Raw genomic sequence first — 68,934 nt, 5'->3', positions numbered from 1 at the left:
TTTAACTATTTTAGCTAAAAATAGAATCTAGGTCCTAGTTACTGTAAAAGTATATTCCAGGGACTTCCCTGGCTGTCCAGTGGTTAAGACTCCACGCTTCCACTCCAGGGGGCACAGGTTCAATCCCTGGTCAGGGAACTAAGATTCTGCATGCCACGCAGCAGGCCTAAATAAATAAAGTCAGTGCTGATGGATTCATTTTTTTTTAAAAGTGTATTCCATTGTCACCTTGCATGCAGTGTTGCTGTTGAAAACGCTGAAATCACTGATTCTTTTTTAGTTGAGATATAATTCACATATTATAAAATTTACTCTTTCAAATACAAATTCAATGGTTTTTAATTCAAGTACAATTCAGTCTTTTATAGTATACTCACCAAGTTGTTCAGCCATTATTACTGTCTTAATTTTCATTGTTGTACATTTTCATCACCCCAAAAAGCAACTCCATACCCATTAGCAATCACTCCCCATTGCCTTTTCTCTACAAGTACTGGCAATCACTAACCTTCTTTCCGTCTCCATGGATTTGCCTGTTCTTGACATTTCACATAAATGCAGTCACACAATATGTGACCTTTTGTGTCTGGCTTCTATCACGTAGCATAATGTTTTCAAGGTTCATCCATGTTATAGCATGAATCAGTCTTTCATTCCTTTTTATGAATGATTAATGTTCCATTGTATGAGTATACCGCGTTTCATTTATCCATTCTTCAGCTGATGTTTTGGTTGTTTCCCCTCCTTGGTTATTATGAATAATGCTGCAGTTGACCATTCAGTGTAGATGTTTTTGTATGGAATGTGTTTTCAGTTCTTTTGAGCGTATGCCTTACCTATGAGTGGAGTTGCTGGGTCATATGGCAACTCTTAAGTTTAACTTTTTGAGGAATGACAAAGTTTTTCCAAGCAGCTATACCACTTTACATGCAACGTATGAGGGTTCCAATTTCTCCATATCCTCTCCAGCATTTATTTTCTCTCTTTTATTATAGCCATCCTAGTGAGTGTGAAGTGGTTTCTCGTTATGATTTGCATTTGCCTGATGGCTAGAGGTGCTGAGAATCTTCTCATGTGCTTATTGACCATATATATATATATATATATATATATATATATATACACACATACACACACATATGTATGTATATATATATGTATCCCATTATATATGACATATATTCCAAAGAATATATCCTTTGCAAATTTTTTAATTGGGTTACCTGTCTGTTTTTGCTGCGTTGTAAGCATTCTTTTTTTTTTTTTTTTTTTTTTTGCGGTACGCGGGCCTCCCACTGCTGTGGCCTCTCCCGTTGCGGAGCACAGGCGCCGGAGGCGCAGGTCCAGCGGCCATGGCTCACGGGCCCAGCCACTCCGCGGCATGTGGGATCTTCCCAGACCGGGGCACGAACCCGTGTCTCCTGCATCGGCAGGCAGAACACTCAACCACTGCGCCACCAGGGAAGCCCTGTAAGCGTTCTTTATGTATCCTAAATACTAGATTCTTACCAAATACATAAAATTTGTAAGTATTTTCTCCCATTATTTGAGGTGTCTTTTCACTTTTTCGATAGTATCCTTTGAAGCACAGAAGTTTTTAATTTTGATGAAGTCCAGTTTATTTTTTCTTTGGTTGCTTGTACTTTGGAGTCATAGCTAACAAACCATTGCCTAATCAACGGTCATAAAGATTTACACCTCTGTTTTCTTCCTAGAATTTTATAGTTTTTATTGTTATATTTAGGTATTGGATCCATTTTGAGCTAGTTTTTAAATATGGTATGAGGTGGGGTTACTTAACTTTGCATATAGATATCCAGTTGTCCCAACACCTTTTGCTGAAAAGACTGTTCTTTATTATATCTTATCCCATTGAATGGTCTTGGCACCCTTGTCAAGAATCAATCAACCAGGGCTCCCCTGGTGGTGCAGTGGTTAAGAATCCACCTGCCAATGCAGGGGACATGGGTTCAAGCCCTGGTCCGGGAAGATCCCACATGCCGCAGAGCAACTAAGCCCATGCGCCACAACTACTGAGCCTGCACTCTAGAGTCCACGAGCCACAACTACTGAAGCCCGTGTGCCACAACTACTGAAGCCCGCGCACCTAGAGCCTGTACTCTGCAACAAGAGAAGCCACCGCAATGAGAAGCCCGCGCACCGCAACAAAGAGTAGCCCCCGCTCTCAGCAACTAGAGAAAATCCGTGTGCAGCAGCGAAGACCCAATGCAGCCAAAAATTAAATAACTGAATTTAAAAAAAAATCAATCAACCATAAATGCATGATTTTTTTTTTTTTTTTTTTTTGGCTGCATTGGGTCTTAGTTGCAGCACACGGGATCTTTGTTGTGGCATGCAGGATCTTTCGTTGCAGCACACAGTCTCAGTAGTTGCGGTGCGCAGGCTCTCTAGTTGTGGTGCGCATTTTCTAGATCTAGCACGTGGGCTTAGTTGCCCCATGGCATGTGGGATCTTAGTTCCAGTTCCCCAATCAGGGATTGAACCTGCATCCCCTGCATTGGAAGGTGGATTCTTTAACCACTGGACCACCAGAGAAGTCCCAAATGTATGGATTTAATGGTTTATTTGTAAACTTCCAGTTCTGTCCCACTGATCAAAAATCTGTCCTCCTGCCAGTTGCACACAGTCTAGACTACTATACTTTGTAGTATGTTTTGAAATCAGAAACTGTTAATCCCCCAGTCTTTGTTCTTCTTTTTGAAGATTGTTGTGGCTATTCTGGGTCCCTTGCATTTCACTATGAATTTTCATAATCAGCTTGTCAATTTCTACCAAAAAAGCAGCTTGGAGTTTGATAAGAGATTGCATTGAATCTGCAGATCAATTTGGAGAGTATTGCCATCTTAACAGTACTAAGTCTTCTAATCCATAAACATGAGATATCTGTCCATTTATGGAGGTCTTTGTTTTTCAATCATGTTCATAATTTTCATTGTAAAAGTCTTTTTCTTTTTTTTTTTTGGCCACACCACATGCGGGATCTTAGTTCCCTGATCAGGGATTGAACCCACACCCTCTGCAGTGGAAGCGCAGTCTTAACCACTGGACCTCCAGGGAAGTCTCTGTAAAAGTCTTGGAACTACTTTTGTTAAATTTACTCCTAAGTATTGTATTCTTTTTCATGCTTTTATAAATTGAATTGCTTTTTTCATTTCACTTTAAGATTCTTCATTGCTGGTGTACAGAAATACAGTTGATTTTTGGATATTGATCTTGTATCATGCAGCCTTACTGAATGCATTTATTAGCTCTAATAGTTTTTTATAGATTCTGTAGAATTTTCTGTGTACCAAATTATGTCATCTGTGAATAGAAATGGTTTTCTTGTTCCTTTCCATTCTGAATGCCTTTTATTTCTTTTTCTTGCCTAACTGCCCTAGAACCTCCAGTACAATATTGACTACAAATGGCAAGAGTAGACATCTTGTCTTCTTCCTAATCTTAGGGGAAAACATTCAGTCTTTCACCGTTAAGTATAGTATCAACTGTGAGTTTTTCATAGAAGCCTTTTATCAGGTTGAAGAAGTTCCCCTTTTTTCCTAATTTTTGAGAGCTTTTATAATGAAGGCTGTTGGGTTTTATCAAATGCTTTTTCTTCGTTTATTGTAATGATCATGTCATTTTTTTTTTGTCCTTAATCCTATTAATATGGTTTATTACATTATTTGATTTTCACATGTCAAACCAACTTTACATTGCTGAGATAAATCCCACGTGATCATGGTGTATAATCCTTTTTATATGTTGCTAGATTAAGTTTGCTATTGTGATTTTTGAGGATTTTTACATCTATGTTCTTAAGAGATATTGATCTGTAGTTTTCTTGGGATATCGTTGTCTGGTTTTGGTATCAGGGTAACACTGGCCTCAAAGAATGATCCAGGGACTTCCCTGGTGGCGCAGTGGTTGAGAGTCCGCCTGCCGATGCAGGGGACACGGGTTCGTGCCCCGGTCTGGGAAGATCCCACATGCCGCGGAGCAGCTAGGCCCGTGAGCCATGGCTGCTGGGCCTGCGTGTCCGGAGCCTGTGCTCTGCAATGGGAGAGGCCACAACAGTGAGAGGCCCGCGTACTGCAAAAAAAAATGATCCAGGAAGTGTTCATGCCTCTTCTATTTTCTGGAAGACTTTCTGAAAGATTGGTAATAATTCTTTCAACATTTTGGTAGAATTCACCAGTGAAGCCATCTGGTTCTAGGCTTTGCTTTGTGAGGATTTTTTTATTATTAATTCATTCTTTTTACTTGCCACAGGTCTATTCAGATTTTCTATTTCTTCTCGAATCAGTGTCAGTATTTTTTATCTTTCTAGGAATTTGTTCATTTCATCTAAGTTATCTAGCTTGTTGACAGACAGTTGTTCACATTATTCCCTTATACTTCTTTTTACTCGTATAAGATTGGCAGTGATATGTCCTCTTTCATTCCTGATCTTAGTAATTTGACTCTTCTTTTTATCTTGGTCAGTCTGGCTAACGTTTGTCAATTTTGTTGATTTTCTCAGACAATCAACTTTTGGTTTTGTTGATTTTTTTCTATTGTTTTTCTATATTTCTATTTATTTCCACTGTAGTCTTTATGATTTCCTTTATTTTTGCTTTAGATTTAGTTTGCTTTTCTTTTTTATACTTTTTAAGGTGGAAATATTCATTTGAGATTTTTTTTTTAACAGAAGTATTTACAGACATGAAGTTTTCTGTAAGCATTACTTTTACCACATCCCATGAGTTTAGGTATGTTGTGCTTTCTTTTTCATTTATCTCTAAATATTTTTTAATCTCCCTGTGACTTCTTTGACTGACCCATTGTTTGTTTAAGCATGTTATTTAATTTTCACATAGTTTTTTAGTTTTTCAGTGTTCTGTTATTTATTTCTAGCTTCGTTCCACTGTGGTGAGAAAGATACTTTCTATGATTTCAGACTTTTAAAATATATTAACACTTGTTTTATAGCCTAACATATTGATATATAGTCTATCCTGGAGAATGTTCCATGTGCACTTGAGAAGAGTATTTATACTGCTTTTTTGAAGTGGAGTGTTCTGTATATATCTATTAGATCTAGTTGCTTTATAGTGTTGCTCAAGCCTTCTACTTCCTGGTTGGCCTAGTTGTTTATTATTGAAAATGAGAGACTGAACTCTCCAACTATTCTTATTGAATTCTGTAGTTCTCCTTTCAGTTAATTTTTTGCTTTACTTATTTGGGGGCTCTGTTGTTAAGTACGTATGTATTTGTAGTGGTTATATCATTTTGATAGATTGACTCTTTTATCATTATGTTTTCCTGTGTTGCTAATAGCAGTTTTAATCTTGCAAGTCTTTTATGTCTGATATTACTACAGCCACACCAGCTCTCTTGGTTACTGTTTGCATGGCATACCTTCACTCTCTTGCTTTCAAACCTACTTGTGTCTTTACCAGTGCTCTTTATTTCTTCATGTGGATTTGATTTACATCTGATGTCCTTTCATTTCAGCCTGAAGAAATACTGTTAGTATTTCATGTAAAGTAGATCTGCTGCTGACAAATTTTTTTCAGTTTTTTCGTTATCTAGAACTACCTTAGTTTCTCCTCTTTTTCTTTTCTTTCTTTCTTTCCCCTCCTTTCTTTCTTTCTTTTCTTTCCTTTTTTATTCTGCACCATGCATCTTGTGGGATGTTGGATTTTAGTTCCCCAACTAGGGATTGAACCCGGGCCCTTGGCACAGAATCCTAACCACTGGACCACCAGGGAATTCCTGTCTCCTTTATCTTTGAAGGATACTTTTACTTTACAGAGAATTCTGGACTGACAGTATTTTTCTTTCATCACTTTGAATAGGTCATCCCACTGCCTTCTGGCCTTATAGGGTTTCTGATGAGGAATCAGCTATTAATCTTGTTGAGAATCTCTTGTACATGATGAGTTGCTTCTCTCTTGCTAATTTCAATATTCTCTCTTTGTCCTTTTTTTTTTTGAGTTATAATTGACAGACAACATCATATTAGTTGCAGGTGTACAATATAATGAGTCAATATTTGTATGTATTGCAAAATGATAACCACAATAAGTTTACTTGACATCCATCACCGTAAAGTTACAGTTTTTTTTCTTGTGATGAGAACTTTTAAGGTCTACTCTCTTAATAACTTTCAAATATACAATACAGTATTGCTTGTTTGTTCTGGCAGCGCTGTGCAGCACATGGGATCTTAGTTCCCCGACCAGGGATCAAACTCAAGCCCCCTGCAGTGGAAGCACAGAGTTTAACTATCGGACCACCAGGGAAGTCCCCAGTATTATTAACTATAGTCACCGTGCTGTACCTTACATCCCTGTGACTTATTTACAACTGGAATTTTTTTACCTTTGACGACCTTCACCCATTTACCCACCCTCTTGTTCTTGTCTTTCAGTACCTTGGTTATGTTTTGTCTAGGTATGAAACTTGTTTATTCTACTTGGAGTTCATTGAGCTCCTTGGATGTTTAGATTGTTGTTGGGGTGTTTTTTTAGTCAAATTTAGTAAGTTTTTGACCATTGTTGCTTCAGATATTCTTTCTGCCCCTTCCTCTCCTTCTGGAATTCTTATTTGCATATGTTGGTATGCTTGTGTCCCACAGGTCTCTGAGGCTCTGTTCATTTTTTTAATTCTTTTTTCTTTCCAATTTTCAGACTGGACAGTCTCAATCAACATATCTTCAAGTTTGCTGATTCTTTCATCTGCCTGATTAAATCTGCTGTTGAGCCTCTTAATTTTTCATTTCAGCTCCAGTGCTTTTCAACTCCAGACTTTCTATTTAGTTCTTTTTTATAATTTCTATTTCTTTATTGATCTTCCAAATTTGGCAAGACGCCATTTTCATGCTTAGCTTTTAATTCTTTAGATATGGTTTCCTTTAGTGTTTAAGCATATTTATAATATCTGATTTAAAGTCTTTGTCTAAAAAAAAAGAAAAAGTCTTTGTCTAATAAGGCCATCATCTGGGCTTCCTCCGTAACAGTTTCTGTTGATTGTATCCACACCCCCCACCACCACCACCCCATATATGGGCCATGCTTTCTTCTTTCTTTTCATGATTCATAATTTTCTGTTGAGAACTAGACATTTTTAAATAATATAATGTGGCAACATTGGAAATCATTTTCCCTCCTCATGGTTTGTTGTTGATGCTTTTTGTTGTTGTTTGTATATTGCCTTTTCTGAACTAGTTCAGAACAGACAACTAATGTTATCTATTATGCTAGTTCAGCATCTTGGCCAGGCCACAATTCTAAACCAAAGATGCTGTGGGTAGAACACACGACCTTTTAACAAGTTCACAGTTGATAATAATATGCAATAAATAGCCTCAATCCATCCCCTGTGTCCATGCCACACATAATTTGCTTTGGACATATCAGAAAGCTGCCTCACAGCAAATCACCTAGGAAGCTTTTTATGATCACAAGTATGAGGTTCTGCAAGCAAATTTTCAAGATGGTCTACAGGATACCACTGCATACCCATTAGAATGGCTGCAATTAAAAACTGCAACAGGGCTTCCCTGGTGGCGCAGTAGTTGAGAGTCCGCCCGCCGATGCAGGGGACACGGGTTTGTGCCCCGGTCCGGGAAGATTCCACATGCCGCAGAGCGGCTGGGCCCGTGAGCCATGGCCGCTGAGCCTGCGCTCCGCAACGGGAGAGGCCACAACAGTGAGAGGCCCACGTACCACAAAAAAAAAAAAAAAAATGCAACAATTCCAAATGTTTTTGAGGATGTGGAGCTACTGGGATTTCATAGACTAATGGTGGGAATGTAATATGGTACGACTTTGGAAAACAGTTTCACTTTTTTATATAGTTAAATATATATTTATCAAGCTGTCCAGCAGTTCCACTCCTAGGTATTTACCCAAGAGAAATGAGAACGTATGTTAACAAAAAGACTTGTTATAAATGTTTATAACAGTTTTATTCGTAAATAGCCCAAAACCAAAATAAGCCCCAAGGGTCTATCAACGGGAATTTGGATAAACAAATTGTAGTGTGTCCATATAATGGAATACTATGCAGCCATAAAATGAACAAACGACCAATACACACATTATAGATGAATTTTAAAAACATGTTGAGCAGAAGCCAGGCACAAAAGGTTACATATTTTGTGATTCCATTCACATGACATTCCAGAAAAGGCAAAACTATAGTGACAGAAAGAGTCAGTGGTTGCCTGGGCCAGTAGTGGGTGGAAGCACAAGGAACTTTGGGGAATGCTGGAAATGTTTTGTATTTTCATGGTAGTGGAGGTTCCACAGGTATATACATTTGTCAAGTCACACTGAACTACATACATTTTAAATATATGCAGTGTATTTTATGTAAACTATACCTCAATAAAGTTTTGTGGTTTTTTTAAGATCTAGTTTAAAAAAAAAAAAAAAAAAGATGGTCTGCAGGAGACCCCTTCCTTCTGACTTTCTGCAATGCAGGTCCTCAGACACCTGCAGGGCCAGGTGGAGGAAGTGAGTCAAAGCACTCAGGGTGCCTGAAGGGGACAGGTAGTGCCAATGTAGCCAGATAGGCTAGGTTTAAGTCAGACATATTTTTGTGTTAAGTCTCTTCTTAAGACATTAGCACCTAATTCAAAACTTTTAATTATGCCACACAAGCCAAACAAAATGAATCCTCAGGCTGCATTTGGCTCACAGGCAGCTTGTGGTCTGCGCCCTAAAATCTGCCTTGGGCTCAGCCAGCAGAGCTGTGAGCTGGAACCACAGAGTGACTTTTCCTGGGTGTGGCTCTGGCATGCTGCTCTTGACCCTCCTTGAAAGAGGTGATGGGCAGTGCAATGCAGTGGGTCTGGGTCCAGTCCATGAGATGGGGCCCTGAAGCCTTTTGACAAAATCAGCTGTGTGGGAATGCCCAGTACATCCTCTCCTCTGATTTTTGCTTGTTCTTGGGGATCCTATTGCACCCCTGGGGGTACTTGGCCTGGATTACAGTCACATTAGCACCTGGAAAGATGGGACAACCCATGGGGGACTCAGAAGAACCCCATTTACTGCCCAGCATGCTGAGCCCTGAGGGGTTCAGGCCTGTGTTCATCACTGCCTTTGCACTGTGTGTGGCAGTTCTGCTGCCCTTCACAGTCCCTGGGGCATGGCCCACTCTGCTGAGCACCTGACATGCTCTTTGTCCCCTGGCTCAGTTTGGGGGCAGCCCAGTGTCCTGCGCTGTGGGGCTGGCCGTCCTGGATGTCTTGGAAAAGGAGCAGCTGCAGGCTCATGCTGCCTCTGTGGGCAGCCTCCTGATGGAGCTCCTTGGACAGCAGAAAGCCAAACATCCCATCCTTGGGGACATCAGGTGAGGCTCAGGGTAGCAGTCACCACCTGCCAGGGGCCCGGTGTGGTTCCTTCATTCACTTCATCACCACCTGGGATGGTGGGAACTTTTATCTCCACTCCGCAGAGGAACTGAAGCACCTACAGGTGCTACTGCCCAAGATGGCACCTCTGGAGGGAGGAGGGGGGTGAAGCCAGGATCAAACTTTCCTCTATCCACATTGAGGGCCCCTCACCATCACAGTTACTTCCTGGAACTGTTTTAGCACCCTCCAAGGGTTCCTACAGCTCTCAGCCTCCCCAGGAGGCAGAGGTGCAAGCCCTGGTGGGCTTTCTGACAGGGGCTTGGCTGAGGCCCAGGCAGAGAGTGAGAGCAAGGACCATGGTCCCTCAGGCCTGGCCTCCTGAGATGTCACCTTCTGCTCCAGGGGCGTTGGGCTCTTCATTGGTGTGGATCTGATCAAAGATGAGGCCACAAGGATGCCAGCGACCGAAGAGGCTGACTATGTGGTATCCAGGTATTTTTTCTTGAAACAACTTGTTTCTACGGCCCTGACTGGGAAAGAGCTCCCCTCTTGCCTCTCCCAGGCACGCTGGGCCCACACAGGGTTGACTGAAGGAGGTGGCCTTTAGCCTCTGGGTTAGAGGGCTGCCAATCTGTGCACCCCTTTGACTGGGCTCTGCGGACAGAGAAAGCGGCCCCATCAGCTCTGTACCCAGTGCCTGGCAGCAAAGGCTTCAGATGGGTGCGGTCCGTTCCCAGCCTGAGCAGACACTTCTGCCAAAAATGCCAAAGCTGCAGAAGCTCTCAGACCCAGGCAGCCCCAATGCTGCATTTCACAGCCCCAGGCTGCCCGAGGGAAGCAGCTTCTCCAGAGCCACACCTGAGGCTGTGGCAGAACCAGACTCCCCATTCCCAGAGGGTTTTCAAATAGGACTCCTGTTCCTTGTCTGAGTGGGGAGTGTCTGGATGACTCAGCATCTCAGGACTCAGGAGCCCTCGCTCCCAGTTCTGGTTCCCATGTTCTTTCACTTGAACCCCAGGCAGGACCCAAGCCGCAGGACCCTTTCCCTTCTTGTTTCGTTACTTCCTTTTTATTTCCATTCCTCACTCCTACCTCCTTCCCCCACCTTGGAAAACCCATCTAGTGTTTGATGCGTGTCCTTATTCAAGTTGTGAAATGTGTGTCATTCTGTTTCGAATTCACGTAAACAGTATTGATGTAAAAATCGTTCTCCCCACACGTTTTCTGAAGCTGACCCCTCCTGCGTGGCTGCCCAGCCCCTGCCTTCTCTGTGCTGGTTGGGCACATCCACCAGCTCACCCACCCCTTCCCCCAGGGAGCCTCAAGACTCAGAAATTCAGGATGGTCTGTGGGAAGGAGGGAGTCAGATCCTCAGCCAAGCCTGACCTCCTCCACCTTATAACCACCCCTGTGGTTTCTCCAGTTCAGTGAAGAAACAGAAACCAGGCGGAACGGTGTTTCAGTGGCAGTCACCCTGCTAAAGGCAGAGCTGGATTTAAAGTCCAGAACCTGATCTTTCTAGCACAGATGCTGTCAGTGCCAGGAAGACTGGGATGCGAGAAAGGAGCCAAAGGCAGGCTGAGGACACCCTGCTCCTGACAAGACTTACATAAAAGGAATAAATAAAAAAGAATGAGAGTGGGGGGGGGGGGGTCAGAGAGAGTGTAAATACAGTCACATCAGACCCCTTCTCTCAGAGGCCAAGATACCTTCCTAGGTTGAAAGTGTAAATGTGGAATATTAAAAACATTTATTAGATACCAATGATGATGTTAAATAACTTCCAAAAAGAACTGGAAATTAAAACTGGATAGTCCTGTCTGGGGTTACAACATAACCTGGGGGCAGAGTAGAGAAAGGGTTGGCAGGGAAGTTAGAAGCTAGGTGAGGGCTCCATGGGTTCACTGTACTACTCTCTTTGTGAATGTTGGACACTTACCATATAAAAAGTAAACCATACAATGTCACATAAACCATGTTAAAATGAAAAATGCAAGGACTCTTGCTGTCCACATTGTAGCCCCGTGGCCAATCTCGGCTTCAACTGGGGCTCCAGGGATGGACGAAGCAAGACCCCTGCTTAGGGGTGGGGGGGTGCAGGCAGCAGGCTCAGGGCCAGATGTAGGGCACCCCAGACAGGGGCCTCTGATGCTGGGCCATAAAGTTGGGCAGGAGTTTGGCAGGGGGTGGCCAGTGCTGTATCCTGGTGGGAACTGGCCTATGGAAGGTTCTGAGGGCAGTGTGGCTGGAGTCGCGCCCACGAGGCCAAAGCCAGGCTGAGGAAGGTCTGAAAGGCCCATGTGAAGTGCCCTTGGCTGGTGGGCAGCAGGCCCTGCTGTGTCCTATCCTTGCAGGCTGAAAGAAAACTACATTTTGTTGAGCACCGACGGCCCCGGAAGGAATGTCCTGAAGTTCAAGCCCCCGATGTGTTTCAGCTTGGACAACGCACGACACGTGGTAGCAAAGCTGGATGCCATCCTGACAGGTGAGCCTGGACACCCAAGGGGCAGCTGATAACTGTGTCTCTACAACCCAGCCTGGAGCTAGGACCTCCCAGCATGCCCAGGGACAGGGGTGCAACAGCTGAGCCAGGTGTCCTCTGAACAGTGCAGGGAGTAGGGAGCTGAAGTGGAGGCCTCCCCTATTCCTGCCTGTGCCCCCAAAAAATCTGAGCCCTGGGTAGATGGGAAATGAGCCACCACCCATCCTGCCTGGGCAGGCACCAGTGTGGCATGCAGGACAAGGGAAGCAGGGCTGGGCTTTTAAGCCCAACTATCGGAACTAGTGGGAGGTTCCATTGTGTCCTTAAAGCCTCCCTGAGATGTAGGTGGCAGTAGCTTTGCTTTCTTCAGCTGCTAAGTGGCTGAAATGAGATTTGCACCCTGGACTGATTCAACACAAAATGAAATCCCTCTGCACATTCCTTATCATTTAGGAAAGTCAAACTCTCCTCTAAATCCACTTACAAGGAAATCTATAATTACCAAATTGGACACATCGATGCACTGAGGCGATGTTGCATGTACAGAGCTCAGTGGGGGACCCCAAAATAGGCAAAATGCTATCTTCCTGATAGAGATCAGAGCAGCCCAGCTACAACCACCCCCACCCCACCCCCAGGCTATTTCACTGTGGTCACCAGGTCTCTAGAGCTGAGGCCAGTCCCTACTAGACACAACTGGAGGTGGTACGGAACCTGCTGGGGGAAGGGAATGTATTTTCGGGAAGCCTGCGGAGGAAAAGCTGACTGGGCACAGAACTGGCTTGGAGTTACTGTATAGGAGGGACTTCAGTTGAGCCTGGAAGCCTCAGGAAATCTGAGGGCTGGTTTTGTCCTCTTGGGAAATTGTTGCTGACCCTGTGGTGGCCTGTACACAGGGGTAAAGGGTGGGACAATGGGCTTGGACAGGCCAGTGGGCCCAGTCTCCACAATGCCATCCAAGAAGCCTGGACACTGAAGGCAGAAGTCTTTAGCAGAGGAGAAAGGTTGACCATCTTTTTCAGACATGGAAGAGAAAGTGAGAAGTTGCAAGACACTGAGGCTCCAGCCCTGACGCAGCTCTGCTGAGGCGTGTCCTCTAGGTAAGTGGCCTTACTTCTTGTTCCTAGAGAACCAGAACTGGGTTCCTTACCACCCATTTAGTAGCTCCTTCAACATTCTTGTTCCAAGTGATGTCCCCTTCCCACAGGTTAGTTTTAATACTGGGAGGCTCTGGCTGCCTTGGGCTCTCCCCATCCCCCACCCCAGAAAAATCTCCAAAGTACTTAAGTTTGCATTTGATGGCTGAGCAAAGAATATAGCTATTTCCTCCCTTCTCCAGCGGGTTCCTCCACGGGAGAGCTTCTGGCAGGCTTTATCCACCTGCAGCCCCCAGCCAAGTGCTGTGTCTTACAACTAGCTATCTTAGGCCTCAGCCACTAGACTTGGGGTACTCCAATCAGGCCAACAGATAGGCCCTGCCATAGGGGGCCGTTACAACCAGGAGGGGCACCATCTCGCCCAGATCCAGCTGGCCCTTTGTGTGTCTGCTCTTATCTTTAGGTTCACACTGTCTTTGCTGGGAGAGAGAATCCCACTTCCAATGGCAAGTCAAGACAGGTGTTCCAAGGTGCTCCAGACTCGAACTGCCCTGGGGCAGTGTCCCCACTGAGGGTGGTAACCCTCACTGTACTGTTTTCACCCCCTTGAACAGCTGCCCCAAATATCTGAGCCACTCCACTTTCTTTAAAGGGGCACAAGTCCTAGGCCCTAGGCAGGGCCAAGTCATTAAAGGAAACTAACCAAAGATGTGGAGAGTGTGTGCTTATGCCTGACAGGATGCAGGTTAGGTGGTCTTGGAGGATACTGGAGCTCTGGAGCATCTGTCCCCCTTCACAGTATATCCCACACTCACCCAGGCTTGGGGGTTTTTAAATTTTTATTTCAAAAGCTTGGATAGCTTCAATATCCAGGTCGTGGCAAAATCAGGACACGTGTAAAATACCTTACAATACATTAGATTCCCGAAAGGTACCAAAAAGTACAGTAAAATTAACACTTCCATTATAGGAAATGTATGACACAAATAATATAAAATTAAAGGTGAAAAAAGGTGACACTGTTTTCCTAAGATACAATTTACTCTTTACAACCAGGGTCCACAGGTCCAGGCTGCAGAGCGGCCGCAGGAAGCAGACCCTCCAATCTGGCTCCGGGTAACCGGGTAATAAAAATGAGCCCATAATGCCGCTCTGGCCTCGAGACACCACACGCTGCCTAAAACAACTAGAGCTCTGGATATATTAAACAGGAGAGTGATTTCCAGGGGGGAAATTTTAAATAAGACGCACATGGGACAGCCCATAGAAAGTTTGCCAAGTTAAATTTGGTACATAATTGTGTTCACTCGATATCCCAACAAAGCGTGTGCGGTCAGTCGGACACTCCTGCCAAAGCCTCAGTATGGCTTGTAGTTATTCTGATGGCCACCGCGTCGCTGGCTCTTCCCGTAATTTGTACTACCCTGACCTAGGGACAAGAACAACAATGAGAGCAGCTACAACTTACTGAGCATTTACTCCTGTGCCAGGCGCTTGATATACATCCTCACCAGAGCCAACAACTCTGATAGGACATCTTCCCCACCTTCCTGAGCCCCAAAAGCTCAAAATCGGGTAGCTCCAGTGAGCAAGCCAGGCCACAAAGCCCAGCCTGTCCGACTCCAAAGCCCCTGCTGCCAGTGGCCCCTGCACTGTCTGTCCTGCCTCCCAGGGTGGGTGAGTGGATGGGGGCCTCCCTCTCTCCTACTTACTGTAGTCGTAGCCGGGGCCGTAGCCGTAATAACCATAAGGCGAGTAGTCGTAGCCGCCATAGCCGGGCCCGTAGCCCTGCTGGTAGCCGTAGCCCTGGTTCCAGTAGCTGCCGTAGCCCTGATTCCAACTCTGACTCTGACCTGTGGGGGGGAGCAGGGCACAGGGGCCCATGGACCATTTAGCACACGCAGGAGCTAGGATGGAGGAAATCCTGCCCTTTGGGTGGCGAGGTTACTATGGCAACTCAGAAAAGCCAAGGGGCTGCTGTCCTGGTGTAGAGGGAGGGCCCTGGGCCCAGCCCTGTACCTGAGACCCAAGCTGGGGGTAAGAAGGCCAGGCCAGGATGGAAAACTAACTTCACTGGGGCAACCGAGGCAGCTCACTCTCATTCAAATCACCCTCTGCTCACCCCCACCCCCCCCTGGCAGCTTGGCCTTAAAAAGGATGGAGTTCAGGCTTTGGAGTCAGAGGGGCCTGGGACGGAAGGAGGTTAAGCGCCTGGCACAGCCTTGCCCTACCCTTCAGCCCACCCACCCATGGGTGTACCAAGACTCAGGACAGCCACAGAGCCAAGTACACCCCGTCTTGATGCAGACGCCCCTCTGCCCTGGGGCCCCAGACCACATGAGAAAAATGGGCTCTTCTACTCCAAGCAGCAGCAGCAGCAGCAGCAGCATAGCCTCAACCCAGGAAAACCATTCCTGATTCTGCCCACCCTGCTGCACCAAGCACCAGAGGCCAAGAGAGCCCCCAAAACAGGCACAGAAGCTCCATGCAGGCAGGGAAACAGGACTCATCTTCATCTGGGTTCCACTCACCTCCTCCACTTCCGCCACCACCACCGCTGCCTCGGTTCCCTCGGTTGCGATTCCCACGGCCCCCAGAGCCATACTGCTGCTGTTGATAAACCTCTTTGGGCTGAGCCACCTTGATTTCACACTGAAAGCCAAGAGAACAGTGGGTCATGCCAGTGGGACAAGCCCTGGGCAGGAAGTGTGCACGAAGGCCTTCGCTGACAAACGTTCAGGAGGCAGATCTTCTCTATCTGCTCAAGAACACATGCTGGGGTGGGAAACCACATTTGGACTAGCTCTCAGAATCACAACTAAAATCTAGACAGACCGAAAAACTCACACAATGGGCTTTTTGGCTCAAGCCTTTCCCCAGAGTGCTTGAAACAATGGGATACACCCAATGGGATAGGTCTACTGATGGTCACCCTTGGGTGCTCTAACAAGTGGGAGAAGAGGGACAGCTGGACCAATGCCAGTCCAGTGTAGCAAGACACCACACCAGGTGTCAATCTGGTGCCACCTTGGGCAAGGGAGTCAGAGAAGGCTTCCCAGGTAAGGGATCTTAGAGAAAAAAGGTTCTTTTTCCCCCCAGAAGAAATAAAAGCATTCCACTCAAATACACTATTGAGGTGGCAAACCTGACCTCCATCTTATAAAGAAAGCCACTGAGGCTCAGGGCAGCCTTCCCTAAGGCCATACTGCTCCCCCTTTCTCCTCCAACCACTGGTGTGCTGTTGGGATGGGCCAGATATCTTTGTTTTCTTAGGGCCCAGAGAGTCAATTTCCTTTTTGCTCAAAACTCTGAGGGTCATGGACCTTCAAGTGCTCCTGCTTTAAGTATATTTTTAAAAGAAAGTCCACTGACACATAACCCTCTCCATTAAGACCAATTAAAAAAACATTTTAGGGGGCTTCCCTGGTGGCGCAGTGGTTGAGAGTCCGCCTGCCAATGCAGAGGACACGGGTTCGTGCCCCGGCCTGGGAAGATCCCACATGCTGCGGAGCGGATGGGCCCATGAGCCATGGCCACTGAGCCTGCGCGTCCAGAGCCTGTGCTCCGCAACGGGAGAGGCCACAACAGTGAGAGGCCCGCGTACCGCAAAAAAAACAAAAAAACAAAACCATTTTACGTAAGATGCCCCCATACAAGCATACTCAAAAAATCAGCAAATTACCAAGTGATGCAATCTCATGTTTTCTGTCCTACTAAGTTAAAAATACTGAATACAACCTGCTAAAATACACTTATTTCAAAATCAACCACTAGCAGTTTGACTAATGGTGCCCTAATAGGCTCTTCATGCCCATTTCACATCATGGCACAAAGACCTCTTTCCATGTCACTGTCCACTGGGGTAACCACTAATGGATGAGGTCTCACCCAACAGCCCCTATGATCCCATCTCATTTTACATAAAATTTAGGGGGACCCAATCCCAAATCCAATCTTTCCAAAAATTCCCAGCCAGGATTGAGGCTTCCAGGAGCCCCACCCTATGTGTCCCACCTTATCTGGCTGCCACTCCTGCTCAGGCAGAGCCTGCCACACCTTGCCAGTGGGCCACACCCTCAACTCCCAACTGCCTCGGCCACTGGAGAACACAGGGAGCATGAACTACCTACCCTCTCTCCCGTCCAGAGTTCAGAGGGAAGAATTGCCCCTCACTGAACAGGACTCTCGCTTATTTGAAGTCAAAACTGACTCTAGATTTAAGGTGGCCAGGACCCTGGGAGCTCTCTGGAAAGGATCTTTGGGGTGGGGCTTAATTTAACCAGTAACCAAAGGGGATGGAGATAAAACAGATTTGGTTGTGGCAGGATATAAAGATAAAAGCTCTACAACAACGTCCAAAGCAGGTAAGACTTCTCCACAGAAAACAGTAAATGGCAATTTTAGAATCTTCTGAGACCTTAACTGTAGGACTTACACACTTTGCACTCTACATCCCAAACACCATGACCTCTACCTTTAAGTCAGGAACTGAAGAGGCTACTCAGCACACTCTCTATCCCATATAAGCCTCCCGTCCTCCAGTATTCTGCTTCCCTCATATCCTGTCCTACCAGCCTAGGAGCTCCGTGAAAGACAGGACAACCTGCCCCTCCCCTATGAGGACAGCAAACAGTGCAGAAAACAGTAACATATACCCTGGAGAACTCTTGGAGGTAACCCAATGCCTAATCCACGCCTGCAAAGGCCAGCTCTCCAGCAGAATGCCAAGCACACACAGCTGGGGACACCTTACCTTACTTCCACTGATGGTGTGGAACTTTTTCTCCAGAACTTTCTTCACAGGTTCCTCTTCTTTAAAGGTGATGAAAACAAAGCCTCGTCTTTTGTTCGACTTTGGATCCATTGGAAGCTCAATGGCTTCAATCTGCAAACGTAAGCAAAGCTCAGGACCCTACCGCAGAGCCTATAAGGAACTCACAGGAGAAAACGTCCAAGAACACCAGAGTGAAAAAGAGCTCCAGCCAGCCAAGGTGCCAAGGACCAGGAAGAAGGCAACCTCGGTGCAGCTGGCAGACCACTCCGGGAGCCACACACTCACCTCCCCAAACTCGCCGAAGTACTCCCTGATCTTCTCCTCAGTGGCTTCAGGATTCAGACCCCCCACAAAAATTTTCTTTACTGGGTCTTTCTTCATGGCCATGGCTTTTTTGGGGTCAATGACACGGCCATCCAGCCTGTGCTCCTTCTGGTCTAGAACCTGTTCCAACAGAAGGGAGCTGGGTTCTAACTCAGCAGCATGACCCTGAACAAGAACCTTCTCTTTGAACCACAAGACTCCAACACAGGCACACAAAACGTGCTTCACTCCCTTCAAACTCTACCCCCAATCTGACTTCCCAACCCTATCTCCAAACTTCACTTGGTTTACCTAAACACCTATAAATCTATCCTCAAACCCCCCCACCAGTCTTTGCCCATGCCGTACACCCCTCTTCCTGCCCAGGCAGCCCCAATTTAAGGCCTATCTCCTCCGGAAGTAAAGCAATAATTAAAAGCACAGGCTAGAGCTAGGCTGTGAGGGCTGGAATCCTCACACTCCACCCCTTACTAGCTATGTGATCTCTTCTACTTAACCTTCTAAGCCTTAGGTTTGTTTTCGACAAAATGAGTAAAATAATGTTTATCTCCTAGCAACCATGGACTCTCTTCTAGTCCTCTCAATGAAATGTCTGCTTCAGCAGGGTCCAGAATAGGCACAAGATAATAAACGGTCAACCATAATCTTCCTGGACCACTCCTGCCCACTCACTTAAACAGTCAACCATAATCTTCCTGGACCACTCCTGCCCACTCACTCCTCCATTTAATCTCTACTTTTAATCCCTTCAAAAAGGAGAGCAGGAGTTCCCAACCTCTCTGCTTTTCCCAAAGCACCCAACCATGTGCAAAACACATAAGCCAATCATGGTCTAAGAATAGTATCCTCATAGAATACACAGACTTCTGATTATAAAGTACCCAGCTTACCTTCTCCACGCTGGCTGCATCTTTGAAGAGGATAAACCCAAACCCTCTTGACCGGCCAGTGTTGGGATCCATTTTTATTGTGCAGTCAACGACCTCTCCAAATTTGGTAAAATAATCCTTTAGGTCCTTTTTGCTGGTATCCCAGCTCAGGCCACCAACGAACATTTTTCTGAAATGGTGGGGTGAGAACAGGGAAACAAGCCTTAGAAAACTCATTTCGGAAGGACTGGCCCTAGCAAAACTTTCATTGAAAAGATTGTAAATAAAGCCACCATTCGGAACAAAGGTTTACCCTTAGGGCCCACAGGGTTCTACCTCTGGAAGATGTTAACATATCTCCGCTTCCCTTCCAAACCCAATCTTGACCGTAACAAAGCCTCAGGTGATCCGTACCCCCAAGGAGGTGGGGGAAAAGGAAGCACAACCTAGCCGGAGAGCTAGGCCCTGGGCACTCACAACTGTAAGGAATCTAATTTGTCTAACAACCGTGTATCAAAACGCTACGGTCCCTGCCACCTCCGAGCACTCGCTCTCAAGGAACTCAAGGCTTCCGGGGCCGAGAAGGAGTTCAGGCCGTGACTCCGCCCTGGAAAAGAGGCGGAGAAGGAAGGCCCTGGCGCGCGCCAACTCCGCCCACGCAGCTCAGGCAGTCCGCGACCCGCCGGGCCCCGGGTCCGAGCGCACTCCGCTTCCGGACGCCAGCCAACGGCCCCGGGGCGGCGCCAAAGTCGACCCAACAAACTCCTGCAAACTCCGGCGCGCACGGAAAGCCGGCGGCGCGGGGCTGCTGCTCTGCGGGCCGCGAGCAGGCCCCGGCCGCCCGCCCCTCCCCCCGCCGCGTGGCGCCAACAAAAGGCGGCCCCGGAACAAAGGCGGCGCCCCCCGTCGGCCAGCGGCCGCACCTACCCCGCGTCCTCCTCGTTCTTGCTGGCGTTTATCTGGTCACCCTCGGCGCCGTTCTGGTTGCCGGCCTGGGGCGCCACGCTCCCGCCTCCGGCGCCAGCCGCGACCCCGGTGCCAGCACCAGTCCCGGCCGGCGACTCGCCTTCGGGGGCGGCCTCGTGTCCGTTCTCGGTGGCGCCCGTCGTCTCCATGGGCTGCTCCTCACCCGCTTCCGACATGCTAGGCCGTGGCGCGCGGCTCCTGCAACGAGCAGCCACGACGCATCAGGCCGGCGCCGCTCCCGCCCGGGTTCCCGCCCGCCACCCGCGGGCCCGGCCGCTCACCTCGCCGCCGATGACGCCGCGGGGCCCGCTCGTCCCCACCCGCCGGGAAGGCACCGCGGGCTCGGCCGCGCTCACGCTTGCGCTGCCGGGCCTCTCCCCCGTCTACCGACGGAGCCGCCGCGACCTCGCGCCCTCCTCCCTCGGCCTGCGCTGCCGCTGCCGCCGCTGCACGATAGCCACCAACACAGAAGCTCCACCAGGCCCGCGCGGTGCTGCCGCCTGACAATGCCGACTCGTGGCGCTCTTTATAATGCCGGAGCCGAAGCCACCTCGCAACAAACCACATGCTCATTGGCTTCGCCAGCCGGTCACTCAACCCCGCGCCGGCTCCCCATTGGCCGCGGCGGCGCGCTCACGGTAAATCCAGGCGGGCTTTGTCCTCATCTTAGAATTCGCGCGAGCCGGGGCCTTGCAGAGGGTCGCCGGGTCCGGTGGTCCGACTACCCTGTCCCGAGCGGCCGGCGGCCCGAGCCCAGGGGCGGAGAGGCTCATTACTGACCGTTCGCCCTCTGAGGCCGTAGTCCCTCGTCCCGGTGCGCCCTAATCCAGCATTGGCAGCCTTGGCCACTCCGTTTCCCAAAAGAGGAAACTGGACTCAAGGAAGCCTCGGAAACCGAAGTCGCCCCAACTGGAAGTGCAGAACCCGGCCTTCCGAGATTGGGCGCATAGTGCCCGCCAAGACCCTCAGCTTGGTTCGGAGAAATTGGGACGGATCCCGCCCTCCCCCTTGACCTTGGTGCCGTCAAAGCCAAGCGCTCCCGCCACTTCTGCCGCCTCCCCCGGAGGTGAGAAGCGAGGAGGGGGCGGAGTTCATCGAGTGACTGTTGCCAATGGTGCTCCGCCGGGATGTGGCGGGAGAAACGGTGGGACCACGGTGTTCCCCAATCTTAGGTCGCCTGGCACCACGTTGACGACTGACATCAAATTTTTACTTTTGATTACTTAAACTCTTTATTTTTGCTAAAATCTATTTTTAAGAGAAATGTACCACTTCCTTGAAATCATGAAGTTTGGGGGGAAGGGAAGAATAGTTCTCTTTTTCTAATATACAAAACCCCTTAATATTTATCTACTTGACCACCAAGCTTGAAAGGCCTGCGTAATCCCACGATTCCTTTTAATCATATGGGTGACAAGCCCCAAATGAACCAGGATTAAAACCTCTGAAGCCTGGGGATTACCAAACAACAGCAGAACACAAGTAGCTGACGTCTCCCACTGGAATCCTGCTGCCAGGCCCGGTGTGATAGGCTGGGCATTCTATTTTCTCATCTGGTCTCCTAACAGTCCTATAGAAGGTGGTACCATAATCAATTTATAAATGAGAAAACAAGCCCAGAGCCCTGGCCCAAGGCTCACTCCCTAAGTCAGCCAGCCAGTGGAGTTGCCATGAGAATGTGAAATGTCACAATTTCACATTTTGAAAAAATAATTTTTAAAAAATCTGAAGATTTAGCCACACAACACTGCATTTTCCCCAAGGTATCAAAGCCCTAGAGCTGAGAACCCACCCCAAGATGAGCAAATGCCTCTGGTTCACCCCAAGGCTCACCTGACCATTTCACTTTCAGGTTAGATTCCATAAACTGGAATTCACGTATCTCCATAAAACCTTGGTCATGTCACTGAAATCTGGTGGTAAGGCTTGCAGGGAAGTCCCTAACAAACTCACCACCCCACCTCCACCCCAGCCCTTGCCCACCCACAGAAATAAGGACCAGGGTTTTGGTCACAGGCAATGATGGGCACAGCTGCCCAAGCCATGAAGAAAATTCAGGCAATCAAGGTCAAGTGTAGCCACAGGACATAACTAATGAGGGCATACATTCACTTAATCTCCTGCTCTTGTCCACATGGATTCCTTTAGCACAATTTGGGAAATGCTTTCAATGACATGTCAAGTCTGAGGATAACAACATTTGGATGGTGCTTCACAGTTTGCAAAATACTTTCACCAACATTGCTTTCTTGGAGCTTCAAAATACCTTCCTATGCAGTTATCCATAGTTTATACACAAAAACACTGAAATCACACAGCTGAAATCGTGGCCACAAAGCCAGCACTTCCAATTCTACATTGTCTCCAGGGCTCCTGACTACTCCTGACTAGGACAAGGGGGCTCTGAGCTTCTGAGTTCCGTGGTCTAAATTAGATCTCATATGAGATTAAATGACTTTGAGCCTCAAATAAAGCACTGGCCTAGAACATACTTTATAAACTGTAAAGAACTGCAGACAAATAGGGGTCAGTCTTAGCACAGAATGCTTTTATACTGCATGCAAGGGTGCTTCTGACAGAGGCAGGGCACCACGCTGTTTGGAAGCAGCAGTAATTCCCTTTGACACAAGGGAATCTTGTTATTTGGTCCTAGTTGCAGACATGAGTTGAGGGCATCTTCTATGACAATGAGGTTCTCAAATCAGCAAGGTGCCCAGTTACCCGCCAAAGTCCCTTAAGAGGGCCTCAAAGTAAAGTCCCATGGCTTTGGGAATTCAGACTGTCAGGCAATACATGTGTAAGAATGTGTACAATCACCAATCTAGAATACAGAGGATAGACACAAAATGCATTTTGAAAGTTTTTTAAATTACATAAATTTTTCTTTTTCTTTTTTTTCTTATTTTGGCTGAGCCTGCAAGGTGGAAATTGCAGGAGTTAACTGCAAATATGTTGTGATTGTTGTGGCTGACTCCCATAGGGGGCCACTTCCCACACCACAGCTCCACGGGCTCCAGCTAGAGGTAACTTTCTAAAACACAAGTTGGACCTTGTCACACTCTGCATGAAAACTGTGGCTGGCTTCCCAATACTCTGAGGATGAAGTCTTAACCCTGAATACAGGTGAGAGGGACAGATGGGGCTCACAGAAATCCATGCCCCCCTCCCTCCAACCTCTCTTCATCTTGAGTGGAAGAGTCACTTCCAGGCCTGAGCGGTTGAGACTGGGCGCTTCCCCCAGACCTCTCTTCCCCTGGAGACCATGTGTTCTGCATGTTAGAGCTACATTATAAAGAAGAGCTGTTCAGCCCACATCAGACTTGATGTGAGCAAGAAATGAACCTGTACTGGGTCAAGCCACTGAGATTTGGGGGTTTATCTCTAATTGGAGCCTAGCCAAGCCTGACCGTTCCACATGGCTCGAGCCACCCCAGTCACATCTCAGGCCCAGGTCTCCATTCTAGCTGTGCTGATTTATTTGCTGGAACTCACCTGCACCCTTCTGTCTTTCCACCTGCTGTTCCCTCTACCTGGAATATTCTTCCCCAAATCTTACCTGCCTACTCTACTTATCTGTTTTGGGTTGAATTGTATCCCCTAAAAGATCTGTTCAATTCCCAACCCGTGGTACCCGTGCATGTGACCGTATTTGGGATAAGGATCTTTGCAGATGTTAAGATGAGATCAGACTGAAGTAGGTGGGCCCTTAATCCAATATGACTGGTGCCTTATAAAAAGAGAAGACACAAAGACAGACACAAGGAAAACACCATGTGACAACAGAGGCAGAGACTGGAGTGACAAGTCTACAAACCAAGTGCCTTGGTCAGTTCAGGCTGCTATAACAAAATACCATGATCTGGGTGCCTGAAAAAACAAACTTATTTCTCACAGTTCTAGAGGCTGGGAAGTCCAAGATCAAGATGTCTGATGAGGACCTGCTGCCTAGTTTGCAGATGGCTATCTTCTTATAGTATCTTCACATGGCAGAGGGCAGAGAGAGAAGCAAGCTCTCTCATGTCTCTTCCTAAAAGGGCACTAATTACATCATGAGGGCCCCACTCATCTAAACCTAACTGCCTCATCTAAATGATGACCTCATCTAAACCTCATCTAAACCTAACTGCCTCCCAAAGGCCCCACTTCCAACTACAATCACACTGCGGATTAGGGTTTCACCATATATGAATTTGGAGGGACACAAACATTCAGTCCATAGCACAAAGGAATACCAAGGATTACCAGCAACACCAGAAGCTAGGAGAGAGGCATGGAGCAGATTCCCCCCTACAGCCTTCAGAGGGAGTGTGGCTCTGCCAACACCTTGATTTTGGTCTTCTAGCCTCCAGAACTGTAAAATAATAAATTTCTTTTCTTTTTTTTCTGCTTTGTCAGACATTTATTTAGGTGTCTTGCTAGTACAATTTCCTGTTACCTGGGTTTGATATATAACCTCAAATTCTTATACTGCAATTTTTTGGGTATGACCAAATGTAACTTCTAAAAAAAAAAAAAAAGCAAGTACTGCTGAGTTTATTTATTCACTTACTGTCTCACAATTTTTATCCTTGCCCCTCTTATCAAGTAAACAGAGACAATAAATTTTTATTGTGTTACGCCCCCCAGCTGGTAGTGCTTTGTTACGGCAGCCCTAGCTGACTAATCCAACATCCATCAGATTTCAGCTTCCTCCAGAAAGTGTTCTGTCAGGCCCCAAGGAAGGGCCCCTCTCAGAGCACAGATCACACAATATTGACACTGACCAAGAGCTCAATGAGATCCTGCACCAGGTCTGTCTCCTTTGCCCTGACACCTCCAGTGGGCACTCCAATACCTGCAGACTGAATAAAAGGTCTCTTAACCAAGGTGACAAACTGGTTCCTAGTGGGCTGAATCTGACTTTCAGATGTGCTTGCTTGCCTATACAGTGTCTTGAACATCGTAAAAAATTATTTGCCAACATTTACAAAGTATATTTCTACAAAACATTACATTTCCAGGTACCTTTGGAAATTTTTTAGATAAAGTCACATGGGGCCACAGTCCCACGTGTCCACACTCAGCGGGAGCTGAGTCACACTGCCCCCCAGCAGGTGGAGCAGGTGCTGTCCAGCTCACTCCAGCCCTCACAAGGTCCTAATGTCTTGTTCCTGGGCCCTCTAAACTCATCATCGTCAACTGAAAGCATTAGGGATGCCATTCCCTAACTAGGCCTCCATGAAACTCAGCTTCTTCCTCTTGAAAACAGGGATGACAACACCTGCCTCTCAGCACTCCTGCAGGGCTCACAGACTGTCTGCCAAGAGTTTAGCACAGTGCCAGGCGGGTAGTAGATATAAATGCCAGCTGCTAGGACTGCTAACAACAGTAACAATAGAAGATCTCAGGGATGACTCCTTCAGCTGATGAGCTCCCCATCGCGTCGCAAATCAAATCCTCAAAACAGAAGTGGAAGATCTGGGGAAGCTCTACTAGCCAACGCCCTGCCCACACCCGCTAAGGTCACATTCTTGCGACAGCCACCCATGCCTAGTTTGAGTCTCAGAGGCAGCCTCTGCCCAGCAAAGGCCAATCAGAATTGCCTAGGACACCCTTCTGGAATCAGACCTTATTGGAATATGTGGTTCACATACAGACCTAAACCTCCCAGTCTCCTCGGAGCTTGCAGGGCTGCATTCAGTGGACATGGCATACAGAGGGGCCCAGCCTGGCTTCATATCACAATCCCCTGCGTAGTTTTTAAAACTTCAGATTCCCAGGTCCCTGGGGCTGGATTCTCACTTTTATACAGCATTCTGGGCACGGGGCATTGGGATAGGGACAGATTCAGGATGCACTGCTGCTGACCAGGTCGGGGACGAGCCTGTGAAACCAGGAAATGCCCATCTCCCTGCTGAAAGGCAGCAGCACCTCCTCATCAGAGCAGCCCTGGAGGGGCTGTGTGTGTGGTTTATCACTGCCACTAAGTCAGGGTGGGCCTGGGAGACTCTCCCTTTGAGCCTCAGTTTCTGATCACACGACAATTCATATATTCACTCATTTACTAACAGCTCGGGCTTCGCCTGCCATCAACATGACCCTCAGGACAGACCTGTTTTTTGAACTCTAAACCCACACGAGTCACTATCCCTCAACATCTCTCCTGAACTGTCCCCAAGGCACCTCAATCTCAGCATGTCTAAAAGAGAACACATTACATTCCCCTGAGCCCAGACCCTCTGCCGGTGCTCTTGGCCACAGAGAATGCCTCTACCACCCTACAGGTGCAGGCCAGGAACCTGACTGGGTCAGCCTTAACACCCCTCTCCTCACTCCTCCCCTATCCAATCCATCACCTAGGCCTGAACGTGCCTTTATTACTGTCACCTGCACTCAGGTTTGCACTACAGGAATATCAGTCAGGGAAGGCTACACTGTGTACCAAATATATCTAAAAGCCACGGAAGATTGTTTCTTACAGATAACAGTCCTGGGTGGTGTTCAGGCTAGAGAAGAGGCTCTCCTCCATGGGGTCGTTTAGGGACCCAGGCCCCTCCCATGGCTCCACCAGCCCCTCGGGCCTTGTCATCGCACACAGCTGGCAGAAGGAAACATACAGGGTGGAGCTGGTGTGAGTCTTGATGGCCCAGGCCTGGAAGTGGCACATGTCACTCTCACTCACTTTCCATTGGCTGGAACTCTGGTGGCCTTGCCTTACTGCCATGGACTCTGAGAAGCGAGCTGAGCTGCTTGCACAGGGAAGGCAAGGACAGACTGGGTGCCTAGTTTTCACAATAGGCTTCAACATCTCTGTGTTAATGACAGCGAAGGGAGACTCTAGAGGATAGCTTTCCTTTAGTCAACCTGCCTTTCAGGGACCATCACCAAGTGCCACCACTATCAGAGGCCACCCCTGCCCCTGCCCCTGCCCCTGCCCCAGGAGTGGAGTCTACTTTTCCACGTGGTGAGATGAATGCTGTATCAGGGAAGCACAGGAGGACAGGGACACATGGGAGAGACACTAAAGTAAGCTAGGGAAGTGGGCAGGAAGGGCAAGGCTTCCCACAGGAGCAGACGCTTGGGCTGTGCCCTGGAGCCTGAATGGGGGTTCTCCAGGCAGGGATGGGGGAGAAGTGGGTATGGGCAGAGGAGACCGACTGAGCAAAGGCTCAGCTCTTGAGAAATCACAGACTGTTTGGAGAACTGCAAGTAGCCCCACATGACAAAGAGAAGCTGAGATTGTGTCGCTGGGCAGGGGCTTTACATGCCACGACAAAGGGTTCCATTCATCCACAGGAAACAGGAAGTCAGTGAGTACTGCAATGGCAATGGTCCATGAAAGGAGGGGGTGATGAGAGACATTAAGGAACATGTGTGGTTACAACCCTGACTCCATGCATAGGGGCAGGACGGGCAGTAAGGCTGGAAAGTTGGAGCAGAACCATCAGGTGGAAGGCCTTGAATGCCAGGCCTGACAAGGAAGGCAGAGGGAAGCACTGTCTGCCTCTCTCAAGTAGAAAACCATCCCCCCACAGGTGACGGCCTCCTCGCTTCCTGCCTATGCCTGTCTCTAGCAGCGCAGTTTATTTTGTCCATTTCTTCTGGAACTTTAGTCCCTAATGGCTAGAAAAGGATCAAGAGGTGATCCATTTCAAAGATGAAGTCCAAACCCCTCATTACCAGGGAAGAAAACCAAAGGTCAGAGAAGGGAGAGTGCCTTAGTCTGTTCGAGCTGCTATAACAAATTACTATAGACTACATGGCTTATAAATAACAGAAATTTATTTCTCATGGCTCTGGAAGCTGGGAAGTACGAGATGAAGGCATCAGCAGACTGGGTGTCTGGCAAAACCCACTTCCTGGTTCACAGATGGCTGTCTTCTCCCTCTTACTTCTCACCTGGCAAAAGGGGTAAGGGAGCTCTGTGGGGCCTCTTTTATGAGGGCACTAATCCTATTCAAGAGGGTTCTACCCTCATGACCTAATCACCTCCCAAAGGCCCCACCTCTTAATACCATCACCTTGTGGCGGGGGTAGGATTTCAACATACGAATTTGCAGGGGGAGCACAAACATTCAGTCTATAGCAAGGAGTAACATGTCCAGTGGCACCAGGCCTAGAAGCCAGGCCTCCATGTGCCGTGTCCTCTCAGCACCTCTAGCGCTCCCTCAAGCCCCGGGCACTTGGGAAACAAGAGACAACAGGCATGCTGAGGGTTTCATCCTGCCACCTCAAGTGCTGAGTATGAGAGATGACAGATATGAACACAGAAACTCCGCCTTTCTCCTACGAGCCAAGAAACAGGAATCCACAGGCAGGTACCATCTCCTTAGCACCTCCCACCCCTTTCTCCTTCCAGAGGGCAAGGCAAAGCCAGCTCCTGGGCATGAACACCAAGTGCAAGGAGCCAAGGCTCTGACAGTCACGTTTGTTCCCAGCACAAGGCCAGAGTAGGCAGGACTCCCAATGCTGGGCAGAGGGGGCCCACATAGCTGAGGAGAGAGGAATGATCTCTAGCCACGAGCCCTCTCCAGCTGTGAAAAGCAAGGATTTTGGGGGTGAATGCTGCATCTTATCATTCTATCTCCACATTCTGCCAGTGAACTAGCCAAACCACTTCACCAAGTAGGCTCAGAATGGAAGATAAGTTCATACTGTCTCCTGATCCAGGGGGTTTGAGAGTTGGAAGCTCCTCAGGGCAGGGTCCTCATCCCACACTCACCTGGCTGACTGCTCAGGAACCTCTTGCTTCTCGCCAGCTGCCTTGCCCCCCAGCTTCTCACAGCTGTCCCCCAAACAGCTCAACCCCACTATTCCCTGAAGCCCCCTCACCACCTCCAACCTAGTCCTGCAGAAGCCTCCTTGGTCTGCATATCCACCTCACCCTGCCCTTCCACCTCTTCTTAATGAAATCCAATGGCCCCAACATGGCCCCACACTCCACTCCTGAATGCCAGGCTGCACTTCCTCTCACCTCCCTCAACACAAGTGGAGGGGCCATCTCACCCCATGTCCCCAGTCTCACTCCTTGAGCAGCACTGTACAACAGAAATATGATGCAAGCCACAAATGCAAACACATGGATAATTTAACATTTTCTAATAGCCACATTAAAAGACTATTAGACAATTAGTAAAATGGTAAAAAGAAACAGGTGAAATTAATTTTAATAATATTTAATTTAGACCAATCTATCCAAAATATTATAATTTCAACATGTAATCAACATTAAAAATTATTGAGATATTTTGCTGGTTTTTTTAGATTGCCTTAAATCCACTGTGTATTTTGCAGTGCATCTCAATCCAGACTACATACTTTTCGAGTGTTCAGTAGCCACATGGAGCCAATGGTCACTATACTGGGCAGCACAGATCTAGGCCAGGGGTTGGCAAACCATGGCCCACAGCCCAGATCCGGCCAGCCTACTGTCTGATTTTGTATGACTCCTCAACAAAGAGTGACTTTTTTTGGGGGGTGGGGGGCACCACACCACGAGTCGTGAGGAGTCTTAGTCCCCTGCAGTGGGAGCTCGGACTCCTAACCACTGGACCACCAGGGAATTCCCAAGAGTGATTTTTTAATATTTTTAATGATTGAAAAAAATCAAAAGAATAGTATTTCATGACACAAATTCTATGAAACCCAAAAGTTAGTGTCCATAAGTAATGTTTTAAATTCTGTCAGTAAAGATGTATGGAAATATGTTTCATCTCTTCTTATATTTTTACTTATCTCCTAATACCCTCTAAATTTTGCCTCTTGGCCCACATAGCGGGAAATATTTACTATCTGATCCTGTACAGGGAAAGTTTGCCCAGCTCTATTCTAGACCATTCACCTGCCCCCTAGGCTCCAATACAGGAGCTCCAGATTTGGCTTTGGAATCAAAAGGCCAGCTCAAATCCCAGCTCCCCTGTGTCCCAATTCTGGGGTTTAGAACAAGTCACTTCCCCTTTATGAGCCTCATTTTTCTTCATTTGAAAGTCGGGTCAGCACTCAAGTGGGTGTAAAGAGGGTGAAAACCCAGCGCCAACCATAGAGCTGGTCACTCATTCACTCGTTTCCAGTCCTCCAGTCTCATTCCAGTTTCCAGTCTTCACATCTCCAGCTGCAACACCTGTCCACCGAGTCCCCCTCACCTCACTCAGTACCTCGTCCAGGTGATGCCTGCACCAGTCACCTTCTCCCAGCATCCTCAGCAATCTCTACCTCCACTGGCAGGAGCCCCATATTGGTGACTTCTGAATCACTTTGGCAGCACAAACCTCCTTCTGCCTGGAATAGCCTCCCGTCTTCCTCACAAAATTCTGTCTCCTCCAAGATGACACCCCCGCACGGCCAGCAGTGCCCTTTGGCTCGCAGCTCTACCCCTCCGCGGGCCTGACAGCAGCACTTCCGGCACGCCCGAGAGGTGATCTGGGCATGCGCACAGCTCTGGTCCCTCCAGGTGAGGACCTGTTACAGGCCCAGCCCCAGTAGCCCTTTGCACACACAAGGGCTCAACAAATACGTCAGACTGGCCTAGTGAGGCTTGGGCCAGCTTCCCCCTCGAGTTCCATCAATTCTCAAATCTCATCAATTTTGACATCTGACATCTTAATCCTGATGTCTCCCTGTTTCAGCGGTGCCTCCTCCCAGGGACACCCCTACCCATCTGGCCCAGTCCTAACGGCTCTGCTTTTCCGGAACCAACTCCATTCATGCTCTCTCACCAGTCAAGGTCGGTCTGGTCACCAGCTTATGTTAGGCTAGTCTAGTCTCTAGCTCAGGGCCCACATATTTTCCCTTGTCACATCCTGCCAGTAAATCTTTTCCTCCTGGGGAAGTGTTTCTTCTAAAATTGACCCTCCCTTTGGCTGTTAGGTCAGAACTACTTCCAGCAATAAAGAACGATGTCCTGGAATTGAACATGTTGCCAACAAGTACTCTTGTCCCCAATTAATGTTCCTGCATTTTGCCAAAAAGGTGAGAACTAGCCTCCCACTGGTGGTGCTTTGAGCCCTGACCCATGGTGGGATCAGCTTCCTCATGCCAGTCACCAGATTTTCCTTCTACACTCTAGCCACTTCTCAGTTTCTTTTTTTCCCCCATATTTTCTGTTGAGCTATAACTGGCATATCATAAATTAACCTACCCACTTACAGTGTACAATTCAATGGTTTTAGCATATTCACAGAGTTGGTCACCATAATCTCAGTTTGGAACACTTTCATCATGTAAAAAGAAACTCCTAACCTGGCCATTCCTATCCCAACCCTCCCTCCAGCTCCCACAACCACTAACCTGCTTTTGTCTCTATAGATTTGCCTGGACATTTTATATAAATGGAATCATATAAAATGTGGCTTTTTGTGTCTGGCCTCTTTCACTTAGCATAATCTTTTCAATGTTCATCCATATTATAGTGTGTATCGGTACCTCATTTCTCTTTATTGCCAAATAATTTTCCACTTCTTTTGCTGGTTCCCTGTCAGAGGCTGAATCTCAAAATGTTGAAGCACCCCAAGTCTCAGTCCTCCTCCCCTCTTCATCTCTATCTACTCAGTTCCTGGGTGATCTCATCCAGTCTCTTGACACAAAATACCGCCTATATGCAATGACTCACAAATCTATCTCTCTGTCCGGCCCTTTCCCATGAGCTCCAGACACACAGGTCCCACAACGTCTTCCACATCCCCCTCCACTTGTCCATCTCAGGCATCAGGCTTGACACAACCAGTACAAGAGAACCAGTCTGAGTTCAGTTATGGGTAGTGATGGAAGAATGCTAGTAAGTGTAAGCAAACACAATCTAACAGCACATTAATAATAATTTTAAATCAACAAGGAAGGCTTATTCCAAAAAGACAAGGATGGTTTAATATTAGGAACTCTGCTAATATAAAGCACCATATTAATAGAGAAAATGAGGGGAAAAGTCTTATCAATATATATTAACAGGGCAATTGATAAAACCCAACACATATTTTTAGTAAACATTCTTGATAAAATAGAATAAGGTAAACATTTATAAAAACAACCCAAACACCATCTTCCAGAAGCACTTTCATTAAAGTAAGAAACAACAAAAAGTTGTCTTCTTCCATCATTATTTAACCTTTTCTGGAGGTACAACCAATGCAATTGGACAAGAGAAAGAAACTAGAGGTATAAAAACAGGAAAAGAGTAGATAAAACCATCATCATTTGCAAATAATATGATTATAAACATGGAAAACCCAAAGCCCAAAACACTATTCTAAAGTATAAAAGAAGTCAGTATGGTGGCTTTTGTATATGCCAATGACAATCAGAAGATATAAAAGAAGGACCTAAAACACCTAGGAATATACTTATCAAGATAAAGATGAAGAAAATTTGAAATATTGAGCACATAAAAGATCTGAGCAAATAGGAAGATTCAACATTAGGAAGATGTCAAAACCTCTCGTAAACAGTGATAAAATAATTTGTTAATGCTATCTTAATAGAAACACCAAACATTTAATAGGAACACTCTCCTACTGAAAAAAGCAAGGTGCAGAATATTACGCATAGCATGCTACTTTTTCTATAAAAATGGGAAAAGCATTTGTATATAGACAAGATATGGTCTATCTATAGAAGGCGAGGTAGGAAATGGGTCTCATTGGTTGCTTCTGGTTAGTAAAATGGGTAACTGAAATAGGGGTGGGAGGGACACTTCTCACTGTATAACTTTTTGGTATAATTTTGAACCATGTGAATATATTACTTATTCAAAAATTTTTAAAACTGAAAACAATCATATTTCTATTTTTAAAAAATATTTTAATGGCTCTGTGTTGTCAGCAAATGATTTAGGTGTCTAAAACCTTCCATAACTGGGCTCCAAATAGTGGTATTGATGATAAAAGGGAGGTGAGGATAGGGGAAGCCGCTGCTGCCACCACCAGCACCGCCACCACCATCCAATCAAGGAATTACAGTGAGCTACATACAGCCCATGCACCAAATCTAGCCCGCTGTCTTTTTTTTTTTTATAAATAACTTTTTTTAAATTTATTTATTTATTTATTTTTGGCTGCGTTGGGTCTTCGCTGCTGCGTGTGGTCTTTCTCTAATTGCGGCGAGCAGGGGCTGCTCTTCATTGCGGCACGCAGGCTTCTCATTGCGGTGGCTTCCCTTGTTGCGGAGCACGGGCTTTAGGCGCATGGACTTAAATGTAGTTGTGGCTCGCAGGCGCTACAGCACAGGCTCAGCAGTTGTGGTGCACGGGCTTAGTTGCTCCACGGCATGTAGGATCTTCCCAGACCAGGGGTCAAACCCATGTCCCATGCATTGGCAGGCAGATTCTTAACCACTGTGCCACCAGGGAAGTCCCAGGGCATATGTTTGTTTTTTGTTTGTTTTTGGTTTTTTTTTTTGAGGTATGTGGGCCTCGCACTGTTGCGGAGTACAAGCTCCCGTTGCGGAGCACAAGCTCCGGACGCGCAGGCTCAACGGCCATGGCTCACGGGCCCAGCCGCTCCGCGGCATGTGGGATCTTCCCGGACCGGGGCACGAACCCGTGTCCCCTGCATCGGCAGGCGGACTCTCAACCACTGCGCCACCAGGGAAGCCCTCAGAGCATATGTTTTTGGTTTTTTTTTTAACATCTTTATTGGAGTATAAGTGCTTTACAATTGTGTGTTAGTTTCTGCTGCATCACAAAGTGAATCAGCTATACGTATACATATATCCCCATATCCCTTCCCTCTTGCGGCTCCCTCCCACCCTCCCTATCCCAAAGCACCGAGCTGATCTCCCTGTGTTATGCGGCTGCTTCCCACTAGCTATTTATTTTACATTTGGTAGTGTATGTATGTCCATGCCACTCTCTCACTTCGTCCCAGCTTACTCTTCCCCTCCCTATGTCCTCAAGTCCATTCTCTGTCTGTGTCTTTATTCGTGTCCTGCCCCTAGGTTCCTCAGAACCTTTTTTTTTTTTTTTAGATTCCATATATATGTGTTAGCATACGGTATTTGTTTTTCTCTTTCTTACTTACTTCACTCCTATGACAGTCTCTAGGTCCATCCACCTCACTACCAATAACTCAATTTCGTTTCTTTTTATGGCTGAGTAATATTCCGTTGTATATATGTGCCACATTTTTATCCATTCATCTGTCGATGGACACTTAGGTTGCTTCCATGTCCTGGCTATTGTAAATAGTGCTGCAATGAACATTGTGGTACATGGCTCTTTTTGAATTATGGTTTTCTCAGGGTATAAGGGCATATGTTTTTGATTCGTCTCTGGGTATGTACCTAGAATAGAATTGCTGGGTCCGTGGTAACTCTTAAGCTTTTGGGGGAACTCCCAGGCTGTTTTCCAAAATGGCTGCACCATTTCACATTCCTACCAGCAGCGTACAAGTGTTCCAATTTCTCCTCATTCTCATCAATACTGGCTGTTATCTGACTTTTTCATTATAGTTATCCTAGTGGGTGTGAAGTAATATCTCACTGTGGTTTTGATTTGCATTTGCCTGATGGCTAATGATGCTGAGCAACTTTTCATGTGCTTAATGGCTGTTTGCATACCTTAGGAGAAATGTTTACTCGCCCATTTTTAAATTAAGGATGAGTTTTTAATTGACTTTTTATTTATCAAGCTAGATGCTTACTCTAGGAGCTGAAGTTCAAATAGAAGTTCAGTTGCCTTAGCGGCAGTTGGTATCTCCCCAAAAGTGAAGCCTGAGATTTCAGAACAGAGGCTAAGGAGAGAGGGATCATCAAGTGGGATTCCAGAGGATGGAAGCTTCCTCAAACAAAACTGCTTGGGAGAAACCTTACTGTGTAAAGCTGAGGGCTTAGAAAAGTCAGCTTGGCTCTTCAGAAAGTTGGGTTTCTATAGCGTCAGGATTTTGGCTTTGGAATTTAAAATGTATTATTTTAAAGGTGATAATATTTATGTTAAAAACATTTTCAGATAGTACACAAGAGTATAAAGCAAAAGTTAAACGTCCTTCCTCCCTAACACCTCTTCCCAGATTTAAGCTCTCCAGAGATATTCACTATTAAGTTTTCATGTATATATGCAAATATATACATATATATTTGTTTGTTTATGTACATTAAATAACATATTGTTCTGGCAACTTGTTTCCACTTATCAATATAGCTGGGAAATTTTTCTACTTTCACCATAGATAGAGATAAATCTTATTCATTTAATGTGTTGTCATATCATGTTGTATGGATTTCTATAATGTATTTAACCAGCCCCTACTGAAGGACTTTAGTTTTAGTGTTTTTGCTATTTTGAGCAAGTTTGCAGTGAATCTTCTGCACTATCTTTGGTACTTTTGTGAGTCTCTCTGGGGATAAATCCCTAACATTTATGTTTTGATGGATGCAGTATGGTCCAATTGTCCTCTAAAGAGGTGCAGTTTACACTTGTTCTAACAGTGTCTCTCCATCGCTTTCAAAGACTGGGTTTTAGCAACCTTTTTTCAGGGGGAGGAGGTTGTTGTGTCTGTTTTCATTTACATTTCTTTAGTTCAGAAGGAGGCTGACATTTCATATTTTTATAGGTCATTTATGTTTCTTTTTCTGTGAACTTTCTGTTCTGTTCTTGTCCAGTTTTTCTATAGAGTTGTCTCTTAGTGCTTTGGAAAAGCTTTTTGTATTTTAAGGAAAAATTTCTAGTGCTTTTGTGGTTTTATTGTTTATATGAAAAATTTTGATCATCAGTTTTACTGGCGAGTGTGAGTGACAAGGCAGGGCTCCAGCTTTGCTTTCTTCCAGATGGCTTGCCATTGTCCTGATGCCATTTATTGAATTCTTTCCCTTTCCATCCATTTATTTAAAATGCCTTTGTGATATACTAGATTCTAATATGTGTTTGGGTCTATTTCCAGCCTCTCTATTCTTTCTCTAGTACTAAGTTACTTTGATGGCTTGTTTTTTTTTTTTAATTGTTTGTTTTTAAACTATTTTATAAGGTTTTGGCAGTTTACCAATTAAACCAGGTCTAGGGAAAAGCATGTTATATGGAGAAAGGAAGTGTCTGGGAGTCAAACAGATCAGGATTTGATCCCAGATATATAGTTTATCAGCTTTTTAGCCCTGGACAGATTCTTCAACTTTACTGTGCTTCAGTTTTTTCGCCTTTAAAACAGAATGAGGATTGAGTGAGATGCTGCCAGGAAAGCGCTCCCTGCTGCTGTTAGGTGCATGCTGGATGTGTGGCTGTTCACTTCTGGGCCTGAGCTTTAGTGGGCCGGGGTGAGGCATTTGCAAGATCAAGGGGGTGTGTCCCCCCACCCCCAATCCTCCAGGTGCAGGAATTCCCTGCCCAGTCAGCCCTGAGTCCATTACTACTGCCTGCCCAGACCTCTCCTTCGATCTGCTATTCAGAGAGAGAGCTGTCCCTGAAGGGAGGCCAAGGTGTGTGTGTGGGGGGGGGGGTTCGTGGACAGAGTGTGGGTCCCTCACTATACAGAACAGGGTGGGACGGATAGATGGAAATAGAGGAGGAGGGAACAGGACTCCATCCATGTTCTTGCCCTGAACCCTTCCAATCTGAGGGGTGGGCCTGCTTCCTTTTCTGTTCCCTCATGATGATAGATTGGGGTGGGGAGGAGAGGTATTCATTTGTTCAATAAGCATATCCTGGGAACTGGCTCGGTGTGTTAGTTTCCTAGGGCTGGCTTGGCTTAAAACAATACAAACTTATTGTCTCATAATTCTAGAGGCTAGAAGTCCAAAATCAAAGTATCCGCAGGGCTGTGCTTTCTCTGCAGGTTCTAGGGGAGAATCTGTTCTGTACCTTTCTCTTAGCTTCTGGTGTCACTGCTATCCCTGGTGTTCCTTAGCTTGTAGACACATCTCTCTAATCTCTGCCTCCATTGTCACATGGCATTTTTCCTCTTCTTATAAGGACACCAGTCATATTGTATTAGGGTCCACCTTAATGAGCTCATCTTTACTTGATTACATCTACAAAACCCTATTTCCAAATAAGGTCATGTGCACAGGTACCAAGGATTAGCACTTGAACAGATAGCTTTGGGGGACACAATTTGACACTGGGAATGCTGGCCCTTAGGAGGGTTAGGGTTAGGGTTAATGTAGGGCATCAGCACTGACTCTCCCTCCTTCCCACTTTCCCAGCCAGTGACCTGGGGCGGCCAGTGGCATGTGGATTTGATTTCTGGCAGGGATAAAATTAGTGGGGAGGATGATATTTTTAGAAGTCCAAGGGACCCTAGCGACCACCTAATCCAGACATTTAACAGATGGGAAGCTGAGGCGGTTCCATGGGACACTTTGTGTTATGGTTGGGCACTTTGTGCCGAGGCAGCTGCTGTGGGCCATGGACTGTGGCTCCAGTTGGTGGTGGGGAGAGGGGGAGGGTGGCCACTGAGTCTGTTGTCAGCCCTGGATCCCCAATTGCAGCCTGAGGCAGACTCTAGTTTGGGCCACCAACACCTACTGAAAGCCCGTGCTTTTCCCAGATGGGTTTTTTGTCTGGGGCTGCCTGGAGAGAGGAGGAGGTGGTGCGGGCCGGTGCTGCCACTGTTTCAGTTCTGACTCCCACTCACACAGTCCCGGGGCCTGTGGGTGCCCTGCAAGGCAAGTTCCCTCTGCAGTGCCCCCGCCACCCCCGAAGCCTCTCCTGGGCTGCAGCTCTGCCAACCCGCTTCATCTGCTACCCTCTTCCATTGGCTTTGCATGCACTCAAAAATCAGGGAAATCTCTCCTCTGTTGGAGACTCTCCTGTTTTCTTTGCTGTTTTGGTAGAAGTTGGTGATGTGTTGATGTGAGTGTGTGTGTTTCTGTGTGCATGCACGTGCATGCAAAACCTGCCCTGTCTCCACAGTGCCAGCTGCCTCCCACTGCTTAACGGGATTCTTGAGCATAGTGCTTGATGGGCACATTTTCTGTTCTTGTGCCCAGAAAATCTCATCCTTCTCCCTTGCTCTCCTTGGACTTGACACTGGCATGCCTGCCAGACTTCGTGCCATGGAGTGAGCTCTGGTCCTGAAATAGCTGATCCCCAAGCAGCAACATCCTGGGGCTCCAGCTGCAATTTACAGCTAAGGCCAGGGCAGAGGATGCCAGCGTAGGCACCCATGGGCTAGAGCTCTGAGCGGCTGGAGTTTTTGCTGCCAGCATTTTCTGTGGAGTTCGCAGACCATCAGGAGTAGAGAAGATGCTGAGGAGGTTTGTGTCTCCACCATTGCCTATCGGACTCTCCATTCATTCCAAAAAATGTACTGAGCATCTAGTATGTGTCAAACACCGTGCCAGGCATCAGAGGGAGCTAGAGAAAGACCTTGCCTCCCCAGGGGTTCCAAATGAACTCTACTGCTGTGTTCCATGACTGGGAAGCATCAGGAACTCTAAGAACTGGAACCTAGGAAGAGACCTGGGAAAAAGCTGCTTCCTACTGAGATTTGTGGAATGGCTGGGGGGAGGGGGTGCTGGTAAAGCCTGGAGGTGAGGAAGGGGGAGGGCAGGGCTGAAGACAGCCTGGTGGCAGGGCCCAATAGAATGGCCACTCTCAGCACTTACCGCAGCCATGTTCATTGTTGGGGTCCCTCCGTCTCACAACACAGAAAGCTCCAGGAAGACAGAGACTGTCTGTGGAACTGGTACCTGGCAGGGAGTCAGTGCTCAGAAAACATCTGAATGAATGAACTTCACAGAGTTTTCTTTAGATCTTGAGGCTACTGGGGAGCAGGAGTTTAAGTTCAGGTTCACCTGGTTAGTTTTATGATTTTGGAAGATCATTCAGGCAACTGTGGGAAAACAGGGGAATGGACAGTATGCCTGAGGAGCTTCCTCTGCTGTTCGCTGAAGGGGAATCAGATTTGAACCTAGCACCTGAAGATGGAGGAGGCCACCTACAAGGACCAAAGAGCAGCTGTAAGAAGCTGAGAAGGATCCCTGGCCAATAGGAAGCTAGGATCCCAATCCTACAACCACAAGGAACAGAAACAGGCCAACAGCAGGAATGAGCTTGGAAGAGGATCCCAAGTGCCAGATGAGATCACAGCAGTTGGAAACTTTGACTTTTACCTTTGTAAGCACTGATCAAGGAACCCAGCCATGCCATCCTGGACTTCTAACCTGCAAACCTGGGAGAGAATAAAAGGATATTGTTTTAAGGCACTAAGTGGTCATATATTACAACAACAATAGAAAATGAACACACCAATTGCTGGAATCATTCACTGAATTGAAAACACAGGTAGAGGGGCAGGTCAGACAGGCTAGCTGAGAAAAGACACCCAGGAGGAGTTGGAGTTGATGATAAGCATCCCCACCTCATCAGGTTGTGGAGAGGATCAAATGCATAGAAAGTAAGTGCTGGATAAACGTTGGCCACTGTGGGTGTGGCTGGAACTGTGGGGAGACCTGGGTCCCAGATGTAGGTGGAGATCTGGGAGTTACTGCAGAAGGGCCGCTGCCTCCAGACACTGAACCTATCCCATAGTTGTTGATTCCATGGGATGTGATAGGATGGAGAAAGCAGGTGACATTGCCACTGCCCAAGCTCTGCTGTACCCCCTGGGCCTGGGGTCTGTCAAGTGGGCTGGTCCCAGCCCTGTCTGACCAGGCGCACATCTCCTCTGCTTTGAGTGTATGCCTACCCTCTGGAGAAGTGAGGAATTACCAGGATTGATTGTGGCCAGCTACGGCTTATGAACTTTTTATTACCGTGCTCTGTTGACAGCTGGTTTCTTGCTTTGCCTTCGGAGAGGGGCATGGAGGTCATGGTCCTAGTCCTAGAATGTGAGAACTGGAATCATCTTTGGGATCTGTCTATTCCCTCTCCTCTGGTAACAGGAGGGGAATGATGAGGCTTGGAGAGGCAGGGACTTCTCCCAGACCACAGAGCAAACCAGGGACCAGGCTTCCCTCTCCTTCAGTCAGTCTTTAGCTGGGGGTGGAGAGAGGTGGGATTCAGGGAGCAGCTGGTGGTCCCCTTCCTAGTCCTGTGCCCCCACTGCTGCTGAGGAGGAACAGAAACCTGACCATACTCGGTTTCATCTGGGCCTTCCTTTTCTACACATGGAAGGAGGAATCTATTTTTCTCTTTCTTCAAGAGGGACAGAGAGGAGGGCAGACAAGCTGGAGTGGAGCAGACTCAGGAGGAAACTGGGTTGAGAGTGTTTGGGGCTTGATAGGGAGAACTTGGGTGTCAGAGTCCATTTGATTTAGATGAGTCAGCAAACGTTTTCTGTTAAGGACCAGATAGTCAATATTCTAGGCTCTGTGGGCTACACAATCTCTGTTGCAACTATTCAACTCTGCTGTTACAGTATGAAAGCAGCCATGGGCAGTATGTAAACAAATGGGTGTGGAGTTTCTGATAAAACTTTATTTATAAAAAAAGACAGGGACTTTTTTTAGAAGACCCAATGCTGCCCACCAAAATTAATTAATTAAAAAAACCCACATATGCCCACATGAAAACTTGTACATGAATGCTCACAGCAGTACATGAATGTTCACAGTTTCCAAAAGGTGGAAACAACCCAGTCCATCAACTGATAAATGGATAAAATATAGTATACCCATACAATGGAATGTTATGTAGTAATGGAGCACTGACACATGCTACAACATGGACAAACCTTGAAAACATCTTAAGCAAAAGGAGTCAGACACAAGAGGCCACATACTATATGATTCCATTTCTGTGAAATGTCCAGTACAGGGACATCTATAGAGACAAAGGGGAGATTAGTAGTTACGTAGGTCTAGGGAGGATGAGGGGGTCAGAGGTGATAGCTAAAGGGTGCAGTGATGAAAATGTCCTAAAATTGACTGTGGTGATGGCTGCACAACTCGGTGAATACACTAAAACCAGTGAATCATATACTTTAAACGGGCAAATTGTATGATACGGGAATTATATCTCAATTAAAAAAAATCATCTACCCCAGTTTTCTAAAAGAAGGGACCTTAGTCCATCTAGGTCTAACTTTCTCATTTTATAGATGAGGCACTGAAGCCCAGAGAGGTTAAGTGACTTGCCCAAAGTCATTTGTCATTTAGAACCCTGATTGACTACCCATTAGCCATTACATTCTCACCCATTCTACCCTGCTTCAAGTGAGTGGGAGTGGCCATTCACACAAAATCAGTGAAGTCACACAAACCACCTTGGATCTGGCACAGATCTCTGAGACTGGTGTTAGAAATACACGGTGTGGTTTACTGAGGACAGATTTGTTCTTGGCACTTCACTGTCTTATGGCTCAAAAAATTGACACTTGTGACCTGGCCAAGCCAAGATTCCCACACTTTCACTATCCAGCCACATTTCACAAACTTTGAGCTAAAGTTGAATACCGAGTCACAGGAGATGAGCAGAGCGTGAGCTTGGACATTAGCGGACCAGGATTCAAATTCAGCTTTGTGTGAGCTGCATGAAGCTATTACCTTTATGAGCCTCAGAAAATTGTGAATAATAAAGGTATTCTTTGTGAGCACTGGATGAGATATCACATGTAATGTGCTTGGCATATAAATGTTAATTCCTTCCTCCTTCCATTTGAGAACTGAGAGGTCTTCATAACTGAGACCTTGGTGAGGTCAGTCAAGCACATTTGCTTGAATTGGGTTTCCTGGGGATGATAATTCTCTGTGGAGTTCATCATGCCCAGTGCACACATCTGGGAGCACCTTTCCCCTTTGCAACACTGACACATTGTCACCCAACCAACAAGGCTAAAAGAGGAATAGAAAACCACCCTGCACCCTCTTGCCCCGTTGGTAGGAATGTAAACTGATACAGCCACTGTGGAGAACAGTATGGAGGTTCCTTAAAAAACTAAAAATAGAATTACCATATGACCCAGCAATCCCACTACTGGACATACACCCTGAGAAAACCATAATTCAAAATGACACATGTACCCCAAAGTTCATTGCAGCACTATTTACAATAGCCAGGACATGGAACAATCTAAATGTCCAACGACAGATGAATGGATAAAGATGTGGTAAATATATACAATGGAATATTACTCAGCCATAAAAAGGAATGAAATTGGGTCATTTGTAGAGATGTGGATGTACCTAGTCTGTCATACAGAGGGAAGTAAGTCAGAAAGAGAAAAACAAATATCGTATATTAACGCATATATGTGGAATCTAGATAAATGGTACAGATGAACCTATTTCCAGGGCAGGAATAGAGACGCAGGCGTAGAGAATGGACATGTGGACACAGTGGGGGAAGGGGAGGGTGGGATGAATTGGGAGATTAGGATTGACATATATACACTACCGTGTGTAAAACAGATAGCTAGTGGGAACCTGCTGTATAGCACAGGGAGCTCAGCTCGGTGCTCTGTGACGACCTAGATGGGTGGGATGGGGGTGGGTGGCAGGGAGGTCCAAGAGGGAGGGGATATATGTATACATTGTACAGCAGAAACTAACACAACATTGTAAAGCAATTATACTCCAATAAAACAAAAAAAATACTAAGATTGAAAAAGAAAAGAAAACCACCCTGCAGAGCCCTGCCAGCTGTGTGTTCAGAGGAGCTCTGCTCTCACAGCCTCACGTGCCACTTGGCGAGGGCTCCCTAGAGAGGGCCAGAACTTCTACTGCAGGACCTAGGGGGAGGGAGAAGGTGGGGAAGGGTTTGGGGTGAGAAATGGTACAGCAAAGTGGTGGACAGTAAGGCAAAGCTGACAGTAGCCACCAGTCCTAAAGCTCAGGAGGGACTATCTTTTCTCAAGAAATTCCAAAGTGCAAACATTTAAAAGGTCAATTTTTGGTTACATTGTGCAAACAAACTTTGCTTATTTTCAAATTATTTTTTGTTGCTTATATAACTATTCTCATTGTTCAACTGATATATTTTTCTATTTGTGAAATTATTTGGGGTCTAAGTTTAGTATGGATTGCATCCTACCTTTTCTTATTAAAATACTAAGTTTTTTAAAAGCTACTTGTTTTTTATGTAACGACTGCACTTGGTTACAGGGTTAAAAGGTCAGTTTTCAGCTGGCTTAACTGCTTTGTGCTGGCAAGGCCACATGCAGGCTTCTAAAGTTCCACTTTCTGGCCTGTTTGGCCACCACAAAAATGACGAGACTAATTGACAAATTAGTTGCCTTTGTCAATCCTATAATCAAAGGCAACTAATTTGTAACAATGATCTAATTAATATTCATCCAGTGTTCCAAGACAGGGTACATGAAGTAAGTCAGAGGTACAAGATCCACCCCAGTCTAGGCCTGCTCGCCTCCCCAGCGTTACAGTCCATTAATCCTCTAGAGTTAACTGCAAACCGGGCGCCTACTCAGATCTCTCCCCCACCACACCCCGAAGTCTCAACCCCAGTGTTCATGCTGTCTTCCCTCTCAGCTCCCGCCAGCTGTCTCCGCCATGCCTTGCGTGGGCGTGATGCCGTGCGGCGGTAGGAACTACAAGGAAAACAGAGGGTTAGGGGATACCGTTGGGAGATCGGCGGGAACTGCAATTTTAGATACTTTGGTCAGGAGAACCTCTCCCGTGGTAAACATCTGAGCAGATTCCTGCGGGAAGGGTGGGAGCGAGCCACCGGCTCTCTGGGGAACAGCGGTCTAGACCGAGGCAATTAGTGAGTGAGTGGGTCCATCCCTTGCCAGGAAAGAGAAAGCAGAGTGTGAAAAATCGTGCTGGAACGAAGGAATCGTTAGCAGTGTCAGGCTTTACCTTAACCTTGGCACCTAGGTTACACCAGCCAGGACCAGTTCAGGACCCGGGACCTGACCGGACTAGGCACTGCCTAAGGGATCAGATTCTAAGGAGGTTTGGAATCACACCGAGCAGACTTCCCATTCTTCCAGTCCGGTCGCAGACCCCGCGCTTTAGGCAAGGATCCTGTCGCCTTAAATGTGGTCATGACCCTACAGGTACAGCCTCCTCCTCCTCCTCTTCCTCCCGCCGCCTATTCTGCGACGCCGAACTCTCAGAAGAGCCCAAGCCTGGGTCCCAATGCCTCCTCACCTCCTCCAGGCCCCGAATCCCTCAGGGCTCCGCCCCTTGCCTCCTGAACCCTCTGATTCCGGCCCTAATCCACTCCGCCCCGCCCCGCCCCAGTTATGGGAGTGGCCCAGCCCCTACGGCCGAGACCCCGCCCCTCCGTGCTGTATATTTAAGAAGCTGAGCGTCAAGAATTGGTCAGAGTCGGAGACCTGAGTTCCTAATTGGTTATGGTGTGCTGCCTGCTTCCCGCAGAGCGGCATGACCCGGAAGTGATTCCTGAAGCGCCGCCGCGTGGATTAGTACTTTGGGCACTCGGTTGCCGCGGTCGCTGTTATGACCAAAATAAAGGCAGATCCAGACGGGCCGGAGGCTCAGGCGGACGCGTGCTGCGGAGAGCGCACTTACCATGAGCTGCTGGTGAATCTGAACCCCATCGCCCAGCCTCTGGCTTCTCGCCGCCTCACGCGGAAGCTCTACAAATGCATCAAGAAAGGTGCGGCGGGACTTTCCTGGTGGTCCAATGGTTAAGACTCTGCGCTTCCAGTGGAGGGGGCATGGGTTCGACCCCTAGGTGGGGAAGTTACGCAAGCCGCATGGCGTCTTCAAAAAAAAAAAAAAAAGGTACGGGTGGACGCCGGGGTGAGTCGGGGGACAGGGCGCGGGTGGCGGTCGGAGGTCCCCTCGACCGACTCTTCTGTCGTTGCAGCCGTAAAGCAGAAGCAGATTCGGCGCGGGGTGAAGGAAGTTCAGAAATTTATCAACAAAGGCGAGAAAGGGTAAGAACCCCCTCCCGCCAGATTTTGCATTTCTAAACGATGACGAAGGTATCCCTGCTACTTAGTAGGTAGTCGGTAAAAGAGCTATGACTCCCCCTCATGTGCAGAAGGTAAATTCCCTTCCGTACAAATGCTGATACATCACTTACACGAGCGCAAAGGGACAACATGGGGAAAGTGAATTCCAGGGGAAGCGAATCGTATAAGCCAGCTCACTTAGGGTAGATCCCAGCTTCATTCATTCAGCGACTATTTACTGACTCCTCTTTTTCAGGCACTATACTATGGCGAGACAATGACAGTAATCAAATACACACAAAATTACAAGAGTCATAGGTAACCATAAAGGAAAAGTACAGGGTGCAGTGAGAATGACTTCATTATCCTACATCTTTTCTTTCTGGCATTTATCAGAACCTGAAACTTATTTGCATTTTTATTCCCTGTATCTCCCACTAGGGCCAGAAAGTAAGCTCTTTGAGAATAGGAAAAAGCCTCTCACTGCTTTACTTTCAGAAGTGTCTGGTACATTGTAGGTGCTCCAGAGATAAATAATGCTGGGGGGATTTGATGCTCTATGGAGTCTGACCTAGGTGGGGTAGCTGAGGTCTGAAGATATAGGAATTAGTTTGTGGGCTGGGGGGGGAGGGGAGACATTCTGCCAGAAGAAAGTGGATTTCAGGGCAGAAGAGGGTAGTAGTGGACAGAAGTGCTAACTTCGCATGGGGTTTTTGTAAGCCATGGTAAGTTTAGTTTTTGTACTCAGAGCTTTGGAGGCCACTGAGGGGTAAAGCCAGGGAGTGACATAATTATGTTTACACCTTAAGATTTTTCTGGCAACTTTGGAAAGGATCAGAGGTGGAAGAATAGATGGGGAAATTGAGATAGGAGGCTACTGTGGCATAGAAGAGGCGAGGGCAATTTTTGATTGGGTTAGTGATGGCGAGATGGAAAGAATTAAAGTGGATGGATGAGAGGACTTTCCGATATGGAGTGAAGAGGTGTGGATTCCAGGCGAATGGACAGAGGGCACACTCACTGAAATAGTGAATAGTGGAGGGAGCTGGGTTTGTATGGGAAGATCATGAGTTTGGTTTTAGACAAGTTTTTGAGGTGCCTTTTAGACATATGAACCGTCTCCCTAGCAGAAATGTCAAACAGGCAGGTGGCTATAAGGGTTTGCAGTTTGGGAGAGGGTCAGGCTGGAGAGAATAGATTTGGGAGTTGTCAACACATAGTTGGTGCTTGAAGCCTTGGTTATGGATGGGGTCAGCTGGGGAGAAAGTAGTGACAGGGCAGCCAAGGACCAGGCTGTGGGAACAGCAGCATTTAAAGGCTACTGAGGAATTCCCTGGCGGTCCAGCAGTTAGGACTCCGTGCTTCCACTGCAGGGGGCCCAGGGTTCGATCCCTGGTTGGGGAACTAAGATCCCGCAAGCCGTGCGGCACGGCCAATAAAATAAAATGAAGGCTACTCAAAGGAAGAGGAGCCTGCAGAGGAGGAGAGTATATGAGGCAAAAGGAAAACTAGGAGTGTGGATGCAGTGCTTTGAACCAAGAGCTTTTTCCTTGTGTTTTCCTCTCACTCCCCACGGGAACAGACTCTTCCCTCTGTGTCATCAGGGCTGCTGAGGCCCTTGTCCCAGAACCCCAACACTTTGCCAGCTAAGAGCCCTAGCTGGGGATTCTCTGGCAAGCTTTCATTGGATCTGGTTCCCTGTCACTCTTGGGAATGATCCTGGAAGCACTCAAGGCCCTTAAATGTGACTAGTTTTTCTAGCCGTCTTGTCTGCCCCATCCCCATCCTGGACTCCAAAGCCATCCCTGGCTCCCCAGCAATAGCCAGCCCCTGTGTATCTGGTATCCTTCTGATTCTCTTGACCTTAAATGCTTTCCCTGTCTCCAGCCCCTCCACGGGCTGCCTGACATGTTCATCATTCAGCTTTCCTCTCAAGTATCATTTCCTGATTCATTTTTTGATCTTCCAAGGAGAGCTGAGCTGTTACTCCTTGGCATCTCTCTCATACCTCATCTGTCCCAGCGCGATATGCTTTGTCACACTTGGTGGCATTTACTTGTTGCCAAGCAATAGAGATTACCTCCCCAGAGGAATGCACTCACCAAACCAACCTGCATGAATTTCTAAAGGTTGGGAGACACACATTAATAATTGGACTCTTTGAGGTCATGGGGCATTTTACCCATCTCTGTACCCCCAAGGCCCAGCTCAGAGGCAACACTTACGACTGAAAGAGGGAACAAGCAAGCTGGAAATGACAGTGGTTTCTCTTATTTCAGGATCATGGTTTTGGCAGGAGACACATTACCCATTGAGGTATACTGCCATCTCCCAGTTATGTGTGAAGATCGGAATTTGCCGTACGTCTATATCCCCTCTAAGACGGTAAGGAGCACGTGTGCCCGATCTTGGTCAGCACGGGAGGGAGGGTGTCTGGGATCAGGTATGTGGCAGCAGGCCATAGTGGGAAGGAGCATGAGCTTTGGAGTTAAGACAGGCCTGGATGGATTCTTGGCTCTGCTGCTTCCTAGACGAGGGACTGCACATAAGTTACCTCTCTGCACTTCCATTTCTTTCTTGTAAAATGGGATCCCCTTCTCCATGGACTATGGGAATGAAACAGAAGGTGAACTTGGATATGTAAGTCCTATTAGGTGGGTACAGTTTCAGAGGGGATGTTCTAGGGACCTGAAGCTGTCCTTACCCTTACACAGCAGAGGCCAGGTCTGGGGTCCAGGGAGTGGGGGATGGCAGAGACCTGGAAAGCATAGGCACTGCCCAAGGGGACAGCCCCTGCTGGGCTGGAGCCCTTTCACAGTTGCCATGTGAAACTGTAGGCCCAGTGTTGCTGGACCACAACTCGAAAGTTTGCTGAGTTTAAATGGTGGCAAAATGTTAACATTGACTGACTAGCACATGTCTTAACATTGACACTAGCACTAGTCTGTGGGCTGGATTAGGCTGGTGGATCATCAGTTTGTGACTCCCTGGTATACAGGTTGTGCGGCCTTCTTTCCAAACAGCCCTTCTATTTCCTTCTCTGCAGGACCTGGGTGCAGCCGCCGGCTCTAAGCGCCCCACCTGTGTGATAATGGTCAAGCCCCATGAGGAATACCAGGAGGCCTATGACGAGTGCCTGGAGGAGGTACAGGCCCTGCCCCCGCCCATGTGAAGGACTTAGGCAGCAACCTGGGCACCTGCTCCAGAAGCTGTTGCATTGGCAGCGCACCAGCTGGCAGCCCTCCTGCTGCCCACATTCATGGCATCTCTGTGGTACCCTGAGGCACGTGTTCTTCCCAGGTGGCTCCAACAGCTACTTCACGGCAACAAAGCCAGCATCTTCTCCATCAGTGCTATTTTCTGTTGAGCTTCAGTGAAGATGACGTGGGAGAAGTAAATGCTAAAACTAAAATGTGCTGAGTCTGTGGGTGTTTTTTTAAGCAGCAGCTACTGGTGGGGCTGAGGAGTTGGTGGGGAGGAAAGAGCAGAAGCAGCCTTTCTCCTCAGAGGACCCGAGGACTTCAAGAATGTTCAGTGCTAGTGCTTGGCCACCAGAGCCAGTGCTAGACTCAAGCTGAGAACGGACCCTAGTGCCCACCCTGAGCTTTCCACTCCCGCTTCCAGAGTAGCTGGGAGCTGCAGGGCGAGCCAGCTGAGCCCAGGCCCCACTTCACCTAAGCCTGTAGCTCCTATGTCGGGGACACCCCCATTCCTCTTTTCTTTTTCCCCAAGAGACTTAAATGCCACTGGGAAGCTGACAGAAGCAATGTACCCACCCACACAGTAAATTTTAAATAGGTATATGAAGTTAATTGCAGAACCCCAGGCCATCTCTCCTGCTTGGCATAATGGCCCCATAACCTAATCCCTTCAAACATTTTAGACTTATGGTGCCTTCCTGTTTTCAAAGGCCCAGCACAGGACCCAGTACACACAGCAGCCAAGCTTCAGGCACCCCGGAATAAACTGGAAGGACCTTGGGCTTGAGGGTTGGATCTGGTTTAAACTCCAAGCTCTCTTCTTGATAAGCTGTGAGCCTTTTTGGGCAAGTCATTTCATCTTCCTACATCCCTTCACACTCATCTCTAATAAGGAGGTAATACGATTTTATATGTGTATATGTAAAAGCACCTTGCCCAGGGTCTGCCATCTCCTAGCTTTTTCTCCCAATCAGATGCAGGTTGGGTTCTTTCGACTGGGCTCTGTGGCTGCCATGCTCCCAACCAGCAGCAATAGTTAGGCCATGTCCAGTACCTGTGCGCAGTGGGCACGTGGTAATTCTTTGCCAGTGAAGCTAAAGGTGGGCAAAGTAAGGAGAAGGCCTGTGAATATATTTGCTCAAAGTTATAAAACAACGGCATTCAGTTCTGTCCCAGACTATTTACAGTGGGAAATTGATGCATACAGTTGTGAGGCTGTACAGTGGGAGGAATGGACACAAGCCTTGGTGTGGCAGTAAGAGACCTGGCTGAGGGCAGGATGGAGGACATCTGCTGTGCCCGCCAAGTCCTTTGCTTCTCTGTCAGTTGCTACTAAGTCAACAGCAAATATAATGAAGGGGAGACAGAGCAGGAGTACAGAGGCAAGAGTCTCCCTGCCCTTAGAGCCAAGGAGCCAGCTGCCAGATGTAGGCTGCTTCATCTCCCTCCTTGGTCTCTGCCACAGGGCCACTCCAGCCCCTGCCTGTGGTGGCACTCCTCAGCCAGTTGCTCTGAAATGAACCACAGTCCACAGAAGCCAACCACCCCCACGGAGACAGACCAAGGCTCATGGGTGAAAAACCTCTTTCAGCAAAGTTCCTCCCAGGCAGGAATCAGAATATGATGCGTTTCCCATCTGCTGGGTTCTGCTCCATGGGACAGTAGGGACACTTCAGCCTACAAAGGGAGGAGAACCAAGAATGTCTCAGGGGGCCAGCCAGCAGAAGGATCAAGCCAAGGTGGAGCAGAGCACATGGAACTTACTTTCCTCCGTTAATGAGCTTGTTGAGTGCATCTCGGGAGATGACATGGCCACAAATGAGCTTGATGGGAGGGTTGGAATCCGACGTCTGCTGGCGGAGGATGGGGCACGCGAACACTGAGTGGTACCAGCACTTCATACCTAGTTCGATCTCAATCTGGGGAGGCCAGCAGAGGTGTGAGTCCCACTTCCCATGGCGGCTGTCCTCCCCAGCGCCTCCTGCTGTACCTCCCCCTGCCAGGCCTCACCGGTAACTCATCCTTGTGACTCCAGACCCCAGTGCACTGCCTCTGCTCGATCACAGCTTTAATGTTCATCAGCACTGGCAGCGCCACACAGCCAGAGGCAAAGCTGCAGAACAAAGAGCAGGGGCTGGAGTGACCCTGACCAAGAACCCAGCAGACAGACAGAAGGACCAGCACATTGTTGGAATGTGACTTGGGACAAGGTTTCAAAGTGGCACTTGATCAAACCGGTACTTAAAAGTCTCTCAGGTAACACATAAAGCCACATATGTAGTCATGCGTCCAACTCTCAGAAGTCATTCTAATGCACCCCAAATTTGAGAATCTATAATAAACACAAAAGGAAAATCCAGGGGACAGATAATCTGTTCATCCCAAGCACTGATAAGTCCTTGGTGTGACAGGGACAACGATGTTTGGAAGGGCCCCATCCTGCCTGTCTACCCCATTCCGTTGTCACAGTGCACCTCTGTAACTGCAGTCAACCAGGGCACTTAGATACGGGAAAAAGCACATTCAGTCCTCACAAGGATTGGGCGGGGGGTGGGGAGCCGACTGGCTGGAGCCTTGGGTACCAAACGCCTACAACACGCAGGGCAGTTGTGCGCAACAGAACCGTCCTAAGGCACCGGTGTTCCCACTGGGAAAGACTGTTCTATAACCAGAGTCTGTGGTAACGAATTGGAGGGTGGAGCCTATCACAGTGGGGCAAGGCGTGAGATTCCACAGCCAGCCTAAATAAAATACACCACTGTGGTGCGGTATGTGGTGGGGTCAGGTCCAGGTGACCTTTAGTCCCTGTGAGGCCCTTAGGAGCCTGTTTTCTCATGTAAAATGAGGATAACAGTACCTCTAACTCCTTGGTTCGTTGTGAAGCCATGAGAAGAATATTAACTATAAAGGAGTCTTCTGAGTGAAAGCTCTCAGCACATGTGACTCAGCCACTCAAGTCTCCCTGAAGGGAAGTCGTGTTTGAGAGATGAGGTGGCAAGAAGGCCAGGCTGTCAGAGGGTCTTGTGATAATCCAGGGGTGAGGTGCAGGAGACACAGACCTCACTCAAGAGACCTTATAAAATGGGAACCTTGGGCTTCCCTGGTGGCGCAGTGGTTGGGAGTCCGCCCGCCGATGCAGGGGACACGGGTTCGTGCCCGGGTCCGGGAGGATCCCACATGCTGCGGAGCGGCTGGGCCCGTGAGCCATGGCCGCTGAGCCTGCGCGTCCGGAGCCTGTGCTCCGCAACGGGAGAGGTCACAGCAGTGAGAGACCCACGTACCACAAAAAAAAAAAAAAAAAAAAAAAGGGAACCTTGACCCTGCCATTGACCTTGTGGTGATCCCAGGCCACAACTCTTTCTAAATCTGTTTCTCCAACTGTAGAAAGAAAGGTAATTCCTATCTGGAAGAATGACTAAGACAGCCAGTTTAGGTCTGTGAAGGCACGAAGCACCATCCCTGGACGTGGCAGGGCCTTGGCAAATTGGGTTTCCCTCAACCCTCCCACTTGTGCTGCCCCCACAGGGCTGGCTGTACCTGACGCTGAGGGGTGACTCCACAGAAAGGCCCAACAGGGAACAAGCATCGCGCGTAAAGGTCTCACAGATCTCGGCCCAATGGCTGTTGTCCAGGAGGTGGCAGTAGGGTGACTTCTCCAAGCCCAGCCGCAGGTATACCAGACTGCCCATCATCACCTGGATCTCTACAAGGCAAGGGGGAATCAGGGTACAAGGAGGCAGCCTTTTCCCAGGGTTCCGCATCCAGCCCTGTGGTGGCAGGGCTGCAGAGGCAGTATGAGCCCCATGGCTCCCAGGCCCGAGACCTGACAAAATGGGGGTTAAAATGCCCTCTGGCAAAACCAGTTTTCCCTAAAATCCAGTGAGGAAGTGGGGTCTCAGGCCTGCTTCTGTGGCAATCATGACCCCACAGCATGAGGTAGGGAGGGGTTTCAGTTTCCTTCCCATCCTTTCAGCTGCATCAAGGAGTGAGCTCAGGCCAGCGCTCATGTCTCTATTCTCCAACACTAGCTAATCCCCCCACCCCCCGCCTTTTTTTTTTTTGGCCACACCTTGCGGCATGAGGGATCTTAGTTCCCTGACCAGGGATCAAACCCATGCCCCATGCAATGAAAGTGTGACGTCCTAACCACTGGACTCCAAGGGAATTCCCTAATCTCCCTTTTTAAAAAGCTTTCAGGAGGCAGCAGTATCTAGCTAAGATTTCATAACATTGCTGGGTTTTCATGTTGTTTATCTCTAAATAAAATGTGAAGTAATAAATGTGAGGGGAGCTAAAGAAAAAAGTTACTAGTAGTCGGGTGGTTACTAATTGTGAACATCTGGAAGGTGAGGCTCAAACAACTGAGGTTTGGAATTCCTACTGTGAGGCAGAGCAGCATGAGGGCACGCGTGTCGTGGGCAGGCCTGGTGAGCTCTGGGTGGGGGTGTGGCACGTGGCTGGGGACCAGAGGTGGTGTGAGATGAAGTTAGGAGGGTATGGCAGAGGCGGTGAGGAAGGGCCTTGAGTTTGTAGTTCACCTGGGCGACAGTTGGGGAGGGGTTCCGGTAACATGCAGCCCCACGTGGGGCAGGGACGGGCAATCCCAGACGTGATGTCCGCCAGAGCCCAGCACTGCCCACCCTGGAACTCGGGGCACGTACCCCGCTGGTGAAGCCGAGCAAAGGGCTGGAAGTGCCGGGCGTAGCTGAGGGCCTCCAGCTGCTTCTCAGGACCACCTGCCAGGAGGCGGATGAAGTGCAGTCGGTGCAGCTTGAACTCCAGGGAGCTGTTGAGCTCGAGCAGACGCTGCCTGTGGGAGACGGCCCATCTGGGAAGAAAGGGGCCAGCTGAGTGTGGAGCTGGTGGGGCGAGAGAAGGGGCCCTGGAAAAGCCTCCAAGAGCCTATGTGAGGCCCGTGAGACAGAGCTGGAGACGTGTCAAGTATGCTGAGTGAGGTGAAGAGCACAGACAAGCCCTGTCCCCCACGGGCCCACCCAAGGGCCAACGTACTCCAATGCTGGCCCCAGGTCTTGTTCATGCAGAGCTTCCAGGATTCGATTCAACTCCAGGAAAGGCTGCTTGAAATCCAAATCCACATTCAGTGTTGATTCCTAGAGGGAGAGAGAACAATTCACCACTGGAGGACAGCGTTTCCAAAATTCTCTGCTCTACACCTAATAAAACCTCATCCACCAAAGACAAGCTAGAGAGGGCCAGGTTTTACATGAGAAGCCATGGTCTCTTGCCAGGCACCTGGACCCCTCTTATTCCCAGTTCAGTTCTGGGAGGCTGAGTGCTACATGCTGGCCTCCCAGAGAGCAGACTGCAAACCCCACCCCATCTGCTGGGGTACTGGAGACCCACACTGAGTAGCATGGAGAGAAAATTATTCCTTTTCAATCCCCCTAATTACATTAAGGGAAAGTATCCTTTATTTTCACTTCTAGTGTGTCTTTAACACCTAACAAGTGCTACTTTGTCATTTTACTAATCTTCCTTTTTAAGAAAGGGATTACCAGGCACTCAGACCTCTGGCTGGCAACCAACTCTACCTAGAAATTAATAACTTCACTTTTCATTGTATATATATATATTTTATATTTTAAAATTTATTTTATTTTATTTATTTTATTTGTGGCTGCGTTGGGTCTGTTGCTGCACATGGGCTTTTCTCTACTTGAGGCGAGCAGGGGCTACTCTTGGTTGTGGTGCGCGGGCTTCTCATTGCAGCTTCTCTTGTTGCAGAGCGCAGGCTCTAGGTGCGCGGGCTTCAGTAGTTGTGGCATGCGGGCTCAGTAGTTGTGCCTCACGGACTCTAGAGCACAGGCTCAGTAGTTGTGGCGCACGGGCTTAGTTGCTCCGCAGCATGTGGGATCTTCCCGGACCAGGGCTTGAACCCATGTCCCCTGCATTGGCAGGCGGATTCTTAACCACTGCGCCACCAGGGAAGCCCCCCATTGTGTGTGTGTGTGTGTGTGTGTGTGTGTGTGTGTGTGTGTGTGTGTGTGTGTGTGTGTGTATATATATATATATTTTTTTTTTTTTTTTTTTGCGGTACGCGGGCCTCTCACTGCTGTGGCCCCTCCCGCTGCGGAACACAGGCTCCGGATGCACAGGCTCAGCGGCCACGGCTCACGGGCCCAGCCGCTCTGCGGCATGTGGGATCTTCCCAGACCGGGCACAAACCCGCATCCCCTACATCGGCAGGCGGACCCTCAACCACTGCGCCACCAGGGAAGCCCCATTGTATATATTTTTATAGCTACTCTCTTTTTATATCAGGGGCACTGATTTCTAAAATTTATTTAAAGAAGCAACAAAAGCAAAAAATAAAAAGCAGGACTACATCAAACTAAATTAAAAGCTTCTGCACAGCAAAGGAAACCATCAACAAAATGAAAAGGCAACCTACCAAACGGGAGAAAATATTTGCAAATTGTGTATCTGATAAGGGACTAATATCCAAAATATATAAAAACTCATATAACTCAATAGCAAAAAAAAAACCCTTAAAAAATGGAGAGAAGATCTGAATAGACATTTTTCCAAAGGAGACATCAAAATGGCCAACAGGCACATGAAAAGATTCTCTACCTCAATCATCAGGGCAGAGCAATGCAAATCAACATCACAGTGAGCCATCACCTTGCACTTGTTAGAATGGTTATTATCAAAAAGATAAGAAATAACAAGTGTTGGCAAGGATGTGGAGAAAAAGGAAACTTCGTGCACCTTTGGTGGGAATGTAGATTGGTGCAGCCACTATGGATAACAGTATGGCTCAAAAGATTAAAAATAGAGCTACCATATGATCCAGCAATTCCACTTCTGGGTACTTATCCAAAGAAAATAAAAACACTAACTTGAAAAGATATCTGCACCCCCATATTCATCACAGCATTATTTACAATAGCCAAGATAAGGAAACAACGTAAGTGCCCATCAATGGATGAATGGATAAAGAAGATGGGGTGTGTGTGTGTGTGTGTGTGTGTGTGTGTAAAATGAAATATTATTCAGCCATTAAAAAAGTAGGAAAATCCTATCATTTGTGGTAACATGGATGGACCATTATGCTAAATGAAATATGTCAGACAGAGAAAGACAAATACCATATGAACTCATATGTGGAATCTAAAAAAGTTTTTTTAAGAAAACCAAGCTCATAAATACAGAGAACAGATTGGTGGTTACCAGAGGTGCAGGGTAGGGTGTGGGAGAAATGGGTGAACTGTTTTTGTTTTTTTTTAGTTTTAATAAATTAAATACAATTTTTAAAATAGCTATTAACCCATTTAAGGAAAGAATGCATCAACAGAAAGGAGCGGGTCTACAATGGAAGCAAAGTTAAGGGGCGATCTTAGAGGAAACATTGGACTTCCCATGTGCAGTCCAGAGGGGAGGATGCCCTGCCAGGCCAACTGTCCACTGGAAACAGGTCTCTGGGAAAAGGTATCCCTATCAGACAATCAGAGCTGATGACATACATATTTGAGTCATGTAAATAAGCCGACCTGTCTGGATACAAGAAAAAAATAATAACGGGGTCCTAATATAAAGAAAACTACCAAGTAGAAAGCAGAACAGGCAGGTACCAGTGCCTTCCCAGCGGGCTCGTTACCTGGCACAGCTCCTCAGCAACACTGAGCATGCCCTGCTGGTACAGGTGCTCCAAGATGGCCATCTGCAGGATCTGCTGCTGCTTCTCCCGAGAGTCCCACACTGCGTCGGAGACTACACCGCAAATCTCAGAGTCAAAGTTCTGACGAGGATAAGAGACAGGGCCCTGTGACTCAGGGTCTCACTTCTCACACTGGCTTCCTGAGAAGCCCTGCTACACACTAGCAGCAGGTGTTCCCGCCCCCAGTCCGGGGCCACCCACATGCTCACCCTGTCAATGGCTTTGCCCACTCGGGAGACACTGCTGTGAATGTCCTTGTGGTCTGAAGCCAGTTTCTGCACGGTGTCTTTTATCTTCCGGCAGCACTGAGACATCACCAGGGAGAGGGTGGCTGAGAGAGGGGTCCCTTGGAGGGCTGCAGAGAAACACTGGCAATGAGTCAGGACACAGAGGAGAAGACCTTGTCCCTGCCTCCTTATTCTAAATGCCAGCATGGAGGCCGGGAAGCAGCCCTGAACTCCAAAGTGAAAGCTTCTACTACAGGTCCTGCCACTTTTTAACTACATGACTTGGAATTGGTCAAGTGGGACAAGCCGGTTCATCTCTCAGAGTCTTCATTTCCTCATCTGCAAAATGGGGGTGATAGCACTGGCCTTGTAGGTTGCTGTGAAATGACGATGATTTGGCACTTACTGTGGGCAAGTATTTGGTTTTAGCTCATTTAATCCTCACCACCATTCTATGCAGTGGGCACTGTTAGTATCTTGTTCTACAGCTGAGGAAGCTGAGGCAGTAACTTGCCAGATGTCACAGCAGTGATCTGAAGCCCAGGCTCCTCACCACCACCCAGATGGCTCCTTATTATCTTGAGGGAGATACCCTGTGGGAAGGCTTTGAACCGTAAAGTATTGTCCCCATGTTAATGCCTCTAACTAACCCAGAGGACACCAGGCAGGCCCGGGTCCTCCAGGGAAGCACAAGGACATTTCTGGCTCAGGATGCCTGGTTTACAGCGGTTTCCACCCCCTATGGCTGGATGAGCCACACGAACTACCAAGAGCACGTGGGGCTCAGAATAGAGAGGGCAGACAGGGCACGGGTCCCTTCTTCCAGCCCAGCATCTATGTCCCTTCTTTAGATGGCAGCACCTCGGTTCAGGGAAGAAAACACAACCCAGGGAAGGGAACGTGACCCAATAGGGCCAGGGAGTGTCTCAAGCTCCGAGACCAGAAGCCCTGGAAGAGAGAAGCATTCTGCCAGGTTGCTAAACAAACAAAAGTGAACTGGAGTTGCTGGAGCACCATGGCCACCTCAGGGGAGCACTGCTCTGAGAATGAAGCCAGTGTAGATTGAAGGTATCACATGAGCACTTAGATCCAACTGGGCTGGACCTTTCAGTTACCTGAATCTATAAATCCAGCAACCATACCCCCTTTGTTTGTTTAAGCTAGTCTGAACTAGGTTTCTGTCACCTGTAACTGAATGAGTCCTGACAAATACAAACAGGAGGTGGTGGCTGGGCCTACTCCTACTAGGATGGCTATAACCAAAAAGACAGGTGATAGTAAGTGTTGGTGAGGATGTGAGGAAATTGGAACCCTCATACATTGCTGGTGGGAATATAAAATGTTGCAGGTACTTTGGAAAACAGTGTGCCAAACAGTGTGCACACAAAACAGTGTGCCGACATTTTCTTCAAAAAGTTGAACAGAGAGTTACCATATGACCCAGCACATAAAAAAATAATGAAGTACATGGTACAATAGGGATGAACCTTGAAAACACGCTAAGTGAAAGAATATAAAAGGCCACATATTATATGATTCCGTTTATATGAACTGTCCAGAATAGGTAAGTCCATAGAGAGAAAGTAGATTAGTGGTTGCCAGGGGCTGGGGGAGAAGGAGAAATGGAGTGATTATTAATGGGTGGGGGATTCTTTTTAGAGAGATGAAAATGTTCTGTAATTGGATAGTGGTAAAGACTGTACAATTCTGGAAATATACTAAAAACCCACTAAATTGTACACTTTAAAAGGGTGAATTTTAATGTGAATTATAGCTCAATCAAAAAAAAAGGACATAGGAACTAGGGGTTACCTCTGGTCAAATCTAAGACAATTTGATCATCAAAATAAATAATAACGGTAATGGATTATAACCCATTGAATAATATAAGAATTTATGGGTTATGAACTTGGAAGGAAGGAAGGAAGGAAGGAAGGAAGGGGGGAAGGAAGGAAGAAAGAAGGAAGGGAAAGCTCCTTTCTTACAGTTAAATGCCAACTAATAAGTGTATAGGGAATGATAGACCAGGAAAAATCACCCATGTTGCAACTAACTTTGTAATGATTGGTTCACGCAAGAATAATCAATGAATGCTAAAACCAGTGGGCAGAGTCTGATAAAACACAGGAAATTTATATAGTCTCAAAGTACCTCCCCACAAATTACTTATTGATTAACTCTAAAGAAAGAAATATTAACCTTAGGGTGTAGGAACCTGGCAGACACCATCTTAACCAAAGATCTTGATCAAAGTTAACATCACCCATAATGGAACAAGCTGATACCTTGTACCTCCTGATGTGATGCACTGAGAAACACATCACTTCTGAAGTACTCTTGCCCAAAATGCAAAAAAATAATAAGGAAACAGCAAACAAATCCAAATCGAGAGACGTTCTGCAAAATCACTGGCTTTAATGTTTCCAAAATGTCAATGTCATGAAAGGCAAAGGCAGGTGGAGGAAATGTCCCAGATTTAAAAAACTAAAGATTAGACACAAGAAACTAAGTGCAATGCTTGATCTTGGATTGGATCCTGGACTGGAAAATAAAATTTAAATGTTTTACAAAAATTATTGGATAGTGGCAAATTGAAATATGAGCTATATTCATTAGGTCATAATATTAATGTCTAACTTCTTGATTTTAATAATTATACTGTACTTACGTAAAAGAATGCCCTTGATCTTAGGACATACACACCAAAGGATTAGCTGTGTGATATCTGCAGCTTACTTTCTAATGGTTTTAAAAGTAAGAATATGCAAGAAAACTGATAAAGCAAATACGGCAACATACTAGCAATTGGTGAATCTTGGTGAAGGGTATATATGAGCTCTTTATACTGCTCTTAGGACTTTTCTGTAAACTTGAAATTATCTTAAAGTGTCTTAAAGATTCAAAATAGAAAAGCAAATTGAAAACAAAACGTAAATGAAAATAATCTCAGGTAAATTAATAATTTCTGTTGGGCTTTTTGAAATAGCTCAGAGACTTCCATTGTTCCCCTTCGAAGAGGCCTAGGGATCCATGTATCAATGCCCTAACCATCGTCCTTCCAGAACCCTATTATCAAGCAGCCTTGGGGTCTCCTAGGCCCCAAGGGAGGCAGGTGTGGGGCTCTAGTGGGGGGACACCCACCTGCGCTGGCCAGCTCAGCCCGCAGCTGGCCCACGTAGTGCAGCAGCTCCTCCAGGCTCTGCTCACAGTGCTGCCCATAGGTCAGGAACTTCTGCAGGACCTTGTCCACCTCTCTCTCCACACTTGCACACTGCTCCATGGCAGCCACTGTGTCAGGCCCCACCTGGGCCAGAGGGGCACAGTGAGGAGGGCTCCCAGATCCCACCTCACCATTCCCATATCATGTATCAATGCTTAGAAATTCCCAGCTTAACATATCTGTACACAGCTTCCATCACCTCCAGCCAGGGTGCCCACTGGAGGTGCAGGTAGGCATGAGGACGGGTCTTCTGAATCATGGTGAGAAAATTACTCTGTTTTCAACTCTTCATTAGAATCCTTGTTCATCTCTTTTTTTAATTTTTTTTGGCTGTGCCACAGCATGCAGGGATCTTAGTTCCCCGACCAGGGATCGAACCCATGACCCCTGCAGTGGAATCGCGGGGTCTTAACCACTAGACCACCAGGAAATTCCCCTCATCTCTTTTTTAATCGGAAAAGAGAGCAGGCCTTGCAGAGCCCTCAGCAGGCAATACTATCTATGCTATCTAAGTAGAAATCCATACATACATCGCATATTCTAATGTTTCATGTATTTTCATATGTTCATTATGGCCACCTCTTCACTTAGTGGACTTGGTTTTCCATGTACTATAGTGATAGAAGCCATGAAGGCAGTCCTTGTATGGCTGATGCTTGAAAGCACAGCCTATGGAACAAATGCTGACCACAATGGCCTGAGAGGCCTTGCCCACCACTCCTACCTCAGCCTCCCTGCCACTTGCCCACAGACAGGCAGCTCATATTCCCTTGTTCCTTCACAGCTCCGTGCCTTGGTATGCTCTCCATCACCCCTCGCTTCCTGGACTACTTGAGAATCTGGCCCATCCTTTCCAAGGCAGCTAAGAGGTCATCTCCTTCTGCAGCTGTCCCTAGCCTGCTCTCACCTGGCTCCCTCCACTCTCACTTGGCACCCTTCTATTTCAGTTTTGATCACTGGGTAACGATCTGTTTGAGGGCTTGCCTCCCCCACTAGACTAGAACATCTCTTGTTGTAAAACTCTTCCTCCTTATGGTACCATTGAAGAAAGTTGACTTTTCTTGTCCCACCTTTCCTACCACTAAGGTCCCATTCCTAAGTCCCTTCAACACTGGGCCACTGCTCCCCTCCATTTCAGAGCAGCCTTTGACACTGAACACATGGACAATCCTTAAAATGTTGGTGATAGAGTTGATTTCGCTCCCCATCTTTCCATCTATGGGATTTAAAGTGAGAGGGCTCTGTCAAATGCATCTCTCAAACGTTCAAATCTAGCCAGTTGTTCATTCTCTCAAAGAAGGGTACAGAGTAACATCACAAAGAGAATTCTGTGTCCAAAGTGACCATCGGGATTCTCCCAGTCTCACCAGCCTCTCTTCCCATTCCAACCAGTACTGTTAGCCCTGGCCCCATCATCTTGGCCCAACCTGTAGCCACTATCTCCTTATCAGACAGGGGATGAGTAATGGAGAAATGGTACCCAGGGCCTTGAGATGTATTTATGCCCTCCCTCCTATGGTTGACACTATCACAGTAGAATTTGTTAATCATGGTATCTAGAAGACATGCCCCCCTTTTCATGCCCCCTGAGGAAATACCCTATAACTGGAATATAACAACTACAGGCAAAATATAACAGGGATACCTGTTGGAAATAATATAATAATAATTATTGCTATGAATAGTTAATATTTTATAGGGGCTTATGATGTGACAGGTGCTGTTCTAATGACTTGGCATGCATTAATTCACTTAATTCTTACAAAAGCACTATGAGGTAGGTACAATTATTAGACCTACTTTACGGATGAGAAAATGAAACTCAGATTAAATAAATTGCTCAAGGTTACATAGCTGGGAGGTAGAGGACCTGGAACCGAAGCTGGGCAGTCTGGCTCCAGGCTCCAGAGCCCTTCTCTGAAGCACAGTCCTCTCTGGACCAGCTTAACAGGCCACCATCTCACCAGGAAAGGAAAGCAGCCAATATTTGTGGTTGGAATGAGTGTACAGCAATGATTAATGATGACAAGAAACAGGAAAGTAACCACAGAGCCTGTGAGAGGATCAGCTAGGAAAGATGGCAGTACAAAAGAATGTTTGCCAAGAGTGGGAACCAGAATCACAATTTACTGAAAATAAACACAGCTCAAGAAAGGTTACAACCTCACCAAGGTCAAACACTATGGCCCTGTCAGACATCAACTAATACCAGGATTATCAAAGGGAAGCCCAAGTCAGCATCTTGAAATTGTATTAAAAAGCTGAGGGAGGAGATGGGTACAAGAATTTTCATCCCAGTGCTGTGTTGTGGCAGGGAGTTTGAGACAACCCAGGGGCCTACGGGAAGTGATAAGTCAAGTAAAATGTGGGAGATGCACCTATGGAAACCTGGGTAGCACTGAGAAACCATGTTCCAGATATACCCACAGCAACATCAGTAAGATCCCAAAACACGGTACTGAAGGGGAAAAAAAGAAACAAAATGAAGTCCAGGCAGAATACCACTTATGTTTTTAAAAAATATATGCATACAACCAAGGACACACGCAAATAAAAGGATATGTACCAAACACATCAGAGTGGTTTGCTGCAGTTGGGTGGGGGGGGAGGGAATGGGGAAAATGGGGATAAAAGGGAATATGTAAATAAATGCAAAGGAGAAAAAGGGCCTGTGTGGACCAGTTAAATGTACACTGAACTGATAAATGTGATTACCTCAATAAATTTTTTTTTTATAAAATAAACGAGATGGGAAAACAGAACTGCTTGCAGGTATTCCATCCGAAAAGCCCAAGAGGCCAATTCGGCCTGTCCAGGGTTAGCCACTCTCCCTTAATCACAGCCGGTCATCTTCACCAGGCATGAGGATGGATGAGTGTGAGTTTGTCTTCAGGATTAATCCAGGGAGTTTCATTTCCATTATCCTAAGCCCTCCTCCCCAAGGTCTCACATGGACAGAAATTATCTACCAGGGTGATCACCCCAATACAACACATCAGATCCTGTCACCCCTTTACGCATCACTGCCACGGTTTGACATAACATGCCCTTTGCAATTGTACATTCACTTCTTTGCACAAGCTATTCCTGTGTATAGAGTGCCCTCCATGCTTCTCTGCACGGAGAACACAAGATGCTGTTTAATCATGAAGCCCATGAAGCTCTCAATGAAATCTCCCTGCCTCCTCCTCTGCTTCACAAACCAAACCTCTGTGAAGGGCGCCTATACCACACACATCTGAGTTCTCAGCACTGCGGCACAGTAACCTGCCTATTCACACGTCTGTCTCCCCGCACTAGACTGAGCTGCTCAGGGCTGGAGTCCAATCTCATCCTCTGTCCCCTCAGTGCCCAGCCCAGGGCCTAGTCCACAGGGGGTACATCCATTTCCTAACTAGGGGGCCCTGAGCTCAAACTTGTCTCAGTTGGGCAGGAAGAGACATGAGTGAAATACTGAAATCCCCACCAAGGCATGCATAGGGGTTTTGTCCCCAGTCTTCAACATCCTAACACAAGAGGGCCCCTTCTGGGGCCAGGGGAGAAGAAGGGAAGTTTGCATAAATCACAGAAAGGTCCCCTTTGCCTGACACAGAACTGGACAGCCTCCACCGACCCAACACTTAATCTTTTCACCCCCCATCTCTATCCAGTCTTCACCTGACACAGCACTCCTCTGCTTAAAACCCAATAGATTTCCACATACTCAGAATAAGTATGGGAGATGGGTCTACAAGGCTCTATGTGAGTCAACTCCCAACCACCTCTCCAACTTCATCTCCTACCACTCTCTTCCTTAATGGCCATATTCCAACCACACTAGTTTTCTTAATATTTCTTGAACATCAGTTTATTTCTACCTCAGGGCTTTTTCCCTCTGCCTGAACACTCTTTCAGATCTCCCTATGACTGGGTCCTTGTTAGGGTTTCAAACGCATTTCTTCAGAGATTCTCTCCTAGACCACGGTATCTAATGCTGCCCCCTCTGCCCTACCCCGTACCTATTAGTCTATCATATCACCCTGTTCCTTTTCTTCATTGCACATCTTTATTTCAAGTTTCAAATCTTTCTTCTGTCATTAACCAAACATGGAAGGAGGAAAAAGCCCACCAATCTTCTTGGACTACAGCCCCTGCTGGGAGTTTCACCTGCATTAGCATGCATATTACTGGCAAACTCCTACTCATCCTTCAAAAGACCTTAGTCGAATGCCCTGCCTGGCTCCCACGTCCGCAACGGGTTACCTCCGGCTCGGCAGGGTCGCAATAGGATGGGACGTGTGAGTTCGAGCCACTCCCCAGGTAGGGGCGGCTCCCCGAAGGGTCTTTGAGAATGTAGGAGTCCAACTCCCGGCCCTGGCCGACGTCTGAGGAGAAAACAAACCCAAGGGCGGGCTGGTGAGGGGGCTTAGTCCCGAGGCTTTACAGAAGACCCGGGGCCTGGGAGCCTGCGTAGCCGAGCAGCCGCCCACCGCGCTCCGCCCTTTGACCGCACCTCCCGGCAGGGAAGCCACCCGGCTCTCACCTGGTACCGCAGCCCGGGCCCTGGTTTCCGGCGCCGCTGTCAACGGAACCGGAACCTGCGACAGTTGCTCCGAGGCTCCGGATTCGCCCACTCGCGGCTCCGCGGAGGGGTGGCCGAGCCTCCCCCTCCTGCGCACGAGTGGAGTCGCCCGCAGGGTCAGGGCGGCAGCTGGAAACCGCACCTCCGACCGTCGGGGGGCTGCGCCCGGGCTCCCCTGGGAGCCCGAGGCCGCCGGCCCGGCCCCGACTCTGCACGTCTGATGGGAGGAATCGGAGCGACCCACTCGCTGGCTAGCGGGGGTGCGCGCGGCGGCTCCGCGCTCAGAAGCCCTAGACCAGCAATAACTGTGCCTCCCCCGGTCCGTGCCCTCCCACCCTCATTCAAAGTAAAGACAATACCGAACAACACAATGCATGTAAGGTCCAACAGTTAGGCTTTCTCGCGATGGCTCCTTGATGCCCTTTTTGAAACATCAAATGATGTTTAAAAGAGAAGTCCCCTTTTTTCTACCCCAGCCCTGCTGCTCCCCTAAGTCCATGCTTAACACACTGGGCAATTAAATTCTGCTGCGAGGTACTCGGCCCTGCCCTGCTGCCCTAAATTGGTCGCTCTCCTTCCAGTATGGAGGGGAGACAGGGGTTGCACAACCGCCCTAAGGAGGAAGGGTAAGAGTTAGGAAGGAGGTGAGAGGAGATGGTGACCCCAAGCCCAGGCCAGGGCTGAGTTCATGACCCTCTAAGGCCCCCTTGCTCTGCAGGGAAGGGGCAGAGAAGCCTCCCGCCCCCTCCTCAGGCTTCAGGGACTTGGACTAGAAACAGCCCAAGAAAAAAGACTCGGTCTCTTTTTCCCTGACTTTAGCTTCCTTTTAGGACCAGTCTCATTCCAGGGCATCTTACCCTACAACCCTCCATACCTCCTCCCCACCTCCACAAAACACCCTTGCACAATCCAGCCCTGTTTTCCTTATAATATTTGACTTTAAATTATCTTGAGCGTTTATTTGTTTATTCTGTCTTCCTGCCCCTAACCTCCTCCCCTCCCCCCCCTCCCTTTTAGGATAAAAGCTCCATTGGGGCCAGGAGTTTGTACTCACCGCTGCTGTAGCCCCAACACTATGTGCTTGGAACACAGTAGCTGCGCAGAAATAGTCTGAAGTAGCCGATATCCTCCGTTTATGAATGAGGAAACCCCGGTTTCAAACCTGATGAAACACGCAAGGAAGAGGGCGTTCCACAGCCCGTCCAGCAGCCCACGGGAGCGAAGAGGCCTGTCCGTGCACGGTGAGCCTGGGTGGTCCTGGCCCAGGCGGGAGTTGTGGGGGTCGGAGGGTTGAGTGAACCTTGCCTGGGGCCACAGTCCGAGGTTGAGGCTGCGTCCAAGCCAGCAGGACCTCACTGGGTTTCACGAACGCCCCAGGCTTCCCCACTTCCTCTGGGGAAGCCTGCCTCTCAGCTACACTGGGTGTGAGCAAAGCCTAGCTTCTGCCAGAACTTAGAATGCCCAGCTCATACGTCAGGCTCCTTCACCTCTGTCTGTCATTGTTTCCCCCAGTATGTGGCTCTTCTTACATCATGGTTTCGTTACTTTTCAGGTTGCACCATGTTTTCTTACATGGCTGATTTTGTCAATCTTTCCTTGTTGGGATTGTGTGGTTTTGTTTTGTTTTATTTTGTTGGAGGGTGGCTGCTTCAAAGCAGAAAAACTTAGCTATTCTCCACTAACTCAGTAACAGTCTTTTTACTTTCGCTAGTTTCCTAGGATTTGATTTTTAAAATTTAATCCCCAATGCATGTCCATTTTATTTTGCAGGGGGTGGTGTAAAATATGACTTATTTTTTTCCCATATTTTTGTCCAGTTATCCCAGAACTGCTTAAAAAATAATCTTCATTACCCTCTCATTTGGAAGCCCGTTACCATAATATTAAGATTTTTCTACAAAATGAAATCTATTTCTTGCTCTTCATTCTTCCCACTGAGGCATAGTTTTATTTTTATATGAATGTCATATTGTTTTACTCACTACTTTGTAATATGTTCTAATATGTGGTGGGATTAAACAATGCTCACAAAAAGGGCAAAAAAGAAAAACAAATACAAGGTTATTGAGAAAGCAGATCATTGGTTGCCTGAGGGTGGGGTAGAATGGCTGACTACAGAGGTACATGGGGATTTGGGGGGGATGATGGAACTATTTTGTATCTTGGCTATTCCGTAGGGCTGGTTGTACAATTCTCTGTACTATCAAAGCAGTGAATTTTCCTGTATGTAAATTATACCTTAAAAATGGCAGGGGTGGGCTTCCCTGGTGGCGCAGTGGTTGAGAGTCCGCCTGCCGATGCAGGGGACACGGGTTCGTGCCCCGGTCCGGGAAGATCCCACATGCCGCGGAGCGGCTGGGCCCGTGAGCCATGGCCGCTGAGCCTGCGCGTCCGGAGCCTGTGCTCCGCGACGGGAGAGGCCACAACAGTGAGAGGCCCGCGTACCGCAAAAAAAAAAATGGCAGGGGTTAGGGAGGCCAGTACACAAAGAGCATACTAGATAACAAAGAAGGAAGGAAGGGAGGGAGGGAGGGAGGGAAGAAAAGTTCTTGATAGAGAGGACAAGCCCTGCAGTGCTCTCCTGAAAAACAGCCTTCCTTGCCTCCCAGAGTGTGTCCAGGAAGGCCAGGCTAGGAAAAGATGAACCTCCCCTGATAGCTGGGGGGATGGGGGGGCAACAGCGGGTAGTGCAGCCACCACCTGCCTTCTGCAGAACCTGGGAGCATCAGGGCTCAACATCAGTTCAAGTTGCCCGCTCAGACTCTGCTCTTCCTTCCACCCTCCAGGTGGCTCCCAACCAGTCTCCTGTTTCTCCCTACCCGTGCCACTCCTTGCAAAGCTTTGGTTCAGGCCAGGAGCAGCTATATCATTTGCAGGTCCCAAAGCAAAATGAAAATGCGAGGCCCTTTGTTCAAACATCATTAACTTCCGGATGATGACAGCAGAGCATTGCACCAAGTCTAAGGCCCTTCTGAGTGTGGGGCCCTTGGTGACTACACAGGTCACACACACACAAAGCCGGTCCTGGTTCTGGCCCTTCCCCTTGGCTGCCTGAGGGACCCACCCACAGTCACAGGAGGTGAAGTCCTTCTGTGCCAGCTTGCCAGGCTGTCCAGCTTGCCTCCTTTCACCCCTTTCCAGACAAGATCCTCTCATAGACCTGCCACACGCTTCCCCGTGACCAAATCCAGGCCCATCCTGGAATGCCTTCATCTCACCCTACTCCAGAGGAAATACCCCCAACTTCCCCTCCTCTGAGATTACCCCTGTTAAAGAAAAAAATTACTCATGACACGTGTTAAAGAATATGGTAAGGAAGACTTTATTCAAGGGGGCTACTGGAATGGGGTCTTGTGGTAGGGGCCAGAGAGTGGCCTCAACTCCAAATATAACCAGGAAATGTTGAATTCATAGCCAAGGAGCAGGGTGGAGGTCAGCAGATGGAAAATTACTAAGAGGAAACCTCAAGGTGCAGGGGGAACTGGCTAAACGACTTCAGAGGATTCTCAATGAAGGCAGGCCAGAGTGACCAGACATAACCTGGGAGATGGTGGAGGCTGAGGAACCAGATTAGATATGGAAGGTGATCAGATATGGAGGATGGGAGAACTCTGTCTAACCTAAGTTAGCAGGATTCTCGCTAGAACTGGACTGCATAAGGAAGGACACAGGAAGGCACAGTCAAAAAGAAAGCTCGGAAGTGGCCAACCAAAGTTTGGTCAACATCTGTCCCCTTCCCCACTATGACCTGGAGTGATAAGTGAGCCAGCTCTCCTCTGAACTCCCATGGCACTCAAACTTCACCTCTCATGACCTATTCCACTTTTGTTTTTGTTTCAAGAAACAGCACATTCTTTTTCTTTCCTGAATCCAATACAGAGGGGTAAAGCCCCCACCTACTAGGGTGGTGGGTTATGCAATCTGAATTGTCACCTGCACCCTCTTGGGAAGAAGTTTCCCTAATACCTGCAGCTCCCCCAGTCTCAAAGACATTTACTCTCCACCCCCCAGATGGGCTCCCTCTGCCTTCTCCGAGATCTGCTGACTTGCTCACCACTGTGGAGGTGCCTCTGTTGTCCCCACCTCTGTATGTTTGCACTCTTCTGGCCCAGTCACTACTGTGGACCTGTGTGTGTGTTGTCTCTCTCCCCCACCCTCCGGGAAGGGCCACGGGGGCAGAGGCTTTGACCACCTTGGCTTCCTCCCCAAGTGAGGCACTCAGTACATCACTGTGCAGTGAATGGCAGTGCTTGGCACAGACCTGGTTCAGACCAGGTGGCACGAAAGGTGAATGAATGCTTGGAGCTGGAGCCTTTGCCATCTTCCCCCCGCCCCACCAGCTTGAATCCATATGCTAGTCAGGGGAGGGGTGTGGTCTCTCTTGACTCCAAAGCCCCCCAGTGTCTGCTGGGCTGGAACCAGAGCAGGCTCTGGGGATGAAAACAGAAGAGCCGGCCCTGCCCCAACCATGCCCACAGCCCAGTGGAAACAGAGGCAAACTGACAATTCCAACAGCACAGAAAAAGCTGGTGGAGAGACAGAGGGGCTGCGGGCATAGGGAATGAGGAATTGCCTAGGCAGGGTGTCAGTGCAGGTAAGGCTTTCCTAAGGAGGCAAGATCTGAGCACCGTGAGGGGGCATCTGGAGAATGAGGGCCCAGAGGGCTGCTGGCATCAGGAGGTGCACCACTATCAGTGACCCTGGAGGGAGACTGTCAGAGGCCTCAAGTGACAGGTTAAGGGGCCCAGGGAGCCACTGGAGGGTGTGAAGCTATCTGAGCTGAGAACAAGAGCGACCAAGGGCAGGGAGCCCAGTGCAGGGAGCTAGTCTCAGTCTGGAGAGAATTAGCTCTTGGGCCTAGTCTGCTGGGGGAGGGGGTCTGAGGACAGCTGGGGAGCTGAGGGGTCTACCAAGGGCAGGACAGAGGGGCTGCCCCAAGCAGTAGCCACTACAGTGGCACCTGTGATCGGCTGGCCCCAAAGCCACCCAGCCGGCTTGGGGACAGGGAACTGGTTTTCCCAGCAGGGATGAGCTCACAGGGATCTGGTTCCCTCTGAGCCACCCCAGCTTCGGCTCTCTCGTGCCCTCCCCCTACATCTGGGCCTGGCTTTGGTTTCTGGCACAGCTGCCAAGTTTTGGTACCGCCCACCCACTCCCCGCTGGCTATACTGGCCAGCCCAGCTCCCTAATTGCTGGGTGGGGAGCTGTTCTGCAGAGCTGGGACACCAAAAGGTGGACCCCAGCCACTGTGGGGCACGTGGGCACCCAGCCTGACCAGCTCCAGGCCCTGGGGGTGACTCAGTCTTCAGGCTAGCACTGAGCTCTGGAGGGCCCTTTGGAGGAACCATTGACCCAGAAATCTCGATTAGAAGGGGTGTGTGAAATGGGTATCAAGGCCTGTCATGGACAGGCCAGCCTAACCCAAGTGTCCCTGCTTTCCCTCCCCAGGCAGAGGACCTGGG

General features: G+C 47.8%; 4 protein-coding genes across 18 annotated transcripts in view; 2 read left to right on the top strand and 2 right to left on the bottom strand.

Annotated features, from left to right (window-relative positions):
• The window catches only part of LOC111169819 (5-phosphohydroxy-L-lysine phospho-lyase), a 25,772-nt gene extending 12,083 nt beyond the window's left edge, over positions 1 to 13,689 (top strand). For 2 of the 4 annotated variants that reach the window (XM_089909793.1, XM_089909794.1), the window contains 5 exons: positions 9,191 to 9,345; positions 9,752 to 9,841; positions 11,704 to 11,834; positions 12,854 to 12,931; positions 13,392 to 13,689. In XM_089909793.1, coding sequence (XP_089765919.1) covers positions 9,191 to 9,345; positions 9,752 to 9,841; positions 11,704 to 11,834; positions 12,854 to 12,903 — 426 coding nt within the window. In that variant the 3' untranslated portion in view covers positions 12,904 to 12,931; positions 13,392 to 13,689. The remainder of the gene's footprint in view (positions 1 to 9,190; positions 9,346 to 9,751; positions 9,842 to 11,703; positions 11,835 to 12,853; positions 12,932 to 13,391) is intronic. The other 2 variants (XM_022564324.3, XM_089909792.1) reach the window with 2 other exon arrangements.
• A 60-nt stretch (positions 13,690 to 13,749) lies between these two features.
• On the bottom strand, positions 13,750 to 20,367 carry LOC111169820 (heterogeneous nuclear ribonucleoprotein A/B). 2 transcript variants are annotated; one of them, XM_022564325.3, is made up of 8 exons: positions 20,143 to 20,367; positions 19,823 to 20,059; positions 18,917 to 19,085; positions 17,988 to 18,146; positions 17,682 to 17,813; positions 15,460 to 15,580; positions 14,641 to 14,781; positions 13,750 to 14,357 (listed from the first exon to the last, which is right to left on the bottom strand). In XM_022564325.3, the coding sequence occupies exons 2-8, from the start codon at positions 20,035 to 20,037 to the stop codon at positions 14,287 to 14,289; spliced, it is 1,008 nt and encodes a 335-aa protein (XP_022420033.1). In that variant the 5' UTR covers positions 20,038 to 20,059; positions 20,143 to 20,367; the 3' UTR covers positions 13,750 to 14,286. The 2 variants fall into 2 exon arrangements, with proteins under 2 accessions (XP_022420033.1, XP_022420034.1); XM_022564326.2 differs by lacking the exon at positions 14,641 to 14,781 and having other exon boundaries at positions 20,143 to 20,364.
• Positions 20,368 to 33,195: 12,828 nt separating this feature from the next.
• LOC111169815 (E3 ubiquitin-protein transferase RMND5B) lies at positions 33,196 to 64,883 on the bottom strand. Of its 10 annotated transcripts, none has more exons than XM_089909784.1 (13): positions 64,527 to 64,883; positions 63,434 to 64,085; positions 63,154 to 63,275; positions 58,833 to 58,995; positions 55,674 to 55,819; positions 55,405 to 55,545; positions 52,794 to 52,894; positions 52,445 to 52,611; positions 51,321 to 51,486; positions 49,794 to 49,896; positions 49,548 to 49,702; positions 49,366 to 49,460; positions 33,196 to 38,931 (listed from the first exon to the last, which is right to left on the bottom strand). In XM_089909784.1, the coding sequence occupies exons 4-12, from the start codon at positions 58,969 to 58,971 to the stop codon at positions 49,397 to 49,399; spliced, it is 1,182 nt and encodes a 393-aa protein (XP_089765910.1). In that variant the 5' UTR covers positions 58,972 to 58,995; positions 63,154 to 63,275; positions 63,434 to 64,085; positions 64,527 to 64,883; the 3' UTR covers positions 33,196 to 38,931; positions 49,366 to 49,396. The 10 variants fall into 10 exon arrangements, with proteins under 10 accessions (XP_089765910.1, XP_089765909.1, XP_089765907.1 ...); XM_089909783.1 differs by lacking the exon at positions 33,196 to 38,931 and adding an exon at positions 40,159 to 48,877; XM_089909781.1 differs by lacking the exon at positions 33,196 to 38,931 and having other exon boundaries at positions 48,894 to 49,460; positions 64,527 to 64,634; positions 64,778 to 64,872.
• LOC149749871 (H/ACA ribonucleoprotein complex subunit 2) lies at positions 43,971 to 47,995 on the top strand. Of its 2 annotated transcripts, XM_089909791.1 has the most exons (4): positions 43,973 to 44,282; positions 44,496 to 44,565; positions 46,863 to 46,968; positions 47,630 to 47,995. In XM_089909791.1, exons 1-4 carry the CDS (start codon positions 44,123 to 44,125, stop codon positions 47,753 to 47,755), a joined length of 462 nt encoding a protein of 153 aa, XP_089765917.1. In that variant the 5' UTR covers positions 43,973 to 44,122; the 3' UTR covers positions 47,756 to 47,995. The 2 variants fall into 2 exon arrangements, with proteins under 2 accessions (XP_089765916.1, XP_089765917.1); XM_089909790.1 differs by lacking the exon at positions 47,630 to 47,995 and having other exon boundaries at positions 43,971 to 44,282; positions 46,863 to 47,465.
• Positions 64,884 to 68,934: the final 4,051 nt, after the last annotated feature.

Source organism: Delphinapterus leucas, chromosome 3, assembly GCF_059928025.1.
Source record: "Delphinapterus leucas isolate spDelLeu-1000000601 "Yukka" chromosome 3, BTC_Dleu_Yukka2, whole genome shotgun sequence".
NCBI classification, from domain to species: Eukaryota; Metazoa; Chordata; class Mammalia; order Artiodactyla; family Monodontidae; genus Delphinapterus; species Delphinapterus leucas.
Note: the sequence above shows the minus strand (reverse complement) of the source record. Positions and strands in the feature narration are given on the sequence as shown.

What these genes read in the sequence shown, in the direction of transcription:
- LOC111169820 (XM_022564325.3), bottom strand. Translation starts at nt 20,037, where the DNA reads ATGTCGGAAGCGGGTGAGGAGCAGCCCATGGAGACGACGGGCGCCACC. An exon ending in AAGAACGAGGAGGACGCGGG is followed by an intron (nt 19,086 to 19,822) that starts GTAGGTGCGGCC and finishes CCACCATTTCAG; the next exon opens with AAAAATGTTCGTTGGTGGCC. An exon ending in CGGCCCCGGCTACGACTACA is followed by an intron (nt 14,358 to 14,640) that starts GTAAGTAGGAGA and finishes TCTTGTCCCTAG; the next exon opens with GTCAGGGTAGTACAAATTAC.
- LOC149749871 (XM_089909790.1), top strand. Translation starts at nt 44,123, where the DNA reads ATGACCAAAATAAAGGCAGATCCAGACGGGCCGGAGGCTCAGGCGGAC. An exon ending in CTACAAATGCATCAAGAAAG is followed by an intron (nt 44,283 to 44,495) that starts GTGCGGCGGGAC and finishes CTGTCGTTGCAG; the next exon opens with CCGTAAAGCAGAAGCAGATT. An exon ending in ATCAACAAAGGCGAGAAAGG is followed by an intron (nt 44,566 to 46,862) that starts GTAAGAACCCCC and finishes CTCTTATTTCAG; the next exon opens with GATCATGGTTTTGGCAGGAG.
- LOC111169815 (XM_089909784.1), bottom strand. Translation starts at nt 58,971, where the DNA reads ATGGAGCAGTGTGCAAGTGTGGAGAGAGAGGTGGACAAGGTCCTGCAG. An exon ending in GACCTGGGGCCAGCATTGGA is followed by an intron (nt 52,612 to 52,793) that starts GTACGTTGGCCC and finishes CTTTCTTCCCAG; the next exon opens with ATGGGCCGTCTCCCACAGGC. An exon ending in GTCACAAGGATGAGTTACCG is followed by an intron (nt 49,703 to 49,793) that starts GTGAGGCCTGGC and finishes TGGCCTCCCCAG; the next exon opens with ATTGAGATCGAACTAGGTAT.